Source organism: Bos javanicus, chromosome 3 (genome assembly GCF_032452875.1).
Source record: "Bos javanicus breed banteng chromosome 3, ARS-OSU_banteng_1.0, whole genome shotgun sequence".
In the NCBI taxonomy this organism is placed as follows: domain Eukaryota; kingdom Metazoa; phylum Chordata; class Mammalia; order Artiodactyla; family Bovidae; genus Bos; species Bos javanicus.
In genome coordinates, this window is record NC_083870.1 from 27,308,308 (window position 1) to 27,380,396 (window position 72,089).

At 43.9% G+C, this 72,089-nt stretch overlaps 1 long non-coding RNA gene and 1 other non-coding gene across 2 annotated transcripts; one reads left to right on the forward strand and one right to left on the reverse strand.

Annotated features, from left to right (window-relative positions):
- Positions 1-24,807: 24,807 nt before the first annotated feature.
- Positions 24,808-24,914, reverse strand: LOC133245503 (U6 spliceosomal RNA). The gene has a single exon (XR_009735750.1). It is a non-coding gene; the product is annotated as a U6 spliceosomal RNA (small nuclear RNA).
- A 19,269-nt stretch (positions 24,915-44,183) lies between these two features.
- Positions 44,184-51,102, forward strand: LOC133243322 (uncharacterized). Its single transcript, XR_009735038.1, has 3 exons — positions 44,184-44,321; positions 47,089-47,245; positions 50,580-51,102. It is a non-coding gene; the product is annotated as an uncharacterized LOC133243322 (long non-coding RNA).
- The last annotated feature ends 20,987 nt before the right edge of the window (positions 51,103-72,089 follow it).

The following is a 72,089-nucleotide window of genomic DNA, read 5'->3' on the forward strand; positions in this document are numbered from 1 at the left end:
ATGGATAAATCTTGAAAATACTAAGCTAAATGAAAAAAGGAGGTCAAAAAGGCCATAAATTGGATGGTTCCATTTGCATAAAACATCCAGAACAGGCAAATCTATAGAGGCAGAAAGTAGATCACTGGCTGTCTAAGGCCAAGGGGATTGAAAAGAAATGGGCAGTGACTGCTAATGGATACTGGATTTCTTTCTGGAGTGATGAGAACTTTCTAAAATTGACTGTGGTGATGACTGTACAATTCTATGAGGATACTACAGATCACTGAATTATATAATTTAAACGAGTGAATTGTATTGTATATGAGTTATTTCCCAATAGTACTGTTACATATACTTTTAAAAAACCAAATAAAGGGAGAAAGAGCTAATTTATTCCACAAATAGAAAGATGTTTGGCAAGACTGGATTTCTGGCTCTCCTTGCCTCTGGCATGGGAGAGACATTTGAAGCTGGAGAGTTAAGCAGGAGCCAAGTCTCAAATGACCTTCCTGAACATGTTCAAGAGTTTTGATAGATTTGAATCTGCAGGTACTGCAAAGGTTTGCACAGGGTTTCAACAGACAGATGAGGGACATCCCTGGTGGTACCAAGGGTTAATACTCCATGCTCCCGATACAGGGGACCCAGGTTTGATCCCAGGTCAGGGAACTAGATCTCACACATCACAATGAAGACAGAAGATCCCTTGTACTGCAGCTGAGACCCAAGGAAGCCAAGTAAATAAATTTTTTTTTTTTAATTAGAAGGGTGAAATAATCAGATTCACAGTTGAGAAAGATGCCTAAGGATATAAGTGAAGACAGGTTTGGGAAATGCTTGGAGGCAAGGAGACATGTTGGGGGTTGTGGGCATCCAGGTGAGAGGTGATAGTGGAAAGGATCAGGGGAGAACAGAGGGATCAGAGGAGAGGGGAAGGAGAACTGACCAGACTTGAGTTTGACTGAAGGGGCTAAGGAGAGTTGGGGGAGTAAAGGCTGAGTTTTCCCTCTGTGTGTGTGTGTGTGTGTGTGTCCGCTCAGCAGCTCAGTCATGTTTGACTGTGTGTGACCCCATGGACTGCAGCCCTCTAGGTGCCTCTGTCCATGGAATTTTCCAGGCAAGAATACTGGAGTGGGTTGCCATTTCCTAATCCAGAGGATCTTCACAACCCAGGGATCAAGCCTACATCTCTCACTTCTCCCACATTGGCAGGCAATTTTTACCACTGCGCCACCTGGGAAGCCCATGTTTTTTAGCTGCTGCTGCTGCTAAGTCGCTTCAGTCGTGTCCGACTCTGTGCAACCCCATAGACGGCAGCCCACCAGGCTCTGGAGTCCCTGGGATTCTCCAGGCGAGAACACTGGAGTGGGTTGCCATTTCCTTCTCCAATGCATGAAAGTGAAAAGTGAAAGTCAAGTCGCTCAGTCGTGTCCGACTCTTCGCAACCCCATGGACTCCAGCCTAGGAGTAGAAAAAAGCATTCGGTTTCAGGTGTAGTCTAGGTAAGCTAATGTGCCTAGACCCATCTGCCTCTGTGGTCCACACAAATCTGGAGCTCAGGAGAAAGAGGTGAGGATGGTTTAGAACCTCTTGTTGGGGAAAGACTGAGAATTTAATCTGAAGCACAGAGTCTGGGAAACCAAGCCCTGTGTTCTTCTAGGCACGATCCTGAAATGCTAAACTCAAGTAACTAAATGCTAGAAGGTTTTCTACCCCATGATTCATTTAACCAGAGACATCCATTCCATGAGTGTGCTCTGCTTGTGAAAATTCAGCAAGCTACATATGTGTTTTTTATGTATATTATACTACCACAAAAATTTTATTAATACCAAAAAAACACAGATTTTTGAAATTGGACTAAGATGTTTTCTGCTAACAAAGCCTGTTGACTTCCTGCACAGACTCTAAAAGGGGTTACCATAAATGTGGTTTATAACCAAGAAAATTAATTCTGACCACCACTTGAATACTTTGACACAATTGTGCAACTCATTTGCTTCCCAAAGAATGGTGGTAAGAGTGTATATAGGCAGTAAAGAAGGCATTATTGTAGGGAATTTAAAACAGTAATAAAATGAACTAAGAGTCAGCTTGCTTTTTCATTATTACCATGCACCAGCAATTCTAAACAATACCAGTGATGAAATATCTCTTCCCTCCCCTAGTAAATGATATCCTAATCTAGGTTTGAAACAATTGCTGTGGCTACTGCTGAGCTGGGCTCCACCTTTCCCACTGCCCTGCCCTTACACTGTAAGCCAATGATAGAAATGGTAGCTATGATTTTGTAGGTGTGTACACTGTATCAGAGACTGGACCTAGTTCTTTTTTGTATATGAATCTTATTTAAATGTCCCAACTGAGTGGGTTAGATGTTATCATTCCTGTTTTACAGGTAGCAAAACTGTTGTTGTTTCTTCCCTGAATCATGTCCAACTCTTTTGTGATCCCATGGACTGCAGCCCTCCAGGCTTCTCTGTCCCTGGGACTGGAAGGCCAAGCAATTAAGTGACTTGTCCACATTCACTCAGTTAGCAGAGAGAAGAGTGAGGCTGTCAGTCTAAGCCTTCGTCTCAAAGTCCATTTCACTGCAAGGCTTCCCTGTCGTTTGGTACAAACAAGTATGTGGAGGACCCTTGAGATGCATTTGCTGAATGAGTGAAGGCTAAGTGGGTGACTTGATCACTTTTAATTAATTCAAGGAGGAGATTCTATATAACTTCTTACCTAAGCTGATTTAGATTAGAAAATTCTTCATGTGCCTCTTAGGTTCAATTTTTAAGCGTAAATTCTTTAGAAAGCATATTTACCATTTTCTGCTTATTTTTTATATATGCATCATCTAGATCTCACCATTATTTTAAGTAGGTTTCATTGTTTTCATTTTACAGACCAGGAAACTCCCACCTGAGCACTCAAGTGATTAAGCAATAGACATGCAGACAATCACAGTGGAAGGATTAACTCAGTGGTTACTTCCCTGATGGCTCAGATGGTAAAAAAAAAATCTGCCTGCAATGTAGGAGACCTGAGTTTGATCCCTGGGTTGGGAAGATCCCCTGGAGAAGGGTATGGGAACCCTCTCCAGTATTCTTGCCTGGAGAGGAGGAGCCTGGTGGGCTACAGTCTGTGGGGTCACAAAGAGTCAGACACAACTAAGTGACTAACACTTTCTAAGAACAAAGTTCTTTGCGGTCTGGAAGACCAGTGTTGATGCTACTATCTCTTGCTAGCAATGTGACCCAAATAATGTTTGCAGCATTTCTGGGTCTCAGTTTCAGATCAGATCAGATCAGATCAGTCGCTCAGTCGTGTCCGACTCTTTGCGACCTCATGAATCGCAGCACGCCAGGCCTCCCTGTCCTTCACCAACTCCCGGAGTTCACCCAGACTCACGTCCATCGAGTCAGTGATGCCATCCAGCCATCTCATCCGCTGTCGTCCCCTTCTCCTCCTGCCCCCAATCTCTCCCAGCATCAGAGTCTTTTCCAGTGAGTCAACTCTTTGCATGAGGTGGCCAAAGTACTGGAGTTTCAGCTTTAGCATCATTCCTTCCAAAGAACACCCAGGGCTGATCTCCTTCAGAATGGACTGGTTGGATCTCCTTGCAGTCCAAGGGACTCTTAAGAGTCTTCTCCAACATCACAGTTCAGAAGCATCAATTCTTTGGTGCTCAGTTTACCACTCACCAAATTGGAATTACAATAGTATTTACTGTAGAGTTTACAAATGCAAATGCTTGCAGGAGCCAGGGGTAGAAATTCCTGCATTTTTGCTTAATGAGAGCCTTGGTACCTGTCTGAGATGCTCCTAAGAGGGTTGCGGTGGGGGTGGGGGGGTTGGTTTTGGACTGAACTCCAATCTAGGCTCAAGCTCACTTATTCCCTCAAATCAATACTTCCGGAGCATCCATACTGTTCTAGCATGGCTCTAAGTACTGGAAATGCAAAACTGAATAATGTTCAAGCCCTTTCTGCTCTTGAGGGAGACTGACACAGAAATAATCAATGAAAACACAGTGTTGTCTCAAGGCGCCTTCAAGTTCTGGGACTCTCATCACAGCAATTCTAAGGCTGAAGAGGCTGCTGGCAGCTCTGTAAGCACATCTGCCTTTCAGGAAGATGACACCAAAACCATTTCAACCAGGTGAGGAGCTCCTGCTTCAGTAAAGCCTGGAGGAGGTGAATTTTACAGTATTCTTCAATTCACCAGGCATTTACAGACACTTGGGTCTGGGAGTTAGGTCATTTAGTCAGTCAACAAACCCATGACACAGAGTTGCCCACCCTCATCATTATCAGCTATGACTGCTTGGTGCCTGATGGAGCATAGCCAGCACTAGATGGGGAGCCAGTCCTGTTCTCTGGAGGTTTACAGCCTAAGACAGACAAACTACTCTGTACAGACACCTCAGGGAGGGAGTGTTAGTTGCTTAGTCGTGTCCAGCTCTTTGTGATCCCATTGACTGTAGCCTGCCAGGCTTCTCTGTCTGTGGGATTCTCCAGGGAAGAATACTGGAGTGGGTAGCCATTCCTTTCTCCAGGGGATCTTCCCTACTCAGGAACTGAACTCGGGTCTCCTTCACTGAAGGAGGATTCTTTACCATTGGGAAAGCCACAGATCACCTCAAGACCACCATAATAATATCAATCAAGGAGCACACCCCTAGGTCTCTTGGCTGACTGTGCAGTATTTCTCACACCCACTGGATCCCTCTCCACCTCTTTCCTGCTGAGACCTCACCTACGCTCTCAGTCATCCTTTCACCCAGTGCTCTGAATGGACCTGTTCATGTCAACCTGCTAATCTTTGGGTGCCCCTAAATGAATACTTCAGGCTATTAGTGGACAGGCACCTCCTTTCATGTTTATTTCTGTATGTCTACCAGCTGCTTTTTTGTATGTGTTCTTAGTTGTTTGAGGGGGACTTTTGTGTTTATTTGCAGGGATGGGAGCATATTAGTAAAGAGAGTGAGTCAATGTGATTAAGACCTGTCTTGCTCTAGAAAGTATTTTGGTGGTTTATTTGCATAATAAAAAACAAAGTTGTATGAGTGAACAGTAGAGAGAAAGAAATAAGAAAATAGGAGGGTAGAAGGCTGGGGTTTAGTGGATCAGGAGTCAGGCAAAAAGAAAGCCTGCATTTCATGATGACCTCTCACTTTCCAGGTGAATAAACATATGTGAATATAAACATGTAGACTTCAAGCTAGGGGTATTACAGATACTTCAACATCCGTTTCCCACCCTCCCAAAGTTTACCAAATTCTCAGCCCAGTCCCCCTGTAGCCTTGCTCGGGTGGGACAGGAAGGTGGAGAGATGTCCCCTCTGGCTCTTCTTAGCAATTTTGTGATTGCCTTCCCCACTCTACCAACTGTCTTGTTTTAAATTGGTTTGACATTTTTCCTCAGATGATGATATTTTGGGAGTGGGGCTTGAAAGTTGAGCTGGAATGGAACAAGAAAAACACAGCCTCTCCTGTTACCTGTCCAGGAGAGCCTAAGGGAAGAGGAAGCATTTCTGAAGGTAATGAGAATGGCCAAGGGCAGAAAGCAGAGAGGCCAGGTGACCTGGGAGAAGAGTTGGAGGTGAGTGTAGAACAGAAAGGACGCAGCCAAGGGGGGCAGATGAGAGCGTGAGAGCAAAGACCAGCAGGGTGCCGTCTCAGTGCCAGTGGAGGCACTGAGGTACTAATTAAGAGACTAATTATCTCCTATAATTTGGCTCTAGGTAGGGGGACACTAAAAAATCGCAGGGCTGAAAGTCTGTTATCCAGAGACGAGAGCTCTATTCCACAAAAAATGGGGCCAGTGCCTGCCTGGACCGAGGCAGTGACAGGGTGGGTCCAGCTGAGAAGAGCGAGCCTTCAGATTCACTAGTGTGGATATTCCTCCACCACCTGGAGGGACTCTGAGCCCTGGAACCGAAGAGGCCAGCCCTGAAGTCCTAGGCACGGTGTTATCTGCAGAAAGGCTCTGCTAATTCCTTGAGGCTTTTGCACAAAATAATGTAGGCGGCCTCTCTTAAAGCCTGCAATCCCATCCACTATCATCAACTAAGCCCTCTAGGCTTGTTTACGGGCCTCCTACTTCCTGAAGAAAAGCCATCTTCTTGTTGAAGGCTACTCATGCCTTTGTCCTGGTCTATTTTGAGACAGTTCAACGGGTAACTAAGAGGAAGAATAGTCACAGGCAAGGAATTACGGTGACACAGGAGATGTGGATTTAATCCCTGAGTCAGGAAGATCCCCTGGAGAAGGAAATGGCAACCCACTCCAGTATTCTTGCCTGGAAATCCCATGGACAGGGGAGCGTAGCAGGCTACAATCCAAAGGATCACAGAGTTAGACATGACAGTGTGCACACACACCCCCCCCACCGCCCCAACACACACACACAGAGGACGTGGAGACTTCTTCCAGAACACCCAGGACATATTAAGAGATCCTACCAGAAAAAAATAATAATATCACCCACAGCACAGAAGGGCCATACTTGTAGCAGATGAGAAAATACTTCCCTCTTTGAAGACTCAACCACCAGCTGGTAAACAGGGCCAAGGTCAGTCTCTCTGTGACCAGGCAGTTCCCATGGGTTCCTTGGTCCTTGTTAGTCCTCTTTCTTGTTTTTCAGACCTTGGACAAATATCACCTACTTTATTTTTATCGCATTGCAGAGAAACAAGAGCTTATTTTTCAATTAACAGGGAATTTGGAGCCTAGAGTCACTTGTTTAGGGCCTCCCAGTGGTGTTAGTGGTAAAGAATCTGCTGCAATGCAGGAGTTGCAGGAGACACAGGTTTGATCCCTGAGTTGGGTAGATCCCCGGGAGGAGGGCATGGCCACCCACTGTAGTATTCGTGTCTACATTGAGGAGCCTGGCAGGCTACAGTCCGTGGGGTCACAAAGAGTCGAACAAGACTGAAGTGACTTAGCATGCACGCATGCACACAGGTGACCTGTTTGGGCTAGGTCACTGTCCTATTGAGCTAAGATATCTCAGCATTTGATTGCTTGAGAGGAGACAGTATGGCTCATGTGAAGATGGAAGATTCACAGAAGGAAGACGTTGAGTTCGTGCCTGAGTGTGGAATGTGGAACTACCCCAGACTCCCTCCCTCAAAGCTCCTTCCATTCCCATCAGCCGCCAAGCCTGCTGAAGCTTTAAGGATTTTTCCTCATATAATTTGAAATTGGTCTATGGATGTTTATGGGAGCATTTGGGGCATATATTGTACTTTCTGGAAGGATATAGAAACATGTTTGAGTTTCCAGTGGGACACTCAAAACTTGTGGCTGTTTGGTCATGTGCTTGGTGGCAGGTGGTGGTCTAGTTATCAGCTGATAATTGATGTTTGTGGTTGAAGGTCCAATGGATGTGGTCCAGAAGACAATTTTGTGTGTGTGTGTGTGTGTGTTCAGTTGCTTCAGTAGTGTCTGACTCTGTGACCCTATGGACTGTAGCCCACCAGGCTCCTCTGTCCATGGAATTCTCCTGGCAAGAATACTGGAGTGGTTCATCCACTAGAAGGGTGGGGTGGAGAGGGAGGTTGGAGGGGGCGGGAGGTGGGAGGGGCTCCAAGAGGGAGGGAACATATGTATACCTATGGTCTATTCATGTCGATGTAAGGCAAAAACCATCACAATATTGTAAAGTAATTATCATTCGATTAAACATAAAATACAAAAGTTTAAAAAAGAATACTGGAGAAGTTGGCTGTTCCCTTTTCTAGGGGATCTTCCCAGCCCAGATGTGGGATTGAACCCACATCTCCGGCATCACAGGCAGTTTCTTTACTGCTGAGCCACTGGGGAAGCCCTAGGAGGAAACCTTAGAGACAGAAAATTCTCAGTGTTTCTCTCTGTAGAGAGGTGGCAATTGACTCCCAGGAGAGGGGATTATAGTATCCTGAATCCTAAAATATAAGAAAATAAAAACATGAAGAAATGCAAGTCTGGATTGTATTTCTTCATTTCCCTTTTTAATAAGCCTCTGTTTGTCAGAACAAACTGAAGATTCTCAGACCCTAAAGGTTCCTATAATTGAATTCTACATGGTGGAGATGAGTGGTTCTTAATGAGAGCTGGGATTTGAGGGTTAGGGGTCAGAGCTTGATGCATGTGAATGAGGGCTGGGGTTACTCTCCAGCTGCCATTCTCACATATGAAAATGCACTTGCCAGCATAGTCCCAATGAGTTCTGGAAATTGTCATATTTTCCCCTACATGAATGAAGAAAAAAATGGATGAACTGATATGTTGCAACCAGGTGTGTGGAGTAATTTACAAGGTCTCAGAATCAGGGAAGCTATCCATATGGATATTTTTAGTCCTCAGTTACAACATGTTTCTGACTCAGTCTCTTTCTAGTGTGGATTTTCACCTGCCAGTGATTATTTTGCTTCTGGTTTAACCTGGGGAATTGGAGGGCTTAGAGACTTCTTCTAGGACACATTAAGAGATCCTACCAGAAAAAAATAATACCACCCACAGCACAAAGCAGCCATACCTGCAGTAGATGAGAAAACACTTCCCTCTTTGGGGACTCGATCACCAGCTGGTGAAGAGGGTCAAGGTCAGTCCCTCTGTGACCAGGTAGCTCCTGTGGGCTCCTATCACCTCAGGTAGCTTGGCCCTGACTCAAGGAAGTTTTCCACAACTGGTCATCAGAGGAATACGTGAGAAAATATGGATGGATCATTATTTTTCACCATTGGAAGAACACCTGAAATAGGCTATTAAATCTTGCGTATTCATACATCATCTTAAGTATCACCACATGCACATGTCTGATGAGTAGCTTTTTACCAGTTTAAATGTTGAGTTAACAATCATCTCTGAACTTGCCCTTCCCCTCCTGCAGAGCTTACAAGTGGTAGAAGAATCTTCTGACTGCCAACTCCCTCTTCACAGTGTCCAAATGGTCAGAGCGGAGCCTCTCTCACCAAAGGCTTCTAGATGTTACTCACAGCTAGGTAGCGCGTATTTAGTGGCTATGTGAGCCAGTCTCTGCACTTTCTATGCAGTGCATGATTTATTCTTTCATCATAAATGCCTAGTATTATTGCTGTTTTACAAATGAGGCATAGGAAACGCAGAGAAGGCAAATAACATGCCTAAGGTCTCATGGCTTGGAGATGGTGGAACCAGGATTCAAAGCCAGATCTGCCCTGTTCTGAATTCTATGCCCATGTCCTCTATACCAAGGCTTCCCCAGTGGCTCAGTGGTATATAATCCACCTGCAGCGCAGGAGATGCAGGAGACACAGGTTTGATCCCTGGGTTGGGAAGATCCCCTGGAGGAGGAAATGGCAACCCACTCCAGCATTCTTGCCTGGGAAATCCCATGGGCAGAGGAGCCTGGCAGGCTATGGTTCACGTGATCACAAAGAGTCGAACACGACTGAGTGACTAAGCATGCACACATCCTCTATACCTCTATATTCTAAACTAAGGTCTGTGGCACCAACAGAGAAAATACTTCACTCATTCATTAAATATTTGTTGATCATCTGTTGTGATAGAGGTAATATTCTAGATCAGGGATATTAAAATTTTTTATAAGAGGCCAGACAGTAAATATTCTAGGCTTCATGGGCTATGTGGTCAGTCACAATGATTCATCTCTGCCTTTGCAGTATAGCAGCAGCTGAAGACAGTATATGTAGTGAATAAGCATGGCTTATTTCAATAAGCCTTTGTTTACAAAAGCAGCCTGTGGCCAGATTTAGGCCATGAACTGTGCGCCTGCTCTAGGCACTGGGGTTATAATACCGGGGAAAAGTGCACAACAGTGGCTGGGAAACCCAGGCTTACAGCAATTACACTCTTTTCCTTTGCCTCACATGTATGAGCAGAATGTTCTTTTTGGGCCTCAGTTGGAGAACCCACAAAGCTAAACTGAACTTGTCTCCTGTTCCTGCCACTCGGCCCCAGAAAGTACTCTTCTGACTTCCAAGATTTCTGTTGGAACCAATAGGCCCCCAGAGCCACACAAAGTGGCTTAAGACTCTCCTTTCACTCTGAGGTCCAGGCCTCAGCCACAGAGCAAGAGCTCCCTGCTTCCTGCTACCTGCATCTCTGGAAAGTTAAATTGTCATCTCCCTTTGTCTGGTCAAGTGGCTCAGCAGCCCTTCAGTTTAAATAACAATCACAAAATAAATTTCACTGAGAACTCTTGCAAAGTTTCTTTAGCTCAGTAGAATGTGGAATCCACATTCTGGGCAATATTGTAAAGTTGTAAAGGAGGTTCATTTCCCTACCTGTGAAAATGACAATTTCCATATAGAGAATTAATCTAGCTTAAGGGGTTAAGATAAACAGGCCTGCATGGTGGGTCAATGGTCCATCCAACCTCCGGAGATGCTGTAACAGGAATCAGGTAAACAGCTGAGTTAGGGGTTGCTGGGGGGAAGTTACAGTTTGGTTGGAAAGCAAACATGCCTTCCAGGTGAGGGAAGAGAAAACACTGCTTAGACCAGCCGCAGATTTGTTGCATCAGTTCATGTGGTAATTATTCATTCTTTCTAAGCCACCTATAATAATTTCCAGTTGAGTCAGTAAATCTTAGTAAAGCATTAAAGTTCTGAAGTCAGACCACCATGGGTTTTTGGCTCTGGGCCAGTTTTCTTAATCCATCAGCGTCTGTTTTCTTCTGTATAAATGGGGATAATAATACCTACCTCCCCAGAACTGAGTTAAGGGTATAACATACATAGGAGTATTGTTAATATTATTTATAATGCTTGTTCCAAAATATTAACCCAATTGCTTAACATGTAATAAGCCTTCAACAAACATCATGAGATTAAGTTAGAAACTGGGCGAAATGCTCTAGTAATTGCTTATGAAATCTCTGATATGAAAGATGTGTGTACTGAATTTCCTTCATTCAGTAAATTTGTTTTCTCTCTGGGTAACCTCTAGTGCTTCTAGCAGTTCAAAGTCTAAGAAAACAGGTGAAGTTGAGAATTCAATAGAGAATGTTCATGAAGAAGGAGTCTCGGTTATGTACACCTAGTTAACCTGCAGAGAGAGGGGCTATTGCTCAAGGTCATGCATCGGGTTAATGGCAGAGCAAGGACTGGGTACTATCCTACTTGAATCCTTCTTGGGCACATGTTTTCACTGTTGCTTTATGCCATCCCTCATCTGAGTTCCTGAGCCATGTTATTGAAACCATGGAGGCTGCTGGTGCCAAAGCTACAGTGACGTTTGTGCTTTAGAGGTCAGTGCCATAACAGATGGAAGGGAGCTGGGTTAGGATGGGAAATAGCAAGAAAGTGGCTAAGTAGGTCTGCAACTCACCCTGCCTACTCCCCATACCTTATCCTTGGTCTGCTAGCCTCTCACAGCACCTGCTTCTAAGTACAAATGTCACAGGAACTTACAGACATGGCTAATCTAACCCATAAACCATATACTTTCTCTTCATGGGAGAACTAAACCCTGTGAAATGGCCAGAAAATTCACTTTAAGGCAGCCATGAAATTTCATTGACTCCATCAAGAAGACTGAGTGCTGAAGAATAGATGCTTTCAAATTGTGGTGCTGGAGAAGACTCTTGAGAATCCCTTGGACTGCAAGGAAATCAAACCAGTCTATCCTAAAGGAAATCAACCCTGAATTATCATTGGAAGAACCAATGCTGAAGCTGAAGTTCCAATACTTTGGCTGCCTGATGTGAAGAGCCGACTCATTGGAAAAGACCCGGATGCTGGGAAAGATTGAGGGCAAAAGGATAAGTGGGTAGCAGAGGATGAGATACCTAGATAAAAGCACTGACTCAATGGACATGAGTTTGAGCAAACTCCAGGAGATAGTGAAGGACAGGGAAGCCTGGTGTGGTGCAGTCCATGGGGTTGCAAAGAGTCAGACATGACTTAGCAACTGAACAACTGTGTTTGCATCTTTGACTTTAAAACTTTTGACTTTATCCACTCCCTCAGATGGTCATCTTCCCTTGGTACCCAGAGATTTTTTGCAGTAGCATTTTATAGTTCTCATGGCATCTTCTATCCCTCACCAGCTCCTCTTTTACATTTCCAACCAAGCAGGGGTTTGATCACCAAGTAGGGAAAAGTCTTGATTTGGAGACCTACAGGCTCTTGACTCTGTTCAGTTCAGTTCAGTCACTCATTTGTGTCCGACTCAGCGACTCCATGGACCACAACCTACCAGGCTCCTCCATCCATAGGATTTTCCAGGCAAGAGTACTGGAGTAGCCTCTGTCTCTGGCCGTATCAGCCTGAAGGCGCCTGATCTCAGAAGCTAAGAGTACTGGAGTGGGGTGTTGGAGAGCCTAGGCAGGTACTAAAAGACAAAATGCGAATTCAGGTATTTATATTTTAAAATAAAACAAATATATGTGTTTTATTTATTTAATTTATTTTTAAAAATAAATTCAAAACGGAAAAAGATCTAAATATAAGGCCAGATACTAAAACTCTTAGAGGAAAACATAAGCACAACACTCTTTGACATAAATCACAGCAACATCTTCTTTGATCTACCTCCTAGAGTAACAAAAATAAAAGCAAAAATAAACAAATGTGACCTAATTAAACTTCTGCACAACAAAGGAAATCATAAACAAAACAAAAGACAACCTACAAAATGGGAGAAAACATTTGCACATAAATCGACTGACAAATTTTTAATTTCCACAATATACAAATAGCTCATGCAGCTCTATATCAAAAAAACAAACAACCCAGTTGAAAAATGGGCAGAAGACCCAAATAGACATTTCTCCAAAGAAGCAGACATACAGATGGCCAAAAAGTACATGAAAAGATGCTCAACATCACTAATCACTAGCGAAACATAAATCAAGACTACAGTGAGATACCACCTCACACTGGTTAGAAAGACCATCGTCAAAAACTACAAATGATAAATGATGGCGAAGGTGTCAAGAAAAGGAAACCCTCCTACACTGTTGGTGGGTATATAAACTGGTACAATCAGTATGAAGAACAGCATGAAGGTTCCTTAAAAAACTAAAAATAGAACTACCATATGATCAGCTATCCCACTCCTGAACATATGTCTGGAGAAAACCATAATTTGAAAAGATACATGCATCTTGATGTTCACTGCAGCATCATTTATAATGCCCAAGACATGGGAGCAACATAAACGTCCATCGACAGAGGAATGGATAAAGAGGATGTGGTACATGTATCAATAGAATACTGCTGCTGCTGCTGCTGCTAAGTCGCTTCAGTCGTGTCCGACTCTGTGCTACCCCATAGACGGCAGCCCACCAGGCTCCTGCGTCCATGGGATTCTCCAGGCAAGAGTACTGGAGTGGGTTGCCATTGCCTTCTCCATCAATAGAATACTACTTAGCCATAAAAAGAATTAAATAATTCCATTTGTAGCAACCTAGACGGACCTGTGGCTTCCCTGGATAGCTCAGTTGGTAAAGAATCCACCTGCAATGCGGGAGACCTGGGTTCGATCCCTGGGTTGGGAAGATACACTGGAGAAGGGAAAGGCTACCCACTTCAGTATTCTGGCCTGGAGAAGTTCATGGACTGTATAGTTCATGCAGTTGCAAAGAGTCAGACATAACTGAGCAACTTTCACTTAAACTTTCAGATGGACCTAGGGGCTTCCCAGGTGGCTCAGTGGTAAAGAATCTGCCTGCCAATGCAGGAGATACAAGAGATGCAGGTTCAATCCCTGGGTCAGGAAGAACCCCTGGAGGAGGAAATGGCAACCTGCTCCAGTATTTTTGCCTGGAGAATCCCATGGACAGAGGAGCCCGATGGGCTACAGTCCATGGAGTCACAGAGTTGGACATGACTGAGCACACACATGGATGGATCTAGAGATTATCATACTAAGTGAAGTAAATCAGACAGAGAAAGACAAATATCATATGACATCATTCATATGTGGAATCTTGGTTTTTAGAAAATGATATAAATGAACTTATTTACAAAACAGTAACAGACTTATAAATATCAAAAACAAACTTATGGCTCCTACAGGCCTTGAAGTATGAAGCAGTCATGTTGTGAGGTCCCTGTGGCTTCTAGAAGTTAAGAACAGCCCACAAGAAAACTGGGACTTCATTCTTGTAACTGCAAGAAACTGAGTTTTGTCTATGATCATATCAGCTTAGAGGAGGATCTTAAACTCCAGAAAAGAACATAGCCTGACTAATAAACTTAATTTCAGCCTTATGAGGCCCTGAGCAATTGGCATAGCTCTGCTTTTCCCTGGACTACTGAGCCACTGGAAACTGTGAGATTCTTCAAAGAGGTCAAGCCCTGAGCTTTTGGAGTGGGAACTCTGACTCCAAGACCCTCGACTACCAGAGAACTAACCCTAGGGAGCATCAAATAGTGAGAACTCACACAAAGGAAACCACTTGAATACAAGACCCAGCATCACCCAACCACCAGCAGCACCCTGTGCAGGATGCCTCATCTAAACAACAAACAAAACAAAAATACAAACCCAGTCATCAGCAGACAGGATTACCACCTCACTCAGCCTTGCCCATCAGAGGAAAAACAAGCAAACAAAAAACTCAGCACAAATCTCACCCTATAATAAGCTTACACAAACCACTGGACCAACCTTAAGAGAGCAGAAACCAAAAGGAAGAAAGAATTCAACCTTGAATCCTGGGAAAAGGAGACCTCAAACACAACAAGTTAAAAAAAAAAAAAAAGATATAATGAAAAGGCAGAGAAATACTACACAAATGAAGGAACAAATTAGAAACATGGAAGTCCAAATAAATGAAGAGGAAATAGGCAAACTACCTGAAAATGAATTCAGAATAATGGTAGTAAAGATGATAAAAAACCTTGAAAACAATGGAGAAAATGCAAGAATCCATTAACAAAGACCTAGAAGAATTAAAGAATAAACATACAGAGACAAGCAACACAATTACTGAAATTAAAAATACTCTGGAAGGAATCAATAGCAGAATATCTGAAGCAGAAGAACCAATCAGTGAGCTGGAAGATAAAATGGTGGAAATAACTTCTGAAGAGCAGAATAAAGTAAAAAGAATGAAAAGAACTGAGGATAGTCTCAGAGACCTCTGGGACAATATCAAATGCACCAACATTCAAATTATAGGGGTCCAGAAGAAGAAGAGAAAAAGAAAGGGTATGAGAAAATTTTTGAAGAGATTATAGTTGAAATTTTCCCCAACATGGAAAAGGAAATAGTTAATCAAGTCCAAGAGGCACAAAGAGTCCCATACAGGATAGACCCAAGGAGAAACACACCAAGACACATACTAATCAAACTAACAAAGACTAAACACAAAGAAAGAATATTAAAAGCAGCAAGGGAGAAACAACAAGTAACACACAAGGGAACCCCCATATGCTTAACAGCTGATCTTTCAGAGAATCTGTGCAGGCCAGGAGGGAATGGCAGGATATATTTAAAGTACTGAAAGGGAAAAATCTACAACCAAGATCACTGTACCTGGAAAGGATCTCATTCAAAATTGATGGAGAAATAAAAAACTTTTCAGACAAGCAAAAGTTAGGAGAATTCAGTACCACCAGACCAACTTTACAACAAACGTTAAAGGGATTTATATAGTCAAGAAATACAAGAAAAGGAAAAAGATCTACAAAATCAACCCCAAACAATTAAGAAAATGACAATAGGAACACTCAACAATTACTTTAAATGTAAATGGTTTAAATGCTCCAACCAAAGACACAGACTGGCTGAATGGATACAAAAACAAGACCCATATACACGATCTCTACAATAAACCCACTTCAGACCTAAAGACATATATAGACTAAAAGTGAGAGTATGGAAAAATATATTCCATGCAAATGTGAAGCAAAAGAAACCTGGAGTAGCAATTCTCATATCAGACAAAATAGACCTTAAAATAAGGAAGATTATAAGAGATAAGCAAGGACACTACATAATGATCAAAGGATCAGTCCAAGAGGGAGACATAACAATTGTAAATATCTATTCACCCAACATAGGAGCACCTCAGTACATAAGACAAACACTGACAGATATAAAGAGAGAAATTGACACTTTAACACCCCATTCACACCGGTGGACAGATCATCAAAACAGAAAATTAATAAGGAAACACAAGTCTTAAATGATACATTAGATGAGATGGATCTCATTGATATCTTCAGGACATTCCATCCAAATGCAGAAAAATACACCTTCTTCTCAAGTGCACATGGAACATTCTCCAGGAAAGATCACATCTTGGGTCACAAATCAAACCTCAGTAAATTTAAGAAAGTTGAAAGCATATCAAGCATCTTCTCCAATCACAACACTACGAGTTCAGTTTGGTTCGGTTCAGTTGCTCAGCTGTGTCTGACTCTTTGTGACCCTATGGACTGAAGCACACCAGTCTTCACTGACAATCACCAATATTCAGAGCTTCAGTTCAGTTCAGTTCAGTTCAGTCACTCAGTCGTGTCCGACTCTTTGTGACCCCATGAATCGCAGCACGCCAGGCCTCCCTGTCCATCACCAACTCCCGGAGTTCACCCAGACTCACGTCCATCGAGTCAGTGATGCCATCCAGCCATCTCATCCTCTGTCATCCCCTTCTCCTCCTGCCCCCAATCCCTCCCAGCATCAGAGTCTTTTCCGATGAGTCAATTCTTCGCATGAGGTGGCCAAAGTACTGGAGTTTCAGCTTTAGCATCATTCCTTCCAAAGAAATCCCAGGGCTGATCTCCTTCAGAATAGACTGGTTGGATCTCCTTGCAGTCCAAGGGACTCTCAAGACTCTTCTCCAACACCACAGTTCAAAAGCATCAATTCTTCAGTGCTCAGCTTTCCTCACAGTCCAACTCTCACATCCATACATGACCACAGGAAAAACTATAGCTTTGACTAGATGAATCTTTGTTGGCAAAGTAATATCTCTGCTTTTGAATATGCTATCTAGGTTGGTCATAACTTTCCTTCCAAGGAGTAAGCATCTTTTAATTTCATGGCTGCAGTCACCTCTGCAGTGATTTTGGAGCCCCCCAAAATAAAGTCTGATAGTTTCCACTGTTTCCCCATCTATTTCCCATGAAGTGATGGGACCGGATACCATGATCTTCGTTTTCTGAATGTTGAGCTTTAAGCCAACTTTTTCACTCTCCTCTTTCACTTTCATCAAGAGGCTCTTTAGTTCTTCTTCACTTTCTGCCATAAAGGTGATGTCATCTGCATACCTGAGGTTATTGATATTTCTCCTGGCAATCTTGATTCCAGCTTGTGCTTCATCCTGTCCAGCATTTCTCATGATGTACTCTGCATATAAGTTAAATAAACAGGGTGACAATATACAGCCTTGATGTACTCCTTTCCCTATTTGGAACCAGTCTCTTGTTCTGTTCAGTTCTAACTGTTGCTTCTTGACCTGCATACAGATTTCTCAGGAGGCAGGTCAGGTGGTCTGGCATTCCCATCTCTTGAAGAATTTCCCACAGTTTGTGGTGATCCACACAGTCAAAGGCTTTGGTGTAATTAATAAAGCAGAAATAGATGTTTTTCTGGAATTCTCACTTTTCAGTGATCCAACAGATATTGGCAATTTGATCTCTGGTTCCTCTGCCTTTTCTAAATCCAGCTTGAACATCTGGAAGTTTACGGTTTGATCTGCTTTGTTTTGTACTCCAAGGCCAAATCTGCCTGTTATTCCAGGTAGTTCTTGACTTCCTACTTTTGCGTTCCATTTCCCTATAATGAAAAAGATATCTTTTTTGGGTGTTAGTTCTAGAAGATCTTGTAGGTCTTCATAGAACCGTTCAACTTCAGCTTCTTCAACATTGCTGGTTGGGGCATAGACTTGGATTACTGTGATATTAAATGGTTCACCTTGGAAACAGAGATCATTCTGTAGTTTTTGAGATTGCATCCAAGTACTGCATTTTGGACTCTTGTTGACTATGATGGCTACTTCATTTCTTCTAAGGGATTCTTGCCCACAGTCGTAGATATAACGGTCATCTGAATTAAATTCACCCATTCCAGTCCTTTTTAGTTTGCTCATTCCTAAAATGTTGATGTTCACTCTTGCCATCTCCTGTTTGACCACTTCCAATTTGCCTTGATCATGGACCTAACATTCCAGGTTCCTATGCCATATTGCTCTTTACAGAATCAGACTTTACTTCCATCACCAGTCACATCCACAGCTGGGTGTTGTTTTTGCTTTGGCTCTGTGTCTTCATTCTTTCTGGAGTTATTTCTCCACTGATCTCCAGTAGCATATTGGGCAGCTACTGACCTGGGGAATTAATCTTTCAGTGTCCTATCTTTTTGCCTTTTCATACTGTTCATGGGGTTCTCAAGGCAAGAATACTGAAGTGGTTTGCCATTCCTTTCTCCAATGGACCACATTTTGTAAGAACTCTCCACCATGACCCATCTGTCTTGGGTGGCCCTACATGGCAAGTCTCATAATTTCATTGAGTTAGACAAGGCTGTGGTCCATGTCATCAAATTGGTTAGTTTTCTGTGACTGTGGTTTTCCTTCTGTCTGCTCTCTGATGGAGAAGGAAAAGAGGCTTGTGGAAGCTTCCTGATGGGAGAAACTGACTGTGGGGGAAACTGGGTCTTGTTCTGATGGGCGGGGCCATGCTCAGTAAATATTTAATCCAATTTTCTGTTGATCGGGCTGTGTTCCTTCCATGTTGTTTGACCTGAGGCCAAACTATGGTGGGGGTAATGAAGATAATCATTCAGGTCAGGGGCAGCGGCCGAGAGTGCCAGGCTGTGACGGCACAGGAACGGCCGAGAGGAGATACCCCCCACCCGAGGTCAGGGGCGGCGGCTGGGAGGAGCAACCCCACATCCAGGGAGTGGTGGCTGTGCGGGCGCAGGAGGCCCTAGAGGAGCTGCTCCACATTCAAGGTCAGGAGGGGCGGTGGTGAGGAGATACCCCTCGTCCAAGGTAAGGAGCAGCGGCTGCGCTTTGCTGGAGCAGCCATGAAGAGATACACCATGTCCAAGGTAAGAGAAACCCAAGTAAGATGGTAGGTGTTGCTAGAAGGCATCGGAGGGCAGACACACTGAAACCATAATCACAGAAAACTGGTCAATCTAATCACACTAGGACCACAGCCTTGTCCAACTCAATGAAACTAAGCCATACCCATGGGGCCACCCAAGATGGGTGGGTCATGGTGGAGAGGTCTGACAGAATGTGGTCCACTGGAAAAGGGAATGCAAACCACTTCCGTATTCTTGCCTTGAGAACCCCATGAACAGTATGAAAAGGCAAAATGATAGGATACTGAAAGAGGAACTCCCCAGGTCAGTAGGTGCCCAATATGCTACTGGAGATCAGTGGAGAAATAACTCCGGAAAAATGAAGGGATGGAACCAAAGCAAAAACAATACCCAGCTGTGGATGTGACTGGTGATAGAAGCAAGGTCCGATGCTGTAAAGAGCAATATTGCATAGGAACCTGAAATGTCAGGTCCATGAATCAAGGCAAATTGGAAGTGGTCAAACAGGAGATGGCAAGAGTGAACGTTGACATTCTAGGAATCAGCGAACTAAAATGGACTGGAATGGGTGAATTTAACTCAGATGACCATTATATCTACTACTGTGGGCAAGAATCCCTTAGAAGAAATGGAGTAGCCATCATGGTCAATAAAAAAGTCTGAAATGCAGTACTTGGATGCAATCTCAGAAACGACAGAATGATCTCTGTTCATTTCCAAGGCAAACCATTCAATATCACAGTAATCCAAGCCTATGTCCCAACCAGTAACGCTGAAGAAGCTGAAGTTGAACGGTTCTATGAAGACCTACAAGACCTTTTAGAACTAACACCCAAAAAAAGATGTCCTTTTCATTATAGGGGACTGGAATGCAAAAGTAGGAAGCCAAGGAACACCTGGAGTAACAAGCAAATTTGGCCTTGGAATATGGAATGAAGCAGGGCAAAGACTAATAGAGTTTTGCCAAGAAAATGCACTGGTCATAGCAAACACCCTCTTCCAACAACACAAGAGAAGACTCTACACATGGACATCATCAGATGGTCAACACCGAAATAAAATTGATTCTATTCTTTGCAGCCAAAGATGGAGAGGCTCTATACTATCAACAAAAACAAGACCAGGAGCTGACTGTGGCTCAGATCATGAACTCCTTATTGCCAAATTCAGACTGAAATTGAAGAAAGTAGGGAAAACCACTAGACCATTCAGGTATGACCTAAATCAAATCCCTTATGATTATACAGTGGAAGTGAGAAATAGATTTAAGGGACTAGATCTGATAGATAGAGTGCCTGATGAACTATGGTTGGAGGTTCGTGACATTGTACAGGAGACAGGGATCAAGACCATCCCCATGGAAAAGAAATGAAAAAAGCAAAATGGCTGTCTGGGGAGGCCTTACAAATAGCTGTGAAAAGAAGAGAAGCGAAAAGCAAAGGAGAAAAGGAAAGATATAAGCATCTGAATACAGAGTTCCAAAGAATAGCAAGAAGAGATAAGAAAGCCTTCCTCAGTGACCAATGCAAAGAAATAGAGGAAAACAACAGAATGGGAAAGACTAGAGATCTCTTCAAGAAAATTAGAGATACCAAGGGAACATTTCATGCAAAGATGGGCTCGATAAAGGACAGAAATGGTATGGACCTAACAGAAGCAGAAGATATTAAGAAGAGGTGGCAAGAATACACAGAAGAACTGTACAAAAAAGATCTTCATGACCAAGAGAATCACGATGGTGTGATCACTGACCTAGAGCCAGACATCCTGGAATGTTAAGTCAAGTAGGCTTTAGAAAGCATCACTATGAGCAAAGCTAGTGGAGGTGATGGAATTCCAGTTGAGCTCTTTCAAATCCTGAAAGATGATGCTATGAAAGTGCTGCACTCAATATGCCAGCAAATTTGGAAGACTCAGCAGTGGCCACAGGACTGGAAAAGGTCAGTTTTCATTCCAATCCCAAAGAAAGGCAATGCCAAAGAATGCTCAAACTACCACACAATTGCACTCATCTCACATGCTAGTAAAGTAATGCTCAAAATTCTCCAAGCCAGGCTTCAACAATACATGAACCGTGAACTTCCAGATGTTCAAGCTGGTTTTAGAAAAGGCAGAGGAACCAGAGATCAAATTGCCAACATCCGCTGGGTCAGGGAAAAAGCGAGAGAGTTCCAGGAAAACATCTATTTCTTCTTTATTGACTATGCCAAAGCCTTTGACTGTATGGATCACAATAAACTGTGGAAAATTCTGAAAGAGATGGGAATGCCAGACACCTGACCTGCCTCTTGAGAAACCTATATGCAGTTCAGGAAGCAACCGTTAGAACTGGATATGGAACAACAGACTGGTTCCAAATAGGAAAAAGAATACGTCAAGGCTGTATACTGTCACCCTCCTTATTTAACTTCTATGCAGAGTACATCATGAGAAACGCTGTGCTGGAAGAAGCACAAGCTGGAATCAAGATTGTTGGGAGAAATACCAATAACCTCTAATAGGCAGATGACACCACCCTTATGGCAGAAAGTGAAGAGGAACTCAAAAGCCTCTTGATGAAAGTGAAAGAGGAGAGTGAAAAGCTTGGCTTATAGCTCAACACTCAGAAAACAAAGATCATGGCATCCGGTCCCATCACTTCATGGGAAATAGATGGGGAAACAGTGGAAACAGTGTCAGACTTTATTTTGGGGGGGCTCCAAAATCACAGCAGATGGTGACTGCAGCCATGAAATTAAAAGACGCTCACTCCTTGGAAGGAAAGTTATGACCAACCTAGATAGCATATTCAAAAGCAGAGATATTACTTTGCTAACAAAGGTCCGTCTAGTCAAGGCTATGGTTTTTCCTGTGGTCATGTATGGATGTGAGAGTTGGACTGTGAGGAAAGCTGAGCACTGAAGAATTGATGCTTTTGAACTGTGGTGTTGGAGAAGAGTCTTGAGAGTCCCTTGGACTGCAAGGAGATCCAACCAGTCCATTCTGAAGGAGATCAGCCCTGGGATTTCTTTGGAAGGAATGATGCTAAAGCTGAAACTCCAGTACTTTGGCCACCTCATGCGAAGAGTTGACTCATCGGAAAAGACTCTGATGCTGGGAGGGATTGGGGGCAGGAGGAGAAGGGGATGACAGAGGATGAGATGGCTGGATGGCATCACCGACTCGATGGACGTGAGTCTGAGCTAATTCTGGGAGTTGATGATGGACAGGGAGACCTCGCGTGCTGCGATTCATGGGGTGGCAAAGAGTTTGACACGACTGAGTGACTAAACTGAACTGAACTGAACTGAATGAAGATAATGGTGACCTCCTTCAAAAGGTCCCATGCACGCACTGCTGCACTCAGTGCCCCCAGCCCTGCAGCAGGTCACCACTGACCCACACCTCCACCGGAGACTCCTGGACACTCAATGGGCAAGTCTGGGTCAGTCTCTTGTGGGGTCCCTGCTCCTTTCTCCTGGGTCCTGGTGCACACAAGGTTTTGTTGTGGCCTCCAGAGGTCAGTTTCCCCAGTCCTGTGCAAGTCCTGTGTAAGCTCTATGGTGTGATTAATGGCGACCTCCTTCAAGAGGGCTTATGCCATACCCAGGTCTAGCGCACCCAGAGCCTCTGCCCCTGCAGCAGTCCACTGCTGATCTGTACCTCTGCAGGAGACACTCAAACACAGTTCTGGCTCAGTCTCTGGGGGGGTCTCTGGGTCCTGGTGTGCACAAGGTTTGTTTGAGCCCTCTGAGCATCTCTGGAGCATATGGGGTTTGATTCTAAACGTGATTTCACCCCTCCTACCATCTTGCTGGGGTTTCTCCTTTGCCCTTGGACATGGAGTATCTTTTTTGGTGGGATCTAACATTTTCCTGTCAGTGGTTGTTCAGCAGTGAGTTGTAATTTTGGAGTTCTCACAGGGGAAGATGAGCACACATCCTTCTCTGCCATCTTGGAGTCATTAAAAAAAAATAAATAAAAATTTAAAAAATGAGACACTCTGATACTAGATATCAATTATAAGGGGAAAAAAACCGTAATAAACACAAGCACATTGAGAGTAAACAACTTGTTTCTTTTTTTTTTATTTATTTTATTTTTAAACTGTACATAATTGTATTAGTTTTGCCAAATATCAAAATGAATCCGCCACAGGCATACATGTGTTCCCCATCCTGAACCCTCCTCCCTCCTCCCTCCCCACACCATCCCTCTGGGTCGTCCCAGTGCACCAGCCCCAAGCATCCAGTATCGCGCATCGAACCTGGACTGGCAACTCGTTTCTTACATGATATTCTACATGTTTCAATGTCAGTCTCCCAAATCTTCCCACCCTCTCCCTCTCCCACAGAGTCCATAAGACTGTTCTATACATCAGTGTCTCTTTTGCTGTCTCGTACACCAGGTTATTGTTACCATCTTTCTAAATTCCATATATATGCGTTAGTATACTGTATTTATGTTTTTCCTTCTGGCTTACTTCACTCTGTATAATAGGCTCCAGTTTCATCCACCTCATTAGAACTGATTCAAATGTATTCTTTTTAATGGCTGAGTAATACTCCATTGTGTATATGTACCACAGCTTTCTTATCCATTCATCTGCTGATGGACATCTAGGTTGCTTCCATGTCCTGGCTATTATAAACAGTGCTGCGATGAACATTGGGGTACACGTGTCTCTTTCCCTTCTGGTTTCCTCAGTGTGTATGCCCAGCAGTGGGATTGCTGGATCATAAGGCAGTTCTATTTCCAGTTTTTTAAGGAATCTCCACACTGTTCTCCATAGTGGCTGTACTAGTTTGCATTCCCACCAACAGTGTAAGAGGGTTCCCTTTTCTCCACACCCTCTCCAGCACTTATTATTTGTAGACTTTTGGATCGCAGCCATTCTGACTGGTGTGAAATGGTACCTCATAGTGGTTTTGATTTGCATTTCTCTGATAATGAGTGATGTTGAGCATCTTTTCATGTGTTTGTTAGCCATCTGCATGTCTTCTTTGGAGAAATGTCTATTTAGTTCTTTGGCCCATTTTTTGATTGGGTCATTTATTTTTCTGGAGTTGAGCTGTAGGAGTTGCTTGTATATTTTTGAGATTAGTTGTTTGTCAGTTGCTTCATTTGCTATTATTTTCTCCCATTCTGAAGTCTGTCTTTTCACCTTGCTAATAGTTTCCTTTGATGTGCAGAAGCTTTTAAGGTTAATTAGGTCCCATTTGTTTATTTTTGCTTTTATTTCCGATATTCTGGGAGGTGGGTCATAGAGGATCCTGCTGTGATGTATGTCAGAGAGTGTTTTGCCTATGTTCTCCTCTAGGAGTTTTATAGTTTCTGGTCTTATGTTTAGATCTTTAATCCATTTTGAGTTTATTTTTGTGTATGGTGTTAGAAAGTGGTCTAGTTTCATTCTTTTACACGTGGTTGACCAGATTTCCCAGCACCACTTGTTAAAGAGATTGTCTTTAATCCATTGTATATTCTTGCCTCCTTTGTCAAAGATAAGGTGTCCATATGTGCGTGGATTTATCTCTGGGCTTTCTATTTTATTCCATTGATCTATATTTCTGTCTTTGTGCCAGTACCATACTGTCTTGATAACTGTGGCTTTGTAGTAGAGCCTGATGTCAGGTAGGTTGATTCCTCCAGTTCCATTCTTCTTTCTCAAGATCGCTTTGGCTATTCGAGGTTTTTTGTTTTTCCATACAAATTGTGAAATTATTTGTTCTAGCTCTGTGAAGAATACTGTTGGTAGCTTGATAGGGATTGCGTTGAATCTATAAATTGCTTTGGGTAGTATACTCATTTTCACTATATTGATTCTTCCAATCCATGAACATGGTATATTTCTCCATCTAAAAAATATGGAACGCTTCACGAATTTGTGTGTCATCCTTGTGCAGGGGCCATGCTAATCTTCTCTGTATCTTTCCAATTTTAGTATATGTGCTGCCAAAGCGAGCACAACAACTTGTTTCTAAATAACCAACAGGTTACTAAAGAAATCAAAAGGGAAATCAAAACATTTTTAGAAACAAATGACAATGAAGACACAACAACTAAAAACCTATGGAATGCAGAAAAAGCAGTTCTAAGAGGGAAGTTTATAGCAATACAATCCTACCTCAAGAAACAAGAAAAACATTGAATAGACAACCCAGTTCAGTTCAGTTGCTCAGTTGTGTCCGACTCTTTGCAACCCCATGAACTGCAGCACGCCAGGCCTCCCTGTCCATCACCAACTCCTGGAGTTCACTCAAACTCAGGTCCATCGAGTCAGTGATGCCATCCAGCCATCTCATCCTCTGTCGTCCCCTTCTCCTCCTGCCCCCAATCCCTCCCAGCATCAGAGTCTTTTCCAATGAGTCAACTCTTTGCATGAGGTGGCCGAAGTATTGGAGTTTCAGCTTCAACATCAGTTCTTCCAATGAACACCCAGGACTGATCTCCTTTAGGATGGACTGGTTGGATCTCCTTGCAGTCCAAGGGACTCTCAAGAGTCTTCTCCAACACCACAGTTCAAAAGCATCAATTCTTCGGCGCTCAGCTTTCTTCACAGTCCAACTCTCACATCCATATATGACCACTGGAAAAACCATAGCCTTGACTAGATGGACCTTTGTTAGCAAAGTAATATCTCTGCTTTTGAATATGTTATCTAGGTTGGTCATAACTTTCCTTCCAAGGAGTAAACGTCTTTTAATTTAACTTTACACCTAAAACAACTGGAAAAAGAAGAACAAAATCCCCCAAAATTAGTAGAAGGAAATAAATCATAAAGATCAGAGTAGATATAAATGGAAAAGAATGAAAGAAACAATAGTAAAGATTAATGAAACTAAAAGCTGGTTGTTCGAGAAAATTAAAAAATTGACAAACCTTTGGCCAGACTCATCATGTAAAAAAGAGAGAAGAATCAAATCAACAAAATTAGAAGTGAAAAAGGAGAGGTTACAATAGACAATGCAGAAATACAAAGGATTATGAGAGATTATTATGAATCACTATATGGCAATAAAATGGATAACCTGAAATAAATGGACAGATTCTTTGATAAGTTCAATCTTCCACGACTGAACCAAGAAGAAATAGAACTTATGAGCAACCTGATTACAAGCACTGAAATTGACACTGTGATAAAAAATCTCCCCAAAACAAAGCCCAGGACCAGATGGCTTCACAGGAGAATTCTATCAAACATTTAGAGAAAGGCTAATGACTATTCTTCTAAAACGTTTTCAAAAAATTGCAGAGGAAGGAACACTTCCAAAATCATTCTACAACTCTTCAAAAAATGGGCATAGAAGGAACCTACTTCAACACAGTAAAGGCCATATACAATAAAACTACAGCAAACATTATTCTCAATGGTGAAAAACTAAAGGCATTCCCCCTAATATCAGGAACAAGACAAGAGTGCCCACTTTCCCCACTATTATTTAACATAGTTCTGGAAGTCCTAGCTACAGCAATCAGAGAAGAAAAAGAAGTAAAAGGAATCCAGATCAGAACAGAAGAAGTAAAGCTCTCACTGTTTGCAGATGGCATGATACTGTACATGGAAAACCCTAAAGATAGTATCAGAAAATTACTAGAGCTAATCAGTGAATTTAGCAAAGTTGCAGGATACAAAATCAATACACAGAAATCACTTGCATTTCTATATACTAACAATGAAAAATCAGAAAGAGAAATTAAGGAATCAATCCCATTCACCATGCAACAAAAATAACTAAATATCTAGGAATAAACTTACCTAAGGAGGAAAAGACTCTGATGCTGGGAGGGATTGGGGGCAGGAGGAGAAGGGGGCGACAGAGGATGAGATGGCTGGATGGCATCACCAACTCGATGGACCTGAGTCTGAGTGAACTCCAGGAGCTGGTGATGGACAGGGAGGCCTGGTGTGCTGCGATTCATGGGGTTGCAAAGATTCAGACACAACTGAGCGACTGAACTGAACTGAAGGAGAAAAAAGAACTGTACACAGAAAATTATAAGACACTAATGAAAGAAATAAAAGATGACATAAACACAAGGAGAGATATTCTATGTTCCTGGGTAGGAAGAATCAATATTGTGAAAATGATTATACTTTCAAAGCAATCTACAGATTCAACATGATCCCTATCAAATTACCAAAGACATTCTTTACAGAACTAGAACAAAAAATTTCACAATTCATATGGAAACCCAGAAGACCCCAAATAGCCAAAGAAGTCATGAGAAAGAAGAATGGAGCTGGAGGAATCAACCTTCTTGACTTTAGATTATACTACAAAGCTACAGTCATCAAGACAGTATGGTACTGGCACTAAAACAGAAATACAGAGCAATGGAACAAGATAGAAAACCCAGAAATAAACCCATGCACCTTTGGGTACCTTATATTTGACAAGGAGGAAAGAATATACAATGGGGCAAAGACAGCCTCTTCAGTAAATGGTGCTGGGAAAACTGAACAGCTACATGTAAAAGAATGAAATTAGAATACTTCCTAACACCATACACAAAGATAAACTCAAAATGTATTAAAGACCTAAATGTAAGACCAAAAACTATAAAACTCTTAGAGGAAAACATAGGCAGAACACTTGATATAAATCAAAGCAAAATCTCCTATGACCCGCCTCCTAGAGTAATGAAAATAGAAACAAAAGTAAACAAGCGGGACCTGATTAAACTTAAAAGCTTTTGCACAACAAAGGAAACTGTAGGCAAGGTGAAAAGACAACCCTCAGAATAGGAGAAAATAATATCAAATGAAACAACTGACAAAGGATTAATTTCTAAAATAAACAACCAGCTTATACAACTCAATACCAGAAAAACAAACAACCCAATCAAAAAGTGGGAAAAAGACCTAAACAGACATTCTCCAAAGAAGACACACAGATGGCTAACAAACATATGAAAAGATGCTCAACAACGCTCATTATTAGAGAAATGCAAATCAAACTACAATGAGATATCACCTCACACCAGTCAGAATGGCCATCATCAAAAAGTCTACAAACAGTCAATGCTGGAGAGGGTGTGGAAAAAAGGGAATGCTCTTGCACTTTTGGTGGGAATGAAAATTGATACAGCCACTATGGAAGATGGTATGGAAATTCCTTAAAAAACTAGGAATAAAACCACCATATGACCTAGCAATCCCACTCCTAGGCATATACCCTGAGGAAACCAAAATTTAAAAAGATGTATGTATCCCATTGTTCATTGCAGCACGATTTACAGTAGCTAGAACACGGAAGCAACCTAGATATCCATCAATAGATGAATGGATAAAGGAGTTGTGGTACATACACACAATGGAATATTACTCAGCCACGAAAAGGAATGCCTTTGAGTCAGTTCTAATGAGATGGATGAACCTAGAACCTATTGTACAGAGTGAAGTGAGTCAGAAAGAGAAAGATAAATATGGTATTCTAATGCATATATACAGAATCTAGAAAAATGGTATTGAAGAATTTATTTACAGGGCAGCAATGGAGAAACAGACATAGAGAACACTTATGGACATGGGGACAGGGGAAGAGATGGTGAGATGTATGGAAAGAGTAACATGGAAACTTACATTACCATATGTAATATAGATAGCCAGTGGGAATTTACTGTATGGCTAAGAATGTAGAGAGGTGGGATGGGGAGGGATATAGGAGGGAAGTTCAAAAGGGAGGGGATATACGTATTCCTATGGCTGATTCAGGTTGAGGTTTGACAGAAAACAACAAAATTCTGTAAAGCAATTATCCTTCAATAAAAAAATAAATTAAAAAAAAAAACTTATGGTTACCAAAGGCGAAACAGCACAGAAGAAGGGATAAATCAGGAACTTGAGATGAACATACACAAACTACTGTATATAAGAAAAATAACCAATAAGAACCTACTGTATAGCACAGGGAAGTCTACCAATATTCTGAGATAACCTATACGAGCAAAGAATCTGAAAAAGAATGAATATATATGTATGCATAACTGAATCACTTTGCTATATACCTGAAACAAATACAACATTATAAATCAACAACATTCCAAAAGATTAAAAAATAATAAGCAAAATTCTTTCTGCCTACCTTTCCATCCTTGGCTGTTCACCACAAATAAATTTATGAACAGCTTCCAAAGCATCTCTTCAAAAGAAAATGCTTATACTAGAATATTTGAATATTTATGTATGCATATTCTTTCTTATTTACATCAATGATCATGTATAGTGCTTACTGTTCTGCAACTTGATATTTTTAAGTGTTTTTTTTTTCACCTTATATAGTAGAAATCTTGAGCCAGAAGGTACAGATGTATGACACTGTTTTTACAGCTGCAGAATTCTCCAATCATTTATTTAAAGCCTCCATATTGCTGGACATTTTGGTTGTTTTCAGTTTCTATCACAAACATTGCTATAATGAACATTTAGGTTTGCATGTTCATTAAACAAATATTTGCCAAGCATCTCTGTAGGCCTGGCACTGTCGTGAAACCTAGCATACAGTAGTGACATATATTATTGTTCTTTTGTGAGGATATTAATAGAGTGAACAAGAGTATTGTTGGACTACAGAAATGTGCATTTTTAGTTTTGATAAATATTTCCAAAATGCCTGCTGACATGGCTGAAGGAATCTATACTCCCTCCAAGAGTATAAGCAAATGATTAGTTTCTCCCAGTTTGCCAATCTGATAGGTAAAAAATGCCCTCTCATTGCTGCCCAACTGACATAATAATGAGTGAAATTTGGCATCTTTTCTTGCTTATTGACACTTGTATTTCTTTTTCTGGGAACAGCATGTTCCTGTCCATTGGGCATTATTCAACTGAACTGTGATCTTCCTACAGTTCTGTGCTTGTTCCTTGTAAATAAAGAAATGAGTCCCCTGTCATACATGTTGCAAACTTCTTTTCCAGGTAATCTTTTGTCTTTTGATTTTGTGTAAGGTATTTTTGCAATGCTTCCTGGTGGAGATAAGCTTCAAGTCAAGTCTTGAAGGATGAGTAATAACAATGAGTAACTGTAGTGATTCTTAAGTGCTGAGCACACTTGTAAGTGCTTGATATTAACTCATTAAATTTTACAACAAACCTAAAAGGTGAAACTACCATCAGTCCCATTGTAAGAGGAAGAAGCAGAGGCACAGAGTGGTTAAATCACTTGTCCAGGGCCTCACAGCTGCAGCAAACCACGGATGAGATTTAAAATTGTGAAGAACTATTTGCCAGGTAGCTTAGGAGAGTCAGCAAAGGCATGGGGTATAAAACAATACAAAATATCAGGGGAATTTCAAGATAGGCATCAAGATAGGCTGTTTCTGAGGGGGGAAGGGAAATGAAGGTGGAGAGGGATACCAGCCAATTGTACATGCCTTTGCAAGGGGCAGGTTAGTCTGGTGTCCCCAGCAGGGGCGTTGTGTCCTTGAAGGCAGGGTCTGTGTCTAAACTCCATGTTGTTAGCACCGTGTGGAACATGTCAGGCAGCTGGGGAAAATGGAAATGCCTGTCACTGTGCCCATGTGAGGCCTGTGTGATGCAAGGCATTTTACAGCCTTAGCTCATGACTCGGTAAGCCTGTGTAGGTTCACAGATTTAACTCCTGGGACTCTCAGCCATGAGTGGCCACAGCCATGCTCCTGTGCAGATGGGGTCTCAGCTCTGTGGTCACTGGCAGCAAACGCTTCTCTAGTCCCCCCATTGCATAGCACATTTCAGGGATGTTTCCGTGTTCTCAGAGGACTCAGAGGCTAACAGAACCAAGTGCCCAAAGGTCATACTGCCCCCTCCAAACACAGATATAAATAATTTTGGATGATCTGTCCCCTAAATAATTTTGGATGATCTGTCCCCTGTCATTAACATATTTGTGCCTTTCTTCTGTGGAGGTGATACTAAGCCCTATGTGATGGATGAAAGGTTCTAGAATAATCAAATATGCATTCAGTTCCTTTCTAACAATGCTTGGCCTTCAACTTGGCTGTGTTTGGCAACCTTCCCATAAGGCTTCTCCATGTTAAGGAAGGAGCTGTAGAAATAATGGCTCCAGAAGCAGCAGAATGAGGTGGAAAGAGTCTTGGATAAAGAGCCTAAAAATATAGTATTACAATATCCTTGGGTCCCAGGGATGGCAGAAGCCTGCTGCTCTCCATCCTGTGCCAGTGGCAGAATTGCTAATCAATCACACACTTTTCTACAGAAGCCAGATGTAGCCTGACTCCTCAAAATGGTGGCCCTAGGTAGCATTCCCCCTTAATTGCACTTGTCTCTTGAAATGAAATATATTTGTCATCCCCAACCTACTGCTTTAAAGCAGAGTTCTGGGGTGAGACACACTTGAGTTTAAATTCTGTTTGTGTGATCCTGAGCACCCTAGCCTCTCTAAGTCGCTTTCCATTGTCACCATCAGAACAATCTTCAGAGAGTGTGTGGGAAGTCACATGGGGATAGTGTGTCTTGAAAGCACCTTGAAAGCAAAAAGTCAAGTTACAGTGTTAAATCTGAGCAGTCATTTAGAATCTCTGGACTGCTCCCAGTTCCCTTTCGTGAAAAAATTCGAGGAAAGGACTAGGCCATCTCCAGAGTCCCTTCTAGCTCGTTCAGTGGGACTCGGCTGTTTCACTGATTCATTCAGTGGCTTTTCCCTAAGTGCTACTTTGGCCCAGGGAGGCTCTGTTTTTAGCTCTGGGGTGAAGACTCTGTTCTCTAGGAGCTTTCATTCTAGCAGGGAGATAAACAGTAAACAAATTGTGTAATGTCAGCAGGTGGAAGGGCATGGAGGAAAGCCAAAGACAAACCAAAAACCAAAAACTGGAGAGAGTGTGGGGGGCAGGTTCCTGGGCAGTAGATTCTGAGATGAGAAGTAGCCTGTCAGGAGAGAGCCCAAGAGAACTGAGCCTGGGAGGCTAGGAGACTGGGGCCCAATCCTCTGCCCTGTCAGAGCACTTGGGAATGATAAGAAGATTGTCTGACTGCCAGCCCTCTTCCCACAGTCTGTCAGGGAGCTGGGGCCTCTCTTTCTGAGAGAGACTTGGGTGGACTAGTCAGACTTCCAATCCATTTATGTGAGATATCTTTGGGCTTCCCTGGTGGGCTCAGATGGCAAAGAATCTGCCTGTGATTTGGGAGACCTAGGTGTGATCCCTGGGTCGGGAAGATCCCCTGGAATAGAGAATGGATACTCACTCCATGGACAGAGGAGCCTGGCTGGCTACAGTCCATGGGGTCTTTGCAGGGAAATCCTCAGTCCGAATGTCAAAGTTCACATAAAGGGAGAAAGGACTGGAGCTGTGGTCCCGTTAAGAATCTCAAGGAAGTGAGGCAAACACCTCAGGGCACTGTTGCCGACTGGCCAACAGCGGGAGACCGCAAAGCCCTCTCTGGGAGGCAGCCGTCATGAGCCTTCAGATGGGCCGAGGCAGGCACCTGCCAGGAAGGACTTGACAACCTGGCAGGAGAGATGACAGGAGGGCCTCAGAATGACACCTAGGTGACAGGACCGAAGCGAGGGAGAAAAAGAGAAGGCACCGGATCCTCATCTGAACCAGCGAGGAAACTGAGAGGGTCGAAGAAGGACAAAATATAGACGTGGAAGTGGATGGATTTGACCCAGGAACCAGGAAGGGAGGGAAACCAGCATTAACAGGTTCATGACAGTGTTCTGTATTTTATCTTTACTGAGCATTTATCATGTTCCAGGAGCTATTCTAGTCTCTTGGCTTGTTATCTCATTTAATATCTACATAAACTCATGAGATTATTATCCCCATTTTACAGACTAGAAAATTAAGGCATGGGTGTGTTAAGTAGCTTGCCCAGGACATCTGCACTGATAAATAGTGAGCTAGTGCTCAAGAAGTATTAGATAGTTGAATGGATAAATGGATGTGAAACTAACCGCTTTTCCTCTTGAGATATTGCAATGGAGTACTGGCTCCTTGGACATGGTTCGTCAGGAGTTCACTACAGTATATGACAGAATCTCTTGTAAACTCTTGTAGAAAAGGCAGAAAACTGACGGAGGAGTGACAGTTGGTGGGATTTGTTAACAGGTCAGGAAGTCCATAAGAAGGCCTCCGGTGGCATTTGCTATTCATGCCTCTGTTTTGACAAGTCTGTCTTTAACTTCTGACTTGGTTAAATGCAGGCTTGCCAAATTTGAAGAGAACTCAATCTGGGAAAGAGAAGGGAGATGTAGAATGACAGAAGGAAAATCCCCAGTAATGTCTGGGACATTAAAAAAAACCGGGTGAACTTTACCAAGGACAAAGAAAGGCCTTGCCCCCAGGCTGCAAAAATTACGTGCCCTGTTACAACTGGGGCAGACTCAGCAGAAGCATAGGTGAAGAATGGAATGAGGAATGGAATTTAGGATGGAAGAGGATTCCAAGCTTATGTTGTCAGTGGCTCCTTAAGATTTGCTTATAGTCTGAGGTTCTGCTCACAGAGGTGTAGGAGCCAGAGACGAGGTGCCATAGTACCCCACATCAGTCAGACCCCATTTGGAGCAGGTTGGACCCATTTGAACCCCATTTCAAGCACATATTAAGAGGGACATTGACCCTGCCCAGGAAAGGGCATCTGGTGACATCTCTACAAACTATTTGACATGCAGAATGGAAGAAGGCGCTAGGGATGCTTCCCCGATAAGACTCAAGTCTTAGAGGTTTTATCATAGCTGTATAGTTATTTGAAGAGCCAAAGAGCTGAGCCAAATAACTCCAAGAGGCCAAAGTACAATCGAGGAATTAAAAATCACAGGGTGGCAAGCCTTCAGACTGCAGAGGTTTACCACAAAGATTTTGTCCGGTTAGTTTCACATCCATTTATCCATTCAACTGTCTAATATTTCTTGAGCACTAGCTCACTATTAGCAGTTCAGATGCCCTGGGCAAGCCCCTTAATGCACCCTGTGCCTTGAAACACTTGAGTTACTTAGTATCTTTTAACTTTATTTATTTTTAGGTCAAAATGCATTTTTATTCACATGATGAAAAGACTCTTAGATAATTATCACAGTCAATAATAACTATTATTGTTCATATGTCTGCTTTTTCACTGAGTGTTGGCAACCTTACGGGTAGACATTATTAACTTTAATTTCCTCCTCTATAAAGTGAAGTTAACAATGGGAAATCATTTCCCAGGAATTATGAAAAGAAATTGAAAAATGACTGTAAAGTACATACCCAGTGCCTGACACACAGGAGCCACTGACAGTGTTAGCATTTATTTTACTGTATGATGACTTACGTAAAGCTGACTGATAGTGGAACAGACTACTATCAAAGGCAGTGAGCAAGCTTCCTCTCACGGATCATTTCTAAGTGTTTACAGAGGTGGTGTGGAAGCGACTCCCTCCCTGGGTTGGCGACTGGAATCAGTGAGGTCCACTGTCTCCCTTTTTCCACTTTTAAGGAACCACCTCGCCTCACCATCCATCTCAGTTCATAGGATTTTGGTGAGTCTGGTTTCCTCTTGAGAGCCACTGACTCGGCCAGTGTATTCCCTTCTCTGGGTGGAATGATTTGTTCTATCCCCACAGGACACGCCTGTGACTCATACCAGTCCAATAAACAACTTCAGAATGGTGCTGAAGCTAATGTGACAAAGAGGGTTTCTCTCTCCCAGTGTTGCTATTTCTTTTTTTTTTTTACTTTTGGCCACGCCATGCAACATGTGGGCTGTTAGTTTCCTGACCAGGGATCGAACTCATGTCCACTGCAGTGGAAGGTGAAATCTTAACCACTGGACTGCAAGGGAAGTCCTGGGTTGCTGATCTGAAGCCTGAAGCTCTTAGGGGCATTATTAAAAAAGAAGTCAAGAAGAGAAAGTGAATTTGAGAGAGAGAGAGAAACAAGTTCCTAATGATATTCTTTTAGCAACTAGAGCTACTTGCCGAAATACTCCTAGACATTTCAGTTACCTGAATCAATAAATTCTTTTCCTTTAAGTCAATTTGACCCCGAGATAAATAGCCAAGCCTCCATCCTATTCTCTTTAGGAAGAGAGACAGCAACTGAAAGCTGGGGGTGGAGGGGGAATGACAAATTCTTTTGGGCAATTCCAGTCAAAATAATAGCCCATGCAAGTGACTGAAACTACCTGGGAAAGCCCACCTGAGAACCACCCAGCTGAGCACCCAGGGACCCCCCAGAACTGTGAGTGATCATATGAGTCGTTAGAGCAGCTGCAGTAAGTAACTGAAGCTACATGGAACAATGGCGCCTCAAAGCCCGGAGCCCAGCGGGGACTGTCACTTTGTTTCTGGGCTACTCCCAGGCTCTAGCTGAGATAGAGCAATACTATAAATGCAGCCTTTATAACTCTTTTGTCCACCTTTTCCCTTATCAGTGGTTAGGATGACAGCCCTTCTTAAATTCCACAGAATTTCTTTTATTTTCCTCTCTCATCCAATCCACCTCGCTCTTACCCACCCAATCTGTGCACACACACATTCAATACTGCATGTAGTAATAAGGGGATCCTGTTCCAATGTCAGGTTGATCCCTTTCACCTTATCTCAGGAGGTAATTAAATCAGGGGAACCCTTGTGTTCCTAGGAGTAGCTGTTACCACTGAGTAGATAATATCTATAGAACTAAAATGCATGTGCTCATGGACTTCAGAATCCTGCAATAAGCATTTCTTCTGTGAACACTCACAAATGTTTACCAAGATACCTGCACAAGGATATTAATTAGAGCATTTTTGTAACCGGGGGAGGAAAAGAACACATTGCTCATCCACAGGGACTGGTTGAGTAAATTATGGTACATCCAAATCACGGGATCTGTGAAGTCAGACGTAAAAGAGAGAAAAATCTGTATTGATCTGGAAAGAGCATTAGGATATCCTGAAGCAGAAACAACACTCTTCAGTTCAGTTCAGTCACTCAGTCGTCTCTGACTCTGCGACCCCATGAATCGCAGCACGCCAGGCCTCCCTGTCCATCACCAACTCCCGGAGTTCACTCAAACTCATGTCCATCAAGTCAGTGATGCCATCCAGCCATCTCATCCTCTGTCGTCCCCTTCTCCTCCTGCCCCCAATCCCTCCCAGCATCAGAGTCTTCCAATGAGTCAACTCTTCGCATGAAGTGGCCAAAGTACTGGAGTTTCAGCTTTAGCATCATTCCTTCCAAAGAAATCCCAGGGCTGATCTCCTTCAGAATGGACTGGTTGGATCTCCTTGCAGTCCAAGGGACTCTCAAGGCTCTTCTCCAACACCACAGTTCAAAAGCATCAATTATTAGGCGCTCAGCTTTCTTCACAGTCCAACTCTCACATCCATACCTGACCACTGGAAAAACCATAGCCTTGACTAGACGGACCTTTGTTGGCAAAGTAATGTCTCTGCTTTTGAATATGCTATCTAGGTTGGTCATAACTTTCCTTCCAAGGAGTAAGTGTCTTTTAATTTCATGGCTGCAGTCACCATCTGCTGTGATTTTGGAGCCCCCCAAATAAAGTCTGGCACTGTTTTCACTGTTTCCCCATCTATTTCCCATGAAGTGATGGGACCAGATGCCATGATCTTCGTTTTTTGAATGTTGAGCTTTAAGCCAAGCTTTTCACTCTCCTCTTTCAGTTTCATCACGAGGCTTTTTAGTTCCTCTTCACTTTCTGCCATAAGGGTGGTGTCATCTGCATATCTGAGGTTATTGATATTTCTCCCGGCAATCTTGATTCCAGCTTGTGCTTCTTCCAGCCCAGCGTTTCTCATGATATACTCTGCATATAAGTTAAATAAGCAGGGTGACAATATACAGCCTTGACACACTCCTTTTCCTATTTGGAACCAGTTTGCTGTTCCATATCCAGTTCTAAGTGTTGCTTCCTGACCTGCATACAGGTTTCTCAAGAGGCAGGTCAGGTGGTCTGGTATTCCCATCTCTTGAAGAATTTTCCACAGTTTATTGTGATCCACACAGTTAAAAGGCTTTGGCATAGTCAAGAAAGCAGAAATAGATGTTTTTCTGGAACTCTTGCTTTTTTGATGATCCAGCGGATTTGGCAATTTGGTCTCTGGTTCCTCTGCCTTTTCTAAATCCAGCTTGGACATCTGGAAGTTCACGGTTCATGTACTGCTGAAGCCTGGCTTGGAGAATTTTGAGCATTACTTTACTAGCATGTGAGATGAGTGCAATTGTGTGGTAGTTTGAGCATTCTTTGGCATTGCCTTTCTTTGGGATTGGAATGAAAACTGACCTTTTCCAGTCCTGTGGCCACTGTTGAGTTTTCCAAATTTGCTGGCATATTGAGTGTAGCACTTTCACAGCATCATCTTTCAGGATTTGAAAGAGTTCAACTGGAATTCCATCACCTCCACTAGCTTTGTTTGTAGTGATGCTTTCTAAGGCCCACTTGACTTCACATTCCAGGATGTCTGGCTCTAGGTGAGTGATCACACTATTGTGATTTCTTGGTCATGAAGATCTTTTTTGTACAGTTCTTCTGTGTATTCTTGCCACCTCTTCTTAATATCTTCTGCTTCTGTTAGGTCCATACCATTTCTGTCCTTTATCGAGCCCATCTTTGCATGAAATGTTCCCTTGGTATCTCTAATTTTCTTGAAGAGATCTCTAGTCTTTCCCATTCTGTTGTTTTCCTCTATTTCTTTGCATTGGTCGCTGAGGAAGGCTTTCTTATCTCTTCTTGCTATTCTTTGGAACTCTGCATTCAGATGCTTACATCTTTCCTTTTCTCTTTTGCTTTTCACATCTCTTCTTTCACAGCTATTTGTAAGGCCTCCTCAGACTCTTACCACGCAGCATAACCCTAGTGGGCACCACCCACATTGTGTGCTCTGGGCTCCACAAAGCACAGTGGGGCTGCTGACCCACAGGGTTGAGTAATCCTCAAGCTATTTTGGAGTGTTAATAATATTTAAGCACAAACCGGTATATAGAATATGCATCAACTTTTTTCCTCTTGGAGAAAAACATAATAAACTCTTGTAAGGGGTGCCCTTGGGAGAGGGTTGTGTAAGGGGATAAGAGATTTCACTTTTCATTTTGGACTTTTTGTATTATATATTATCTAATCAAGTGACTGTCTTCCTTAACATCTGTGAATATTACCTCATAGTGGGGACGAGGTGATTATGTGGGCCATATATGTATTATTCTTTATCCCTCTCTGAACTTATTTTCCAACCCTAACATGTGGCTTTTTTTTTAAAACCACTAAGTGCTACCAAACGGCCAGCATAATTTTTGAGGATTATTCAAGTGATCCATTTTTCTCATGCAGAGTATTTATTTCTTGTGTTGCAACATTCCCTCCTATGAGATGCTTGTTTCTACTTGTGAAGGAAGCCCTGAAATTCTTGGGCAAGCATGTACTTCTGTCCCCCATGCAGTTATTGGAAGGTGGGACGGGGGTAGCAGATGGGCGATGGCTCCTCCCTGTCGCCCCACCTGCCTTGGCCAGTCCCTGCCAGGTGGCCCGTGCCATCAGCCCTCAGAGTCTTCAGTGCTGCTTCCCGCATGCCAGCTCCCAGGGCTTGCTTTGAAGAAGAGGGAGTTGAGTCAGCAGAATTGCCTGATATGAGGCTGGCCCCATGCCAGCATGATTCCCTGCTTGGCTTCAACTGTCCAACTCCAGCAATAGCTGGCAAGATGGGGTCAGAACTGTCACTTAGGTTCTGGAAGTGAGCGCATCTCTGTTGGCTGCCCTGGGAGAACAGATGTCTGGCCAAGGGGAGCCAGTCCGGAGGAGGGGCTGCCTCCTCACCAGCACCTCAGGGAGTGGGAGAGCACTGGGGAAAGTCCGAGGAGCCCTGACTCTCTCATCTGACACTGTCTTCTGAGCAAAAGCAGCTCCTGACCTGGCCCCTCTGTGACCTAGTAGACAATGACATCTTACTGCACATTTCTCTGCAACACACTCTGTTCCATTTCCTCTGCCTCTTCTTGGCTGGAGTCCTCAACTATCAAAAGCCAAATGACTAGAAGAATTAAATAATAATTGAGGTTAAGGCTGTGAAATGGGAGCCCTCCTCGCTGCCAGCCCTGAACCACTGTCTCTCTTGAGCAGCATCTCCTAATGGTCAGTCAGGCTGAAGGCCCACGTCTCTCAAACCTTGTCCACCTGCTCAAGCCCCACTCGCTTCTCACAAGTTTACTCTGCATCCAGGCTCTTCAAGAATCAATGGAAGAACTGGCTAGAATGATTACTCTTCATTCTGGGTTTCATAAGCTCTGTTTGACTTCGTGTTCCTCCTGCCTGAGGAAAATGCTATTTTATCCCAATTTTCACAGTTTGACCTTTGGAGTAGCCAGATGGTCCCTGTGGCATTTTGTTGCTTTCCATGGTTTCATTTGCCTTGAATTTGAGCTGTTCTTTTTCAGAGGCAGAAAACTGTTTTCACTTCCTTCAAGGAGAAAGTCCCATAGACTTCAAATATTGGGAGTCCCCTTGATATGGGAATAATTTGCTGCTGTTGTTGTGTAGTCACTAAATCGTGTCTGACTCTTTGAGACCCCATGGACTGCAGCCCACCAGGCTCCTCTGTCCATGGGGTTTCCCAGGCAAGAATACTGGAGTGGGGTGCCATTTCTTTCTCCAGGGGATCTTCCCAATCCAGGGATCAAACCCACCTCTCCTGCATTGGCAGGTAGATTCCTAACTACTGAGTCACCTGGGAAGCTATGAAGCACAATAAGGAACAACAAAATTCAAGAGTAGGTTTTACAGTAGCTCCTGCCCAGGGTCTCTCAACTTCAGAAGGGGTGAGCTCCCCTTGTCAAGAGGCCACAGATATTGTACTATTTGGTATGTGATGTGGGACAATGTTACCAACTGTTACTGGTTAGGTCCTATGAGAAAACAGCCTAAGAACTGTGATCTTGTATATTCCTCCCAAGAATTCTGAGCAGAAGCATTTTTCCCCTTTTCCTCCTAGAGGAAGAAACTGAAGTTCAGAGTCATTTGGTGATTTGCCAGGGTCACATAGCTTAAATAGAGTCCCAGACTATCTCCTACAAAACCCCAATGCCTCTTCCTGGATGAATGAGGTGACACCACAGACTAAAGAAATAAACAACTCCTTAGTGGATTTGCAGATTGAGTGTTCAGATAGACCCAACTTGCCACTCCCATGGGTGCAAAATGAGTGTGACCCAGCCTTCTGGTTCACTCACAATAGAGGCGCTGTGCCAACATGGCAAAGAGATGGTGAGTCTCTACCTGCTGTAGATAGCATCCCTGCCCTGACCTTAAGTCCCATGGAAGTTTATCAAACAGGATTGAAAGAAAAACTGAAGGAAGCTGCAAAGTCCCTTTCCAAGGCTTCGAAATTCAGGGCTTTAAGCCAAAGGCCACTTGTTCCCACTTTAAGCCACTTGCTCCCTGTGTTGGCAGACCTAATTGGTAGAAGACCATTGTCCTTTGAGGCTACATGGGCCCTAGTCCCAGAGCCTTTCCCTACTCATAACAACATGGCCAAAGGACGGCACGGGGTTACTGTCCCCTTGAAACACCTTCCTGTGGGTAATGATAGCAGCAGTTGCCATTTAGAAAAGCACCTGGCAGGCTTGGCTTTTGACCCCATGGTTTCTATGAAAAAACTAGAATGCAGTCTCCTGAGGTCCAACTCGCCCAAAACGTTATCAACATTAATTTGCAAATAGAGTTGACTCTCAGTTATTCATAGACAAAAGGTTCAATCTTTACATTCTCTTACTCCTCCTCACTCTTTTTCTCCCTTCTCTGTTCCAGCCGCCTTTTGGCCCTCCTCATTAATACACCCACCAGAGCGGGAATAGGCAGAGGGCTGGCGATCAGCCAGTGTTAGGGCCTGTTAGCCATCACAGTGGAGGGTTTGTTCAAGGAACAGGTTGAGTGGAATGTGTATTTCAAGTTTTCCTGCTAAATTCATTCCCCCTTATGGACAGGAGACAATAGTCTGGATTTCTTTGATCCCCTCTGCTTAGTCTTACCAGGAAAAGAAATAGAAGAACTATAATCCACACCCCCAAAACCAGTTCCCAGGTGGCAACTAGATGGGTTGAGAGGGTAGGCAAGCCCTGTGTGGCCCCATCTTACAGGCCTAGGATACACGTGTGTATTTACTCAGAATCTTTAGAGGACTGTCTCTTGTGGTAGATGGGAGGAAAAAGGGTTTTGGGATAAAGGAAACACTCAAGAGCTTTCCTTTCTTGAGTGGTTGGAGTTTGAGTTTTCCAAATCAAATAAATGAGCAAATAAAATATGAAAAATATTTTTAAAAATTCGAATTCAAGGAATCCCCTGGAGGTCCAGTGGTTAGGACTTTGAGCGTCCCTGCTCCTTGGATGAAAAGCCTTGACCAACCTAGATAGTATATTAAAAAGCAGAGGCATCGTTTTGCTGACAAAGGTCCACTTTGTCAACAAGGTCTGACAAAACTATGGTTTTTCCGGTAGTCGTGTATGGATGTGAGAGTTGGACCACAAAGAAGGCTGAGTGCAGAAGAATTGGTAGTTTCAAATTGTGGTGCTGGAGAAGACTCTTGAGAGTCCCTTGGACTGCAAGGAGATCAAACCAGTCAATCACAAAGGAAATCAACCCTGAATATTCATTGGAAGGACTGATGCTGAAGCTGAAGCTCCAATAATTTGGCCACCTGCCGTGAAGAGCTGACTCATTGGAAAAGACCCTGATGCTGGGAAAGATTTATGGCAGAAGGAGAAGGGGGTGACAGAGGATGAGATGGTTGGATGGCATCACCGATTCAACTGATATGAGTTTGAGCAAACTCAAGGAGATAGTGAAGGACAGGGAAGCCTGGCATGCTGCAGTCCATGGGTCGCAAAGAGCTGAACACAACTTAATGAGTCAACATTGGGGAACTAAGATCCTGCAAACTGCATGGTGTGGCCAAAAAATAAATAACCAGTAAGTTTAAACATAAATTAAAAATTCTAGTTCACACACTGTAGCAGTTATCACGTCTTTCCTGGCAAACAAGATAACTTCCCAGGCTTAGGATATATTTCCCCCAAATAATACCATAACTTCTCCTTATGTTTTTATAATAAATCTTACTTATATTGACACATAAGTGCCTGTTTCTATGTTAATTGATATATATGAAAATATACTTTTTAATCTTTACAACTCCATTGGGGTAGATCAGTTCAGTTCAGTTGCTCAGTTGTGTCTGACTCTTTGTGACCCCATGGACTGTAGCCCACCAGGCTTACCTGTCCATCACCAACTCCCAGAGCTTGCTCAAATTCATGTCCATCGAGTCAGTGATGCCATCCAACCATATTATCCTCTGTTGGCCCCTTCTCCTCCTGCCTTCAATTTTTCCCAGCGTCAGGGTCTTTTCCAATGAGTCAGTTCTTTGCATCAGGTGGCCAAAGTATTGGCGCTATAGCTTCAGCATCAGTCTTTCCAATGAATAATCAGAACTGATTTCCTTCAGGATTGACTGGTTTGATGTCCTTGCAGTCCAAGGGACCCTCAAGAGTCTTCTCCAACACCACAGTTCAAAAGCATCAATTCCTCGGCACTCAGCTTTCTTTATAGTCCAACTTAGACATCCATACACGACCACTGGAAAACCATAGCTTTGACTAGATGGACCTTTGTTGGCAAAGTAGTGTCTCTGCTTTTTGATATGCTGTCTAGGTTTGTCATAGCTTTTCTTCCAAGGAGCAAGTGCCTTTTGGTTTCATGACTACAGTCACCATGTGCAGTCATTTTTGAGCCTAAGAAAATAAAGTCTGTCACTGTTTCCATGAGGTAGAAACTGCTGTTATTCCTGTTGCAACAAAAGAGACTTAGGGAAGTGAAGTCACTTGCACCCGATTGCTCAGAAATGAAGGGGCCAAATGGCCAGTATCACACAATCAACAGACCTCACAGCTCTTGATCCATCAGGTGTTTCACCTTTTCTGCAGTGTGGTCCATGTTACATGTTTTAGCCTCTTCTCTTGACCAGAACTAAAACAACCAAAACCCCAGTTATATACCTGGGGACCTCCAGGCCGCTTGTCTTCTCCATGTAGCTTCCTGATTTTCAAATGTCTAGCCTGAGAGCTCCTCTGCTCTGCTAGATCTTCTCCCCCATTTAGCAGCGGACTGTGTGCACAGCCTGTGATTCTTATATTTGTCCTTTCTGTATTGTTAGGTCTTACTTTCCTATTCAACTTTTTCTATGTATATATCATCTCATTGGAGTAAAAGTCTCACAGGAAGGGATGGTGCAATGTGTCATACATGCTGTAATTTGTCACGGTTCTTACCATGATACTGGACAGAGAGTAAGCCTGTAACACCTATTTTATGATTATTTAGCTGATGGATTCAAAGTAGAAACCTTTCATATATTTTTCATGGCATTAGTGGTAAAGAACCTACCTGCCAGTGCAGGAGATGTAAGAGACATGTGTTTGATCCCTGGGTTGGGAAGATCCCCTGGAGGAGAGCATGGCAACGCACTCCATTATTCTTGCCTGGAGAATTCCATGGACAGAGGAGCATGGTGGTCTACAGTCCAGGGGGTCACAAGAAGTCAGACACGACTGAAGCAACTTAGCAGGCACACAGACATGGTGCTTAACACAGCACTAGGCATATAGTAGTAAGATGGCTAAATTGTGTTTCAGTGGGGGTCGGGGGGTTTCCGAGGAGCTCAGGGTTTTTTTTGTCTCACCACAGAAAGAATTCAGTGAGAGGCATAGTGATAAATAAGAAGTGATTTATTAGAAAAATACAACTTACGAGGCTTACAAGTGGGTAGGCAAAAGGGCACTGCCCTGAGAACTTAGTAGGCTAGAGTCTTATAATCAAAGGAAAAGTGGGGAGGGGGAGAAGATCACCTTCTTTTTCATTCTTGAGTAGACATCATGCTACCATCATTAGCTGCCCTTCAGGTTGGGCAGGGTTTTTTGGTCTCTATGTGGCCAAGTCAGAACTGTCAAGGCATTATGGAAAAGTTATTTCAGGTCTCGGTACAATGAGTGTCTTTCATTTTGAAATGTCACTTTCCATAAACTATTGCTTTTACATGTGCAGAGAGCATGTCCTAGGGATCAGTAACACTGAATTCACTGGCCAGGATGTTGGTCTTATCCCACAGGTCTTTTACTATTTGGGGGCACGTCTCATGCTTTTGTTGCATGGTTTTGTCGCCCAGCAAGCCTGCTTGGTTTTGTGGTTAAGCAAACCTGCTTTTTTTTTTTTTAACTAATATATTTATTTGGCTGTTCCTGGTCTTAGTTTTGGCACACTTGATCTTCGATCTTCATTGCAGCATGTGGGAGTTTTAGTTTCGGCATTCAAACTCTTAACTGTGGCGTGTGGGATCTAGTTCCCTGACCAGGGATCAAATCGGGACCGCCTGCATTGGGAGCTCAAAGTCTTAGCCACTGGACCACAGGTAAGTCCCACAAACCTGACTTCTTGAGTAATCATTAATTTACAGGGGTCACCCATATTTTTTCTACTTACAATCTCCTAGTAGGATTAACTCCTTAATTGTCTATTTTATTCCTCTCTGTCCTTATTAATAATGTGGACAAAGAATGTCACCTGCTATATTAATAAGCAAAGGATATTGCAGCTACCAGGCCATCAGTCACCATAGCTGCCCCCAACTGTACACTCTGAGGGGATTCAGGGTGGAGAAAAGTAGGATACCGACTCTAGATAGTTAAGGTGCCTCTGTTCAGTTCAGTTCAGTTGCTCACTTGTGTCCGACTCTGTGACCCCATGGACTGCAGCACGCCAGGCTTCCCTGTCCATCACCAACTCCTGGAGCTTGCTCAAATGCAAGTCCATCAAGTTGGTGATGCCATCCAACCCTCTCATCTTCTGTCATCCCCTTCTCTACCTGCCTTCAATCTTTCCCAGCATCGGGAATAATTTCAATGAACCCAGACTCTTGCTTCTTCTCCTACAAAAAAAAAAAAAAAGCACTAAATTAATTAACTTGAGATGTCTGGCTTTCTTTAATTAACAATAATCTTTTGATGTTCTGACTACCTGTTTGGTTTTTTTTTTTTTGTAAAAACTCCTATACATATTATGGCTCCTCCTTTACCTTTTTGGAACAGTCCTTCAGAGCTATCTGAGAAATCTGCCTTCTAAGCTTAAGTTCTCAGAATGTCTGCTGAATAAAACATGATTCTTGACTTTAAGGTTGTGTATTTTTTTTTCATCAACAGCTTATACTCAGTATGAAATTTTTTAAATCAATTTTTATTGGTTGACTGTTCTCATGTCAGACTACTCAAAAAAAAAGAAAGAACAGGTCTAACAGTTACTGATCTTCTACTCTGTGGTTTACGTGTATTATCTAATTTAAACTTTACAGTAACTATGTGAAATAAATACTGTAATACTAGGGGTCACAAGTGGACCCCAGGCAGCAGGGTGAGGAGACCTCAGGCACCTGAGGAGGTTGGCCTGGGATGATCGAGGACCCCTCTTAAGGACACCCAGGGGGAGTCATGTGGTGGGCAAGAAGTGTCAGGGGTCAGACAGGCCAGCTCCTAGGACCAACGGAGAATCTGGGCTGGGTATCTCAGTCAGCAGCCCCCAGAAGCAGCCATGGGCAGTTTCTGTCCCTGACTTTGGACCTAGTTCTGACACCAGCCCCACACATGGTTAGCCTTTGTCTTTGGGTGATTGTTAGAAACCATTCCAGCCCAATATTTTCCAATTGTTCCGGTGCCTGACCTGGTTCCAGTGGGATAAATCTGTATCAGACCAGAAAGAAGGCTCCCTAGAAATCTGTGGGAATGTAGGGGAGTAGGCCACATAAAGAACAGTAGGATTAAAAAATTTGACAAAGAAAACATTCCTTTACATGGGACGATGCCCTGAAGGCTGGTTTTGAAGCATTTGTGGAGTGGGATTTGTATGGCCCGGGAACACGAGAATTTGTATTTACCCAAACTTCTACAAACTATTCAAGCAAACGTGGCTCGTGGGAGGCTGCCCTAGGGTTCCCAGTCCATCCTGCTAGGTCTCTGCATGCTGACTCAGTACATGCCTGCTCCCATTTCAAGTCCTGAAATTTCCATTTCAAGTCTTAACAGGAAGGCTTATGGGTGAGACAGACTTCTACCAGCAGGAAGGAGGGCTAAGGACAGTGCCTTACTCCAAGCCGCACCCCACCCCACCCCACTCCAGGGTGCATGCCCTTGCACATGAACAATTTCCATTCTCCCCAGAAGACATGGTGCCTGAGCTGCAAGAGAGGGGCCACCAGACTGGACTCTGCAGGTCTTGAGACAAAAGGAAGAGGGCTGGGCACAACCATTACAAGAATGACACAATCATTAAGAACAGGATACCACAAAAACGGGTTAGAACCACTAGATTCAAGATGGCGGAAGGCTCAGCTTCCAGTGGACTTTGAACCTCAATTATGCGCTCACTTTAATCTATTAGCACACGCTATATGACACACCACAGGTGGGGACAGTTCCTATGCCAAACACAAAAGGCCAAAAAGCGAGTGGTGCCCTAATTCCCAGAAATCCTTGCCCTTTCTCCAAGATAGAATGTTCCCCCTCGCCCCCATTAGGCTGTGAAACTACTCAGCCCATAAAGACTAACCACCGCACACCCTGGGACCTCTCACTTTATGAGACGGACCACCTTCTGTCTATGGAATGTGTACCTCCCTGAATAAATCCGTTCTTACTCTACTTCAGCTCACTCTTGAATTCCTTCCTGGGCAAAACCAAGGACTCTCACTTGGTGGCCCATCCCAGGGACCTACCCCAGACCTAGGATATGACCATCCTCTCACGCCTCATTTTTCCTACAACAGTTCCTACCATTTTCCAAGAGTCTAACTTTGGCATCTTCCGCTGTTCACGAGTGCCTGCATATGGTGCATGCTAAGTGGCTTTAGTAGTGTCTGACTCTTTGTGACCCTATGAACTGTAGCCCACCAGGCTCTTCTGTCCATGAGATTTCCTAGGCAAGAATACTGGAGTGGGTTGCTATTTCTTCCTCCAGGGGAATTTTCCCAACCCAGGGATCAAATCTGAGTCTCTTACGTCTCCTACATTGGCAGGTAGATTCTTTATCGCTAGTGCCACCTTGGCTGCATATAGTAGGTGCTTGATAGATATTTGTCTAATAAGTTAGTTAACATTTCAGCTATGTCCATTAACCTGTCCTCTCTGCAGTGCTGCAACTGGCCTGGTGATTGCATAAGTTCTGTAGGCCAGGCGGAGGATGGGAGAGGAGGCTTGGTGGTATGATGCTCCTTGGTTCTCAGGACAAGACAGGGATTGGTTCTCACAGTCTTCCTTCCCTCCAGATGTGGAAACAAGGCCCAGGGAGGTAAGGGGACCACACAATCAGATCCACATGCCTCCACATGTCATGTCCCTTCCTTTTAATTACTCCTGGTGTTTTACCGAATCCTACCTCCTTAGCCTGGCACCCAAGGCCTGTCCAGATCCTTCCCTGGCTTAACTCTCTAATCTGAGTTCTCCTCGTGCTCCACACCCTCCGCTCCTGTTGTCCACTAGTACTAGTACTTTAGAAGTACTTGAGTACTTCTAGTACTTCATGGTTCCTCTAACTCTGTCACCCTTCTCTTTTCTCCCTTCTTCATTTGAAAGTGAAAAGTGAAAGCAAAGTCACTCAGTTGCGTCCGATTCTTTGCAAACCCATGGATTATACAGTCCATGGAATTCTCCAGGCCAGAATACTGGAGTGGGTAACCTTTCCCTTCTCCAGGGGAATCTTCCCAACCCAGGGATCGAACCCAAGTCTCCCACATGGCAGGCAGATTCTTTACCAGCTGAGCCACAAGGGAAGCCCAAGAATACTGGAGTGGGCAGCCTATCCCTTCTCCAGCTGATCTTCCTGACCTAGGAATCGAACTGGGGTCTCCTGTATTGCAGGCAGATTCTTTACCAACTGAGCTATCAGGGAAGCCCTCTTCATTTGAGAAACTCCTCAGTTTGGATTCTGCTGCCATTATCTCCTCTGCAAAGTCTTTCCAGGCTACCTCTAGGCAGGCTTACAGGCAATCTGTTCTTGAGTCTCATAGTGGTTTTCTCTATTGTATACTTAGCACCTGCAATGGTGCTGTGTTTGGGATACCTGGCTTTCTCCCTCTCTGTTCTGGGAGATCTCTGAGAGAGAAAGGATCTCATCTTTCACCCCTACTACCTGCCTGCCATATAGCAGAAGTTCCAGGAATGTTGAATGACAATAGCTACTAGTTCCTCAATGGCTCAGGGGGTAAAGAATCTGCCTGCCATGTAGGAGACTCAGGTTCCCTCTCGGTTGGGAAGATCCCCGGAGGAGGAAATAGCAACCCACTCCAGTATTCTTGCCTGAAAAACTCCATGGACAGAGGAGCCTGGCGGGCTGCAGTCCATGGGGTCACAAAGAGCTGGACACGACTGAGAGACTAAGCATACTTTCAAACCAAGCACTTTAAAAAAGCTATCTTCACTCATCAACAACCACCCTAGGAAGGAGATTATTGTGATGTTTGTTATTTTTAAACTATTTATTGTTATAATCACCTTGACCATCCCATTTGATAAGAGAGCACAAGCCAGAGGGGCTGGAAGGGAAATGATCACACAGGCCACACCTCGATAACCTCCACCTGCCAGCCACAGCCTCTTCCCTCTTCCCAGAACCGCCTTCCTCTCCCACACTCATGCCACGCTCCTTGCCTTCTCAGGAATGTTCCCCCTCTTCACAGCCTTTTAAAACTGTAGCTGTCTCTCGAGACACAGTCACATTTTCCATGATACTTTCTATGCCCTCTGGCCCAAACAGCTCGCTCCTGACCTCCCACAGCATTAATAGCAGCGTATAACACATTCTTTGATTTCTCTCTTAGTTTTGTCATAACATCACATTCTTTCCAACATAATGGATGCTATGTGCTCCTCCAGGCAAGGGTCTGAGTCCTCTGTGTTTTTCTGTCTTCCCTCCTGTGTGCCCAGCAGACTGTTAGGGGCTCAAGAAGTGCTCAGTACATACATACTGATACTTGGAACAAAACACCCAGAAGACTCATTGGATCTTCAGAGATGACTGATGCTATTTGACATCATCCTAACAGTCACACTGGCTGGGGCTCACTACATTGCTAGAAGCATGTATTCTCATCTCGGGGTGCACAGATAGCAGAGCAGGTTGGTGGGTATTTGAGTGTAATGTGAGGTTTTTGTCTGAAGATCTCTACGTAACTGAACTCCTTTTCCCCCTACTTTCTTTGATTTCTTTTCCTGACCCCTGGAGAGAGGATTTGGTTCCATGTAAAAAAGTTAAGCAGGTTGAGTCACACTAGAAAGACACACATAATATACCAAAAAGTGGACTTCCCCGGTGGCCCAGTGTTTAGGAAACTGCCTGCCAACGCAAGGAACGTGGCTTGATTCCTGGTTTGGAAAGTTTCCACGTGCCTCAGAGGAACTAAGCCTGTCCACCTCAACTACTGAGCCCGTGCGCTCTAGAGCCTGTGCTCTGTAACAAGAGAAGTCACCACAATGAAAAGTGGACACACCCAACTAGAGCGTAGTCCTCACCTGCCATAACTAGAGAAAGCCAGAGTGCAGCGATGAGGACCCAGCACAATCAAATATAAATAAGTTAATAAAAATACAAAAAAAGCGCCTTTGGCAAGAGGCCTATGCCTCAGCTGGAGAATGGGATCGTGTGTGCCACCTCTGTCTTTCTGGAGACCTTTCTGGTTACTCGTGATGGCTGAGTAACCCCACAGACCCTCCTTCCAGTCTGTTTGAATGAGCCCACTGGAAGGCCAGGGGATGGGAGTTGAAAGACCACCTGCTATGGATGTGACAGGAGAAGATCTATTTCTCCCCAGATTTCACTCTTCTTACATGAAAAATGAAATGATGAAATAATAATGTCTAGCCTACCTACCTCATAGGGGGCTGTTATATAAATGAGAAAAATATGTGAGAGGACTCTGTGGACAATAAATCATTATATTAATCCACTGGATAAGGATTTATTGAACACTTACCATGCGCCCAACACTGAACTTAGTCAATGGGGATACAACAGAGGGCATTGGGCCAACACTAGCACTTCCTCCTCTCCTGAAACATACTGTCCTGGGGAATGGCTGGCATTCGATGATCACACTATTGGATGATGGGTTATATTATTCAACAAGATATTAGGAAAAGAATGGGATTCCACGAGGCAGCAAAGGGGCAAAGAAAGCAATCATATGACATGTACTATAGCTACTGTTGTAACGTAGACAGCGGTTCTCAAATTTTGAATTGAGAGAGTCACCCAGGAAGCCTGTTTAGCATGTAACTCCCTGGGCCACATCCCCAGGGAGTCTGGTTTAATAGGTTTAGAATCCCTTCTGGGGATATTTACATTTTTAGCATGCTCCTCTACCTCGCTTCTCCAAGTGTTTCCCATACAAATGTCTCTGGGCAAATTTTTAAAGAGTGACAGAATGGTGCCTTCCTTGGAGACTGATACCTAAGGAGGTCTGCGAGGACATTCAGGTGTTTCTAACCTGACTCCACTCCAGGCCATTGTGGAAGCTTGTTTGATGAGCCAACAGGTTTTCCTCTTTGAGTGAGCTAGTTTGAGTTGGGTTTCTGTCACTTAAAAATACCACGTCCTGACTAATTTATGTTCCTTCTGATCTCTGCAGGCGTCTCTCGTGATCCTTGCTAACTGTGTGCTGAACACGCAATGTACATGGGCGAAGTTAAGATTTATTGTTGGAAGCAACATTTAGCATCATTATACATTCTCAGCCTCACCCCTTCATTACAGCGCCTCACATTCAACTCCAGGGTTTTTGTAAGCACTGTGATACATACAAATGCACAAAACAGAATATCAGCAACCAATCTCAAAATACTAATTTCTGACCAAACAAGATAGCTACTCATGTTTGTGACTAGATACAAATCATTTTGATTGCATAATTACTCTACATCACCCCAAACCGCATGTGATGGAGGTTGGGTGTTTGAATTCTGGACAGGCTATCCAAATTTGAAAACTGTCTCTGCTATTCCTCTCTGTTGACTCTGGGATGGTGAACTAAGTCACTTCACTTTTCTGAGCCTTAGTTTCTTCAACTATAAAATGAGTGCAATGAATAAGCCTGGTGTCATAGGTTTGTTGTGAGGGTTAAATGCACTATTGTATGTAAAGAATTTAGAACAGAGACTAGTATCCAATTAGGGCTCAATAAATATTAGTTAACATCATGTGGATTTAAATGGGCTTGCAGTAGCAATCCCTGCATAGGGTTTCCCCAGCCTAATGACCTCTTACCCACATTAGGAAATCTTGTTTGTAATTGCACTTCCCTTTCCCCTGCTTCACTTGACTTCACATTCCAGGATATCTGGCTCTAGGTGAGTGATCACACCATCGTGATTATCTGGGTCGTGAAGATCTTTTGTGTACAGTTCTTCTGTGTATTCAAGTGGGCCTTAGAAAGCATCACTATGAAAAAAGCTAGGGGAGGTGATGGAATTCCAGTTGAGCTATTTCAAATCCTGAAAGATGATGCTGTGAAAGTGCTACACTCAATATGCCAGCAAATTTGGAAAACTCAGTGGTGGCCACAGGACTCGAAAAGGTCAGTTTTCATTCCAATCCCAAAGAAAGGCAATGCCAAAGAATGCTCAAACTACCACACAATTGCACTCATCTCACACACTAGTAAAGTAATGCTCAAAATTCTCCAAGCCAGGCTTCAGCAATACGTGAACTGTGAACTTCCAGATGTTCAAGCTGGTTTTAGAAAAGGCAGAGGAGCCAGAGATCAAATTGCCAACATCCGCTGTATCATAGAAAAAGCGAGAAAGTTCCAGAAAAACATCTATTTCTGCTTTATTGACTATGCCAGAGCCTTTGACTGTGTGGATCACAATAAACTGTGGAAAATTCTGAAAGAGATGGGAATACCAGACCACCTGACCTGCATCTTGAGAAATTTGTATGCAGGTCAGGAAGCAATAGTTAGAACTGGACATGGAACAACAGACTGGTTCCAGATAGGAAAAGGAGTATGTCAAGACTGTATATTGTCACCCTGCTTATTTAACTTCTATGCAGAGTACATCATGAGAAACTCTAGGCTGGAAGAAGCACAAGCTGGAATCAAGATTGCCAGGAGAAATATCGATAACCTCAGATATGCAGATGACACTACCCTTATGGCAGAAAGTGAAGAGGAACTAAAAAGCCTCTTGATGAAGGTGAACGAGGAGAGTGAAAAAGTTGGCTTAAAGCTCAACATTCAGAAAACGAAGATCATGGCATCCGGTCCCACCACTTCATGGGAAATAGATGGGGAAACCGTGGAAACAATGTCAGACTTAATTTTTTTGGGCTCCAAAATCACTGCAGATGGTGACTGCAGCCATGAAATTAAAAGATGCTTACTCCTTGGAAGGAAAGTTATGACCAACCTAGATAGCATATTGAAAAGCAGAGACATTACTTTGCCAACAAAGGTCCGTCTAGTTAAGGCTGTGGTTTTTCCAGTGGTCATGTATGGATGTGAGAGTTGGACTGTGAAGAAAGGTGAGTGCCAAAGAATTGATGCTTTTGAACTGTGGTGTTGGAGAAGACTCTTGAGAGTCCCTTGGACTGCCAGGAGATCCAACCAGTCCATTCTGAAGATCAGCCCTGGGATTTCTTTGGAAGGAATGATGCTAAAGCTGAAACTCCAGTACTTTGGCCACCTCATGCGAAGAGTTGACTCATTAGAAAAGACTCTGATGCTGGGAGGGATTGGGGTCAGGAGGAGAAGGGGATGACAGAGGATGAGATGGCTGGATGGCATCACTGACTGGATGGACGAACTCCAGGAGTTGATGATGGACAGGGAGGCCTGGCGTGCTGCAATTCATGAGGTTGCAACGAGTCGGACACAATTGAGTGACTGAACTGAACTGAACTGAACTTCCCCTGCTAATGAATATTATTTTCCATCTACATCTACTATTTACTCCTGTCTTTGAGAACTTAGGCCTCCTTAACTTCCCCCTTTGCTGCCAAAGGAGTGCCCCTCCTTTTCAGGAACCCCTGAGTCTCTCTGAGGCCCCTTCCCATAACCTCAAGGCTCCACTTTGAGCCTCTCTCACTATGTATGTCTCCTCCATGGCGCTGGGGGCACCCACAGACCACAGAGAAACCCAGCTACACCCATGCCCCTGTGCCTAGCACACAGCATTATGACCACTGCAGCTATGTGCCAAGTGCTAGCTAATGACATGACTCAGCTTTTACTCAATCCCCTGAACTTTGGTTCTTTCACTTGCCCATTGAGGATAACAACACCTACTTAATTGGAGCACTGGAAAAATTGAAGGCAATGATACATGCAAAGCCCAGATTAGTGATCAATAGCATTTACTACTGTAATTATTTATTACCACCATAGGTTGAGAAAATAAACGAAAGATCTGCATTTTCACACACATATGCCAACAAAGCTGACCACGGACCACCAGCCCTAATTTGGAATGATGGAGGCTGCGCTTCAGTGCCTGCATTGGTCGAAAGAACCCTGTTACTAGCTACTACCACCACTACCATTTTGCTCTATGACTTTCTCTCTTCTCCCCTCGCCTCCCCTCCCCTCCCTCGCATAAAATACTCTGAGTGAAAGAATGCTGCCTGCCTTGTCAGTAAACAAAGAATGTTGCAGCCCTCAAGCCATCACATTACAGCCACCCAGACAGTGAGCCCGGAGGGAACTCAGGATAGAAACAGGATGTTCACCACTGAGCCATTGAGCCACCGCAGCCACTCCCCAGTGGCGCACCCTGAGAAGACTCAGGACTGGGAAACACAGGACACTGACCTCAGATAGCTGAGGTGCCTGTCAAAGGAATGATTTCAACAAGCCCAGACTTTTTCATCTTCCCGTAGATGGAAGAGTACTAAATTCATTAACTTGAGATGTCTGGTTTTCCTTAATTAATAGTACTCTTCTGAAGTTTCAACTACCTTGTCTTTTCTGGCAAAACTCCTATATATCCTTGGTCCTTCCTTACCTCTTCGGAGCAGTCCCTTGGAGATATCTGAGAGTCTGTGCCCCAGGCTTACATTCACAGTTTTGTCCACCAAATAAAACATAATTCTCAACTTTTAGGTTGTCCATTTGTTCAGCTGACAACACATAACATTCAAATCACCTTCTTACCCATTTTGGAGTGTAGATTTCAGTTGTGTTAAGTATACAAATATTGTTGTACAACCAATCTGCAGAACTTTTCATCTTGCAAAATTAAACTCTATACCATTTAAACGACTCTCCATTCTCCCCACCCCCCCAACTCCGGGCAGCCACTATTTTACTTTCTGTCCCTAGGAATTTGACTACCCTAGGTATCTCACCAGAGAAGGTGATGGCACCCCACTCCAGTAGTCTTGCCTGGAAAATCCCATGGATGGAGGAGCCTGGTAGGCTGTAGTCCATGGGGTCGCAAAGAGTCGGACATGACTGAGCGACTTCACTTTCACTTTTCACTTTCATGCATTGGAAAAGGAAATGGCAACTCACTCCGGTGTTCTTGCCTGGAGAATCCCAGGGACAGGGGAGCCTGGTGGGCTGCCGTCTATGGGGTCGCACAGAGTCGGACACGACTGAAACAACTTAGCAGCAACAGCAGCTGCAGCAGCAGCAGGTATCTCACATAAGGGGAAATTACATAATGTTTGTCTTTTTGTGACTAGCATAATGTCACTTAGCATAATGTCCTCAATTTTTATTCATGCTATTGCATGTGTCAGAATTTTCTTTCTTTTTAAGGTTGAATAATACTGTGTTGTATACATAGACCACATTTCATTTATCCATTTATCTGTCAATGGACGCTGACCACTTCCACCTTTTGGCTATTGTGACTAACGTTGACATGAATATGAATGTACAAAAATCTCAAGATTCTGATTTTAATTCTTTTGGGCATATCCCCAGAAGTGGAATTGCTGGATCATAAGATAACTCTATTTAAAAATTTCTGAGGAACTGCATTTGTTTTCCATGGCAGCTGCACCATTTCACATTTGCATCAACCGTACACAAGGGTTCTCCACATCCTTGTCAACACTTGTTGTTTTCTACTTTTTAAAACAATAGCCCTGACAATGGGTGAGAGACGCTCCATCCATACCTCACTTTTAACCTTGGCTTTACAGGGGTTCTCTGAACAAGGACGGGCTTCAGAAGCTGATTTTCCAAACACTGCTCCAGGGGAGTGGACAGAGTCTTGACAGAGGAGCCTAAGCCCTATACCCAGACCTTTAATTCATTTACTCTTCAGAATTACCCTAATTATTAGTAATTTCATTTCACAGGTGGGTAAACAGGTCTGAATGATCAAGCGGTCTGCCTGAGGGCACATAGCTGAAAAACTGGAATTTGAACTGGGTCTCACAAATGGTGCAGTGGTAAAGAATCTGCCTGCCAATGCAGGAGACACAAGAGATATGGGTTCAATCCCTGGGTTGGGAAGATACCCTGGAAATCCTGGCAGGCTACAGTCCATGGGGTTGCAAAGAACTGTACAAGATTGAAAAAAAAAAAAAAACTGTACAAGATTGAGCACTAGCACACACTTCACACCACGCAGGTGTGTAAGAATGTCATGTGTCAACATCGACACTATACTCTCAGAGTCCAAGGTGAGAACACGCCCTCTCTGATTCTCTTGAAGCAATACAGCCCCGTGGTCCTGTTCAGCTGCTTTCCACCCCCACCCCCAGCTGTTCAGGGGCCTACTGGGCTGGATGAATAGGAAACAAAGCAGGCTGCATTTATTATTTAACCAAGCTCCCCAGTGCACCTGTTGTGGCATTGGGTGCTGTTTATAATTGCAATAAAATGTGCAGTCCCCAGCGTTAGAGGATTTACAAGAATTTCCTTAAATTCCAAACCTCAGATTGGGGGAGGGGCAGGTGTCAGCCAGCTGGGGTTCCTTGAGTGGGACCTGCTTGCAGAGAAATATGATGCACTGGGCTTATCTTTGCTTGACCTCTGTGCAAACAGCAGCAGTTTAAAGTCTTCTCCCCTTGCAGTGACTGGGAGGGGTCACTCAGCTACACCGTGTTCTGTACAGAGGGACCAAGCAGGAGGCGAGGCAGGATAGACTGCCCCAGATCCCAGCTGGATAGAACTAGTCCCACCTGACCTATACTAAAAGAGTCAGTCAGCTTGTTCTACCTGAATGTCTTTGTCCGGAACACACATATCTTAACTGCACCCTCACAGATTACTGATCAATCAAGGCACAGCCTTAGTAGAAGCGGTGAGAACTTGCAAAGGTGAATACACTGTGCACTCTGACATTTGCCTCCCAGCAGCAGCTTAACACTGCTTGGCTGTCCCCAGGGCTGTTATGTTGTCCACTTATTTCAGAAGTGACCGTCATACTGTGACCAGGTCACAGAGGGGCCAGAGTTCAGCCAAGTGAGAGTGGTGCCCTCAAAGAAGAAGGGGAGAAGGTCCAAGAGGAGCTTGAAAGCCCACTCTCAGGAGCAATGTGGAGTGAGAAGGAAACAGTGAGGGGAAGGCCTGGAGCCTTGACGGGAAGGAAGCTCACTGGAGGTCTTGAAGCCAAAGGATGCTTTGTTGGTAAGGTCCACAGCTGATTTGGTTTGGACAAAAATTGCACACATATCACAGCCCTTGATCTAGAAAATGAGATGAGGGAAATGCAAAATTCTGTTGCAGACATAGAGGAGCTTGTTGTGGGCTTCTATACAAGAGAAACAAGAGCAGAGAATACGTGGTGGGCTACAAAGGCGGGGACTGGCCATGGTTCCAATTTATCAATAAAATATCTATTAAAATCTACTTTGTGCAGGGCTAATGGGAATTTTTAATGTGAACGCAACCCTCAAGATGTATGCTTTTAAAAGATCACATCTTCATGTTCAGAGGCTATATGTATATATTTGAATGGTTGAAAGCTCAGAGAGCTTTCCCTGGTCTCAGAGAGCTTGAGTTCAAGTCCAGATTCACATGTACACTGTGAGTGTGTACGAGTGGCTTACTTCCTATAGTTCTCAGTTTTTAATCTGTAAAAAGGGGTTCAGTGGTCCTCACTGTAGAGCACCAGATACACTTATATGCCACGCTGCTTGGCCCAGAGTGAGCACTCAATAGAAGTCGGTGATTATTACTGGATCTCAAACCAGCATTAATAAAAAAGCAGAGTAGCACCTACTGTGTGCAAGGCACTGGGCTAAGTTACATGTATGAATTCATAATAGTTAATCCTTACGACTATTACCCAGGCAGCTATTATCCCTGTGTTACAACTGAGGAAGGGCAGACACGGCATCCCAGGTGGAGGGCTTGCCCTTCCATCCATCAGACCAAAGCCAGGTGAGCTGCTGGCAAATGAAGCACACATCCCTTTGAATTGGGTCTAGACTTACTGGAGGAAGTACAGTAAGATCCATCACCCCTAGGCTGGTTCAATGGGATGGAGTTGGATCTCTTTAATTCCAATGACTTCCTCTTTCTTGTCATCAGAACTGCACCAAGGTGCCTGAATCTCCCTAGACCTGCTTTTTGCTGCATCCACAGTGGCTCCCAAGAGTGCCCAGCAGCCCTGAGGTTCTATGGAATTAACGTGGAGGGAAAGGAGGTTGAGGCAGGGACATGGAGTGAGAACAACCACTTCATGGAAGGATTAGCTAAGTGAATCAAAGGAAGAAAGAAAAGGACACCCATCTTGTTCTAAACGCGTTCTCACACAGGCTCGGGTGTCTTTACATTCAGCTCCTGTTCAGACCTAGCGACTCAGTAGGACCTTAGCCCCGGAAAGGACTTAGGGGCTGACTGGCCCAGCCACACTCTTTTACTGATGGCTCAGAAAGGTATGTAACCTGCCTGGGGTGACATTGCTAGCCGGTGACAAAGTTCAGAGTAAAACCTTGGTTTCCTCATTCCCGGTGCAGTGTTATTTCCAGCCTCCTCAAATGGCTCTCAAATTGCTCATTCTCCAGGCCCCACCCGTATGACTTTGTCCCTGGGCCCAGAGCAGCAGGCCCTTTGGATAGCAGCTGGAACTTCAGGAAGGAGCAGGACAGGGGGCCTGCCCTGGGGGTTTATTTCCTTCATTGCGATGGGACCAATCAGAATCAGGGCATCAGTGTGCCGAGTGTGCCTCGGTGCTGTCTAAACCAGCACTGAATACTAACCAGGGTGCTTAGATGGAGCTAAAAATAACTGGCTAATCACCACCAGGAAGAATTAACAAGGACTCAGAAGAAAGGAAAATGTCTTAATATTCCATCTCGCTCCAGCTGGGCTCCGGCTGGGGCCAGTCTCCTTCTGCTGCCACAGGGCAGGTAATTAGGCAGCACAAAAGCTCCAACACTTATGGGCTCTGGGAGGGGGCCTGCCGCAGCCGGCAGGAGGGTAAACGGAACGGGACTACTTGGGGGTGAGGTAAATCAGAAAAGAGTGAACAGAGAAGAAATGCGATGCGACAGGAGGCAGGTTTTGAAAGGTAAAACAGCTGTGGCATTTTATACGCCTTCTTCTTGGGAGAAAGTGAAATCCCTAATTAAAAGGGAAGCATCATTTTATTCTGCTCTGTAAACCCTCTGACAGTCTTCCCTTCCCCAAAGTGCCTAGTTCCGAAAGCATCACTGAAGTCCATGCCCTGGGGACCGTGTTGAAATGAGGTCTTTCTGGCAGTTACCCTCTTTGGACAGGGACCAAGGTGGACCCACAGTAAACTGCACACTGGGTTGGAGCAGAGCATATGAATAAAACCATGAAAGGCAAGATTTAAAATGATTCTTTCAAATAACCTGAAAGAGTAGGAATGGGGAACATTTATTGCAACTTGGAAGAGATCAGTTCAAGAGAAGTAAAAAGAGAAATAGCATTTTGTAGAGGGCAGGGTAATATTCAAAGAGCTTACTTTATCTGAAACAAATAATGGGTTTAAATAAATAAAAATTGATTTAAAAGATTCATGAATGACAGGTACACTATTAAAAAGCAATTGCCTGTGAGGAGCTGTTTGGGGGCACATCAGAGCCATTTGATTCAATGTCATAGCCAGAGTCCTTACCGATGTTTCCCCCAGCCCATGTGTGTGACAAGGGCAGATGCTGTGTCTGCTGGGTGTAAGAATAAGACATAGGGTGATATAAGGGGAGAATGTGGATTAAAAGAAAAAAAGGAATGTGGACTTTGAATGCAGAAGGTGGGGTCAGGTCCCGCCTCACCAATTTGTAGCTGGATCATAGCTTAGCTTGATTTAGCTTGGCTCTCCGGGTCTTTCTTCTCTCACCTGCAGAGAAGGATGATAGGAATATCAATTTCCCTGCAGGGAGAATCAAACCACCTAACACAAGTGAAAACACTTCATTCATTCTAATTCTCAGTACAAATATTAATGACTTAGGCAACGAAAAGAGATAGATGTGAACTGGCCAGGTTTGGCCAATCTTTCTGATAAATGAAAGATTCTGATGAATCTTTCTGATGAAATCTTTCAAAGAAGTATTTCACTGCTCAGCGCCTATACCCCCTTCGTTTCACGGTCCTCCTTGACTAGGTGGCTGTCAACATCTGACTTTTTAAAAATGATTTTATTTATTTATTTCTTTTTGGCTGTGCTGGGTCTTCGTTGTTGCTCGGCCTTTTCTCTAGCTGCAGAGAGCAGGAGCTACTCTCTGGTTGCAGCGTGAAGGCTTCTCATTGCAGTGGTTTCTCTTGCGGAGCACAGCTCTAGGGTGCATGGGCGTCAGCAGTTGTGGCTCCTGGGCTCTAGGGCACAGGCTCAGTAGTTGTGGCATGCAGGCTTAGCTGCTCCGTTGCATGTGGGATCTTCCCAGATCAGGGATTGAACCCATGTCTCCTGCAATGGAAGATGGATTCTTTACCACTGAGCCATGAAGGCAGCCCAGCACTTGCCTTTTTCTGCTGTTTAGTCCAGCCCTGAGGCTCTAGTGTCTAGGCGCACCACTGTCATGGCCTGGAGGAAGGAGACAATTGCCGAGTGGCGAGTCAGCAGAGTTCTGGAAGTCTCTGAATTACTTTCCCACAGTCTGAGAAAGGCCCCATCCTGCTGCCTGAGTCACACTCTCCTCCCCAGGGAGGAGAAAGTGACCACGATGGAGACAGAAAGGCTTTAGAGGACCCTGCCTGGAGCATGAGGGAAGGGCAGACCTAGATTTTTTTTTAAATCTACTAGTCTGAAGTTGTTTCAGCTCCAGACTAGTAGACTGGGCAGAGGGGAGGGGGGCAGAGAGGGCAGTCTTCATCTGACAATATTCCAAATTCCTAAAGAGCATGATGACACTGAAAGAGAAGAGAGCAGAAATCAAAACGCTAAAATGGCAGCTGCATCACTTAGTTGGTGTAGGATGTCATCAAATGATTGAATGCCTCTGAGCTTCATCTGATAAAGAGCAAAAGAAGGACTTCCCGGGTGACCCAGCCATAGGGAATCTGCCTGCCAATGCAGGGGACATGGTTCAGTCTCTTGCACAGGAAGATTCCACATGCCACGGGGCAACTAGGCCCATGCGCCACGACTACTGAGCCCACGTGCTACAACTACGAAGCCTGTGGGCCTGAGAGCCCGTGCTCTACAGCAAGAGAAGGCACCATAATGAGAAGCTTGAGCATGGCAAGTAGAGAGTAGCCCCTGCTCCCCACAACTAGAGAAAGCCCATGCACAGCAATGAAGATCCAACCCAGCCAAAAATAAACACATAAAAATTAATAAATTTTTACAAAGGAGGAAAAGGAGACTTGCCCTGTTGCCTCTCAGGACTGCTATGAGATTCACTGGAGGACATTTATGGGAATGTTATGAACTATATCATCATGTGCAAATGGGAACTTAATCCATTATTTCAGCTCCTGGGTAGATGATTATTAATAAAATAGCTTGTGTTAGCATAACATTTGTTCTGTTTTGGGTCAAGGTTATTAAAGTATAAATTAGTGCATAAATGTGCCTTTTCTAGCGAAGTTATAGAGCAGTTCCACCACCTCCATCATTTCCTTAAGCTCCTTTGTGGTCAACTGCTCTTCCCACTCTGAGCCCCTGGCAATCATTGATTTGTTTTCTGTTCCTATAGCTTTACTTATTTCAGAATATCATATAAATTGAATAATACAGCATGAAGCCTTTTGAGTCTGGCTTCTTTCACCTAGCATAATGCATTGAGATTCATCAAAATTATTTCATATATTCATAGTTCTTTCCTTTTCATTGCTGAGTAAGTAGTATTTCATTGTGTAGGTATATCATGGCTCCTTTATCAATTTGGATTATTTCCATGAATAAACTACTATTAACATTTTTTATAACAGGTTTTTAATGTGAGCATACATTTTTATTCCTCTTGGTCAAATACCTAGGAGTAGAACTGCTACATCATATGGCAAGTGCTTGTCTAACTTTATAAAACACTGACAGGTTTTTCAGTGTCTGCAGAACTTTGCATTCTAGCATAACACTTTAAAAAAGCTTTAAAAAATAATCCAAAGCCTTCATGTGTCCAATTTCATTATCCAAATAGTTCTGTGAGAAAGGGCAGGTAAAATATTACTGCCCTCCATGAGTTTGAGTGAACTCCGGGAGTTGGTGATGGACAGGGAGGCCTGGCGTGCTGCAATTCGTGGGGTTGCAAAGAGTCGGACACAACTGAGTGACTGAACTGAACTGTAATAGATGGCGATGTAAGGCCTAAAAAGGAAAAATTATTGGTTAAAGTTTGCTGTAGAGGAGGCTGCTATGTTCCCAATATATATCTTCTCCCCTTCTTCCTTGTAGTAGAGACTCTTGCTTCCTACTGAGTTTTGACTGAGCACAGGGTACCCATCAAGAAACTACATTTTCTTTGGAAAGATAACCCATGCTTTTGGATTAGAATTATTACTGTTAAAATGACCATAGTACCCAAAGCAATCTGCAGATTTAATGCAATCCCTATCAAATTACCCATGACTTTTTTTTGCAGAACTAGAATAAATAATCCTAACATTCATATGGAACCATAAAAGACCCAGAATTACCAAAGCAATTCTGAAGAAAAAAGAATAAAGCAAGAGGTATAAACTCCCAGACTTCAGACAATACTACCAAAGCTACAATAATCAAAACAGCATGGTATTGGCACAAAAACATATACAAGTATCAGTGGAACAGGCTAGAGAGCCCAGAAATAAACCCACATAACTATAGTCAATTAATCTTCAAAAAATGAGGCAAGAATATATAATAGGGAAAAACAGTCTCTTGAGAAAGTGGTGCTGGGAAAACTGGACAGCTGCATGTAAATCAATGAAGTTAGGATATACCCTCACACCATACACAAAAATAAACTCAAAACAGCTTAAACATGACACCATCAAACTCCTAGAAGAAATCATAGGCAAAATATTCTTTGACATAAATTATAACAATACTCTCAAGGCATAGAAATAAAAACAAAAATAAACAAATAAGAACTAATCAAACTTATAAGCTTTTGCACAGCAAAGGAAACCATAAACAAAATGAAAAGACAACCTACAGAATGGAGAAAGTATTTGCAAATGATGTGACCAACAAGGGCTTAAACTCCAAAGCAGGCAAGCAGCTCATACAACCCAACAGCAACAAACAAACAACCCCATGGGCAGAAGACCTAAATAGACATTTCTCCAGAGAAGACTAATGATGGTCAATAGGCACATGAAAAGATCCTCAACATTGCTAATTATTAAAGCAGTGCAAACCAAAACTATAATGAGGTGCCACCTCACACTGGTCAAATGGCCATCATTAAATTGTCTACAAATAACAAATGCTGGAAAGGTGTGGAGAAAAGGGAGCCCTCCTACCCTGTTAGTAGAATGTAAATTGGTACAGCCACTATGGAAAACAGTATGGAGATTCCTCAAAGAACTAAAAATAGAATTACCATATGATCCAGCAATCTCATTCCTGGGCATATATCTGGACAAAACTATAATTTAAAAAGATGCATGCACCTCTATGTTCATGGCAGGACTATTCACAACAGCAAAGACATGGAAGCAACCTAAATGTCCATCCATAGGTGAATGGATAAAGAAGATATGATACATATATACAATGGAATACTACTCAGCCATAGAAAAGAATGAAATAAGGCCATTTGGAGCAACATCGATAGAACTAGGGATTATCATACTAAGTAAAGTAAGTCAGAAAGAGAAAGGCAAATACCATATGATGTCACTTATATGTGGACTCTAAAATATAATACAAATGAACCTGTCTATGAAACAGAAGTAGACTCCAGACACAGAGAACAAACTTGTGGTTGCCAAAGAGGAGAGAGGGTGTCAGAGGGATGGACTGGGAGATTGGGATTAGCAGATTAAACTATTATAAATAATGGATTAACAACAAGAGTCTACCATATAGCACAGGGAACTATATTCAATATCCTGAGATAAACCATAATGGAAAAGTATATTTAAAAGTATATATATATACATATATAATTGAACCACTTTGCTGTACAGCAGAGATTAACACATTGCAAATCAACTATAATTCCATATTAAAAAATATAAAAAGAAACTACATTTCCCAGCTTCCCTGGCATTAGGAGACCATGTGACTAGATTTGGCCATGGGGAATTGAGTGGCAGTGATATATGCAAAGTCTAATTCACTTCCTAAAAATTGGATTTGCTAACTTTCTATATCCTCTTTTCCCTGGCCTGCTGACTGGATTGTGGGCATGGCAGCAACGCACTCGGACTTGATGATGAAGGCAGTACAATATGGAAGAAACCTGGGTCCTTGATCAACATCATGGGACAGAATCATCCCAACAGACAGGGCCATCCCGATTACTGTGTGTTTCTTATCCCATTGTCACTCTATGGGCCTCTTTGTTACTGTAGCTTAACACTGACCTGAGCTAATCTAGTCTCACACAGCAGCTCTTCGCATCAGGTGGCCAAAATATTGCAATTTCAGCTTCAACATCAGTCCTGCCAATGAACATCCAGGACTCATCTCCTTTAGAATGGATTGGTTGGATCTCCTTGCAGTCCACGGGACTCTAAAGAGTCTTCTCCAACACCACAGTTCAAAACCATCGATTCTTCAGCAGTCAGCTTTCTTCACAGTCCAACTCTCACATCCATACATGACTACTGGAAAAACCATAGCCTTGACTAGATGGACCTTTGTTGGCAAATTAATGCCTCTGCTTTTTAATATGCTGTCTAGGTTGGTCATAACTTTCCTTCCAAGGAGTAAGCATCTTTTAATTTCAAGGCTGCAGTCACCATCTGCAGTGATTTTGGAGCCCAGAAAAATAAAGTCTGACACTGTTTCCACTGTTTCCCCATCTATCTGCCATGCTGAAATCTAGATATACATCTTTATATCACTCCTTTGATCAACAGTTTGATGACTGCTATCAAAGGAAAAAGTGAGTCTAGGGAGTGGTTGAATGTATTCTCCATGAAGCCTCATGAGCATCCAGTGGTCATCTCTTCTCATCTTCCACACCTCATGTGTTAGGCCCACTGGACAGTGGTGAGAAGGTTTATCTTATTCCTGGAGAACTGCATGTGAAGGAGCAGCAGGACCTGCAGTTGTTAGACATAAGGATGGTTCCTAAAAGACATCTGAGGCACTCGGACTTCATGGATTAAGCAGAAGCAGAAGACCCTTATGGGGGACTGAGGAGATAAGGATGCAGTGTGCAGAAGTGGCTTGTGGAAGCTGTGCAGTGAGAAGATGGACGAGGAGGGGTCAGGAGTAGGAGGCCCTCTCAGGAAGAGATGGTGACAAGGCAGGGTTGAGAGTTCAAAATGCACAGCAAGAGTTTGGGTGGTACTGGTCATAGTATGAGGAGAAAAGGAGCCAGTGATGAAGGGAGAGTGGGTCGGGGTGGACTTGGGTTACATGCTTCCGAAAATTTCTCAGCATGCAGAGAGCTCTTTGGAACTATGTGTAAGGAGTCCCTGTGTGTGTGTGTGTGTGTGTGTGTGTGTGTGTGTGCTGGCTCAATAGATCTGAGCAGACAGAAATCCATGAAGTATGTATTTGAAAACTGCACTCAGTTTATAGTAGAATTAATCCAACTTGAGGGACAGTTGTGGAGACGATGCACACATGCGCATTTGGTGAGAGACACTCAGAAGGGGGCCCTACACATGGAACTGGATGAGAGTTTACAGCGAGGCAGGGAAGCAGCAAGGCCAGGGGAGACGGCGGGCGGGGTGGTCCCTTCAGAGGGGCATCTGTCTCCACGGTGGCCCCCTCATCACCACCGATGCCTCTGGTTTGGTCTCCTGTTGTTGATGGCGCCGGGTAGGAGCACACAGCAAGGGGATGAGGAGGCAGTGCTAGGGGCTGCTAGGGGAGCTGAGGAAAGGTGGGAAACGAGCTGCTGTCTTGATCAGCTCTCTCTCAACCCCAGTGCCAAGGTTTCCACCATCCCCAAGGTGCCCAATTCCCATCCTCACCATGTCTCCTTCCCTGAGACCTTGAGGCCTACCAACTTCCCATGCCACCTTCGTATCCATGCACACTGGCATCCCACTTTTCCCAGCGTCCAAGGCTGAGGGTGCTTCCTGCCTCCAGGCCAACCTGCCTCCAGGTTCTTCAGCTCCCACTTCCTGTCGTCTGGATGCTCCTCCCCAATCACACCTTGGCTCTTACTTTTATTTTCACTCTTACCCTCCTTTCTTGTCCCCCTCACCCACCTCTGTCCATGAAGATAATCATGTTTCTTCCCCTACACCCAGACTTCTGCTGCTCCTCAGACCCCCTTCCCTGTCTCCTCCCCTTCTCACTGGAGCTCCTGGGAACACTGGCTCTTCACTCCCTCCTGTCCCATGCACGCCGCAAAGCACTGCCTCCAGCAGCAGGCAGACACAAGTTCCTGGGGCACGATGGAGCCAAAGTCTTGTGAAAGAATAAAGTAATAGTAAGAGAATATACAGGGACTTCTCTGATGGGACAGTGGATAAAAATCCACCTGCCAATTCAGGAGATGTGGGTTCAATCCCTAGTCCAGGAACACCCACATGCCTCAGAGCAACTAAGCCCATCTTCCACAATTGCTGAAGCCTGTGAGCTTAGAGCCTGTGCTCCACAACAAAAGTCACCACAATGAGAAGTCCATGCACCTAGAGAGTAGCCCCCACTCACCACAACTAGAGAAAGCCCATAAGCATCAATGAAGACCCAGCACAGCCAAAAGTAAATAAATAAATATATATATATATATATATTTTAAAAGAATATACATATGGGTGCATGCCTATTTAAGAGTCGGACACGACTGAGCAACTGAACTGAACTGAACTGATGTATACTAAAACACAGATATTTAAGCTGATGATATCGTAGGAAGACCCAAAATTCTGTTGGCCTTTATTATAAGTCAGCACTGATTAGATTTTAACATATACGTGGGGAGGAAAACACAATCTTTTTAATGCTTAGAGCTTCTAACCATCTTACTCTTGCCCTGGAAACCGGGACTTTACCCTGAATCCCCAGGCCATTAAAGACACTGCCTCCCAGAGACTTGGAATCACCCAACACACTGTCTTGCTTACTCAGCACTCCAGAGAACCACCAAATAATGATGACTTAAAAAAAAAAAAACAGTTATATCTCAGATCTATCACTTTCTTTCCCTACCCTCCTCACCCCCTCCTCATCCACACCCACATCCTTTCTGAACTGGAAAACCACAGACACCTGCACAACACACCCGGCCTGTGGTCTAGCCGCTTGTGGGGCCATCCTTCACTTTGCAACCAATGAATGCCTTGCAATTTCCCCACTTGAAACCATTCACACATCCCCCAGCTTGTACACAATAGACTAAGCCCTTAATCTGGCTTCAAGGGCCTTTGAGAACCTTTTTCCTAGACTTCATCAGACTCATCTCCTGTGCACTCCTTGTAACTAACTGCTCCAGGGCAGCTCCTCTCCTACCCACAGTTTCCAGGCTCCATGTCTGTGTTAATGTTGCTGCCTCTTTCTGGAAATTCCATCCCATCTTTCTTCACCTGGTATCACTTTCTCCTGGAAACTTTCCTTTAACTCCCAGAGTAGATAGTCATCCACTCTGGACACTCAAGATCTGTGCACATCTCTATCTTATAACTTACCTAGTGTACCCAAGGGGCTTCCCTCATAGCTCAGTTGGTAAAGAATTTGCCTGCAATGCAGGAGACCCAGGTTCAATTCCTGAGTTGGGAAGATCCCCTGGAGAAGGAAACCGCAACCCTCTCCAGTATTCTTGCCTGGAGAATCCCCTGGGCAGAGGCCCCTGGCAGGCAGTCCATGGGGTCGTGAGAGTCGGACATGACTTAGTGACTAAACCGCCACCAGTGTATGCAAAGAATTTGTTTACATATCTTCCCAAATAAACTCTAATATCTTATTCACCTTTGTAACCTCAGCCCTTATGTTCTTACAGCCCTTATGAACTTACCCCATAAGTTCAGGACCTTATGCATATTATTGTTGTTGTTGCTGTTTAGTTGTTAATCCATGTCTGACTCTTTTGTGACCCCATGGACTGTAGCCTGCCAGGCTCCTCTGTCCCTGGGATTTCCCACGCATTAATACTGGAGTCAGTTGCCATTTCCTTTGCCAGGGGATATTCCCGACCCAGGGATCGAAACCTCGCCTCCTGCATTGTAGGCAGGTTCTTTACCACCGAGCCACGTGGGAAGCTCCTTATATATAGTAGATGCTTACTAACGACTGAGATAAATGGAAGTTGAACTGAACAGGAATTTGTATTTGTGTGTGAAAAGGCAGATCTTGGAATCTGTGTGGTGGGAGAGGGTGACTTGGGGTCCAGAGACTGTGAGCTGAGAAGGATAAAGGAGATGCAAATATGATTCAAGGGCATGTCAAAGGAAACTGTGTGGGTGTATGTGGGTGGCTGTGCATGTGTGTGTATGTGCGTGTGTGCAAGCTTAAGAGAAAGAGACAAAGATTATAAGTACAAAGAAAGAATAAGTGGAGAGAAAAAGGGAGGGAGGAGGACTTCCCCGGTGGTCCAGTGGTTAAGAATCCACCTGCCAATGCAGGGGACACGGGTTTGATCCCTGGTTTGGGAATATCGCACATGTCACAGAGCAACTAAGCCTGTGCACCACAACTACTGAGCTCCGTGCACCCAGAGCCTGTGCTCTGCAGCAAGAGAAGCCACCACAATAAGAAGCCTGCACATCGCAACTAGAGCAACTAGAGAGTACCCCTTCTTGCCACTAGAGAAAGCCCGTGTGCAGCAGCAAAGACCTAGCACAGCCAAAACTAAACAAACAAACAAGTAGATAAATTTTTAAGAAAAGAAACTGTGGAAAATTCTGAAAGAGATGGGAATACCAGACCACCTGACCTGCCTCTTGAGAAACCTGTATGCAGGTCAGGAAGCAACAGTTAGAACTGGACATGGAACAACAGACTGGTTCCAAAGAGGAAAGGGAGTACGTCAAGGCTATATATTGTCACCCTGCTTATTTAACTTATATGCATGGTACATCATGAGAAATGCCAGGCTGGATGAAGCACAAGCTGGAATCAAGATTGCCAGGAGAAATACCAATAACCTCAGATATGCAGATGACACCACCCTTATGGCAGAAAGTGAAGAGGAACTAAAGAGCTTCTTGATGAAAGTGAAAGAGGAGAGTGAAAAAGTTGGCTTAAAGCTCAACATTCAGAAAACTAAGATCATGGCATCTGGTCCCACCACTTCATGGGAAATAGATGGGGAAACAGTGGACACAGTGTCAGACTTTGTTTTTCTGGGGCTCCAAAATCACTGCAGATGGTGATTGCAGCCATGAAATTAAAAGACGCTTACTCCTTGGAAGTAAGTTATGACCAACCTAGACAGCATATTCAAAAGCAGAGACATTACTTTGCCAACAAAGGTCCATCTAGTCAAGGCTATGGTTTATCCAGTGGTCATGTATGGATGTGAGAGTTGGAGTATAAAGAAAGGTGAGTGCCGAAGAATTGATGCTTTTGAACTGTGGTGTTGGAGAAGACTCTTGAGAGTCCCTTGGACTGCAAGGAGATCCAACCAGTCCATCCTAAAGGAGATCAGTCCTGGGTGTTCATTGGAAGGACTGATGTTGAAGCTGAAACTCCAATACTTTGGCCACCCGATGCAAAGAGCTGACTCATTGGAAAAGACCCTGATGCTGGGAAAGACTGAGGGCAGGAGGAGAAGGGGACAACAGAGGATGAGATGGTTGGATGGCATCACCAACTTGATGGACATGTTTTTGGGTAGAGTCTGGAAGTTGGTGATGGATAAGGGAGGCCTGGCGTGCTGCGGTTCATGGGGTTGCAAAGAGTCAGACACGACTGAGCGACTGAACTGAACTGAAGACAAGAAAAAAGAAAAAGGGAGGGAGGTGACAGCCAGAAGGAGTGAGGGATGGGGAGAATCCCATAGTTTGGAGCTTTCTATAGTCACAGAAGGCACACAATTAGCTATAAGAGAAGCAGTGGCTATGATGTCCACGTTTGGCTTTGCCTGGGGCTGGAGCTGGCTTGGGAGATAACTTGTATCTATAGACTCCAGAGATTTTGTATTTCTTTCTTGAGTTCAGGGTTACTTTTTCTACCTCTCTGAGCGCTTCTGGCTCCAGAGGACTTTTATTGCCTTGATAAAATAAAACACTAGCTGTTCTTAAAAGTGTCATTCTATTCAGGGAACACAGCGTTCCTATTTACTTTGCAAGGCGCTTTCTTTCCCCAGAGAAATAAGCTTTGGCTGTGAGTCCAAGGGCCTCTGGGAGGTGTCATTTGCTAAAGGCACTCAAATCAATACTCCCCCACCCCAGAGCAGAACCAGGCCTGAGGCTGGAAAGAGTTCTTCGTGTCCAAGAATCTGAAGAGTCCCACTTCTCCCAAGTGGCATCTTGAGGAGCTGACGCAGAAAAAAAACAAAAATAGGTGGAACGTCAGCTCTGGCCCAGCATTTGCAGTTGGCACTTGTGAGGAGAGAGAGTTTCTTTTAACGTTGCTCTTCAGCAGCAGAAGTGGGAGGCTGTGCTCTGCCCTCTGAACCTGGTTTCGGGTTTGGGTCTGCCCGGCCCAGCTTGTTGCTGTTCAGTGGCTCAGTCATGTCTGACTCTTTGTGACCTCATGGACTACAGCACACCATGCTTCCCTGTCCTTCACTATCTCTTGGAGTTTGCTCTTAACTCATGTCCATTGAGTCGGTGATGCCATCTAATCATCTCATCCTCTGTTGCCCTCTTCTCCTCCTGCCCTCCATCTTTTCCAGCATCAGGCTCCTTTCCAATGAGTCAGTTCTTCATGTCAGGTGGCCAAAGTATTGGAGCTTCAGCTTTAGCATCAGTTCTTCCAATGAATATTCAGGGTTGACTTCCTTCAGGATTGACTTGCTTGATCTCCTTGCTGTCCAAAGGATTCTCAAGAGTCTTTTACAACACCACAGTTCAAAAGCATCAATTCTTTGGCTCTCAGCCTTCTTTATGGTCCAACTCTCACTTCCGTACATGACTACTTGAAAAACCATAGCTTCGACTAGATGAAACTTTGTCTGCAAAGTAACGTCTCTGCTTTTGAATACGCTGTCTAGGTTTGTCATAGCTTTTCTTCCAAGGAGTAAGTGTCTTAATTTCACGGCCCAGACTAGATCCAGGCTTATAGGAGCAGCAGGTGGGCCAGGCTGGACCACTAGGGGAGCCCTGGCAGCCAAGTCAATGCCCTCCTGCTCATGTCTGCTTACTCTAGTGAGCATGCTTTTGAGGACCTGCTCTGTGTGGGCTCCACACTGGGTACCAGAACACCAACATGCCAAAGACTCATCCTTGCCCTTGAGAGGGTCACAGCATGGTGGAGGAGTCAGGTCATCAGTAGTTTCTGCACAGAGTGGTAAGTGTTCCTTGGGAAAGAAACTCAAGATGCTTCAGGGGGAGGAACAACTTTTAAAACAGTGTCAGCAGAATACTGCAAGCCCAAGGGACAGCACAGACTGAGACCCAGAGGAGACAAGTGACAGGCCGTGGGGGCTGCCAGAAGGAGAGATGTAAGGAGGAGATGCAGGGGGTGGGGCATCCCGGGAGGATGGCTATGACTCCTCAGCCACACAGTTTACTTTCTTCTTGCCTTCCTTTCCTACTCTGACCTTTTGGTCAAAAGATGAATTTGAGGACTTCCCTGGTGGTCCAGTGGTTAATCCGCCTGCTAATGCAGGGGACCCAGATTCAATCTGGAAAGATTCCATATGCTGCAGGACAACTGAGCCCATGTGCCACAACTACTGAAGCCCATGTGCTCTAGAGCCTGTTCTCTGCAACAGGAGAAGCCACTGGAATGAGAAACCCAAGCACAACTAGAGAAAGCCTGCATGCAACAACAAAGACCCAGAGTAGCTACAAACAAACAAATAAATAAATACAACAGCACTTAATAGTTATTTAAAAGGGTACAGATTGTGTGAGGGAGGGATAGGAGGAAAGAATTCTTCCCCAGGCCTTGCTGTCCAAGTCCCTGGTCACCACCCAGCAGGGCCTTTTTCACTGAGGACAGTGCTCTTCGGGAGCTCCAAGGGGTAGCTGACATGCACTAGGGTGTGAAGACCTGAGCCACAGCAGAGCGGGAGACAGAGGGCTGGCCAAGGCGCACAGCCCCACGGAAGGCCGGGAGGGCATTCTTACTTCCTTCTCGAATTCTAGCCAACAAAGGCAGTACAAAATTATTTACTTTCCCTCCCTTGATGACTGCTTCTCAAACATATTGGTTGTTTTATATCCTCTGGGCGTGGCAGCATTGGAACATTCTGTCTTGGGAGGCTGTCCCTTCTTGGAAAGCATTCAGAAGGAGCTGCCCTTTCTGGTCTAGGGTGAAGGCAACCTCAGATAGATGCTGTTGCAGTCGAGTGCTTTCCCGCCGCTGCTGCCTAAGGAAGAAGGCTGAACCCCTGGGAATCAGCAAGGAATCTGCAGTCACTGATTCTGGAGAGGGCAGCCAAGGACCTGACAGAACCGGTTATTTCAGATAGAGCTGTTATCTGTCAGTTCTTATTGAAAGACAGTTCCAGTCCCTCAGAGCTCTTCATGCAGGTGGCTCAAGGCACAGATAGATTGCCTTCACAAAATGAGATAAATTACATTGCAGGGCTTGCTGCCTGCCCT